Source organism: Pleurodeles waltl, chromosome 4_2 (assembly GCF_031143425.1).
Source record: "Pleurodeles waltl isolate 20211129_DDA chromosome 4_2, aPleWal1.hap1.20221129, whole genome shotgun sequence".
NCBI lineage: Eukaryota > Metazoa > Chordata > Amphibia > Caudata > Salamandridae > Pleurodeles > Pleurodeles waltl.
The window spans coordinates 370897197-370969285 of record NC_090443.1 but is presented as its reverse complement, the minus strand read 5'-3'; positions in this window follow the sequence as shown (position 1 = coordinate 370969285).

The following is a 72089-nucleotide window of genomic DNA, read 5'->3' as shown; positions in this document are numbered from 1 at the left end:
GGGGGGTTGGTGGAAGGGTTCTGGGCAGCGTGATGCATGTGTGGTTGGCCATGTCTGGCATTGCAGGGTAGGTCCAATGTTGGGCAGGGTTCTGATGTAAAATACCTCCAACCAAGCTCGTAGGCATCCACTACTGGACAGGGGTCTGTGAGTCTCAGGTATGCTGCTATTGGCATTAGGTATTCCTGTCCATGGGCTGGTGACTAGCATTGTGACAGTTAGTGCATTGCCTAGTGCGTAGGGCTGTTCCCTGTATGTCGTCTTCGCCAACGGTGTTGTTGTTGCTGCCATTGACCAAGTGTATCCTTTGTCTCTTCCCCTCCCTTTTTGTTTTGTCACCCTGTCCTTATGTACATTAGCATCATCTGGCGGAGGAGCAGAGGTAGTGGTGACGGATGGAGTTGCATCCCACAGGGGCCAGGAGGCCGAATCCACTGACGGTGAGGGCACCAGTGGGACGGAGGGCGAGGGGAGCACCACGGTGGAAACAGGTGGGGACTGTTCAGACAGTGATACCTCCTCCGATGGAAGCTCCCTGGTGGTAGCAGACACCTCTGTGCCCACCCCAACTATAGGTACAGCCGCCACCCCATACCAATACCGCCCTCCTAGAAGCCCCTCAGTGAGTTTCCCTTGCCCGCTCACCCAGGAGGGTGGGAATCTCCCTCGCCCAAGGCACCTCAGGCCCTGCCCCAGTTAGCCCTGCTGCCCTGAGTGAGGAGGCTATTGACCTCCTGCGATCCATCCTGTTTCAGGTCCTGAGCTCGCCCCCCACGACCGCAGCACCAACCTGCTGCCTTCTGCCTCTGTCCCACGAGCACGCTGCCGTTTGCGTGTTCGAGGTCCTCCTCCACCCGCAGGCATCCTCCTGCGCCTCATCCCTGGTGGCTAGTGGGCTCACTTGACCCGTGTGCTGCTTCCGCCGTCCTGTAAGTGTTTTTGGGCTTTTTCGTTTTTTCAGCGCCTCGCCGCCGGCGCTTCTGCCCCCTTTGTGCCCCCCTGATTGCTGTCTCCCCGATCGTGTATTGTGCCATTATTGTATTTCTGATTGTATTTTCTCATTGTAACCTTGTAGTTTTGCTAGTTTTCAGTGTTTTTTGCCCCTTGTGCGCTCCCCGTTCCCTGCCGCTGCTTCCCTGCGGCCCCGCCCCCCTCGCGCCCCCATTTGCCGCTCCCTCCCGCCTCCCGCCTCCCAGCTGCTCCTCCCTCCCCCCTCCCTTCTTAATGGCTGGCGCTGCGCGACCGCGCAGCGGACGCGCGCGGCGGGCGTGCCGCTGGCGCGCCGGAGGCGCGCCAGAGGCAAGCCCGTCTGCGCCCGTCCGCGCCTGGACCGCGCCCAGCGCCACACCCCCTGCCCCTCGCGCCCCCCGCATCCGCTACTCGATCAACGAACTCCGCGCCTTCAACCCCGGCCCCTCCACTGAATGCTGCCGGGCATCCCCGAAGCACACTAAAGGACCTTTTTCCTGCCGTACCTGCAACTTCTCCTGCATCAGAACGACCAATCCAACTACTGAAACATTCAACCCCAACCACCTGAACTGCATCCTCATCAACACCCGCTCCGCACGAAAACACGCCATCGAGCTCTGGGATTTGCTCGACACCACTGCTCCTGACGTGGCTTTCCTGACCGAAACCTGGTGGAACGACTCCTCGTCTCCGGACATCGCCATCGCCATACCAGACGGCTACAAAATCACCAGAAGAGATCGAACCAACGGAATCGGCGGCGGAATAGCCATCGCTCACAAAGCTACCCTCAAAATCCACACCCACTCGGACGACACCCTCAGGACAGCCGAACACCTCCACTTCCAGATACACACGGACCCCAACACGACCCTCAGAGGAACCCTCATATACCGCCCTCCAGGACCAAGAGCCCCCTTCAGCGACACCATCGCCGACCTTGCAAGCACCCACGCCCTTGCTTCCCCGGATTACATCCTCCTGGGAGATCTGAACTACATCTGGAAAATGCCAACGACGTCAACACCGCATCACTGACCTCCAACCTCCTCAACCTCAGACTCCGCCAGCTAGTCAACACGCCCACCCACATCGCCGGACACACCCTTGACCCCCTCTTCACCTCAAGCAACCACGTTTCCTTCAGCCACACCTCCGAACTCCACTGGACCGACCATCACTGCGTCCATTTCACCTATAAGAAAACCACAGAGCAACACCGCATCCAGCTACCTCCCCACCGCCGCTGGGGCAAAGTCACCCAAGACCAACTGACCAGCACCCTCATCAACAACCTTCCACCCGACGCAACCGACCCGAGCACAGCCGCCATCAACCTCCATCAATGGATCCTCGACTGCGCCAACACCCTTGCCCCTCTCAAGAAACCCACCGCCACCCAAGGAAAGAAAAGACCAGCCTGGTTCACAGACGATCTAACCACCTCCAAAAGCATCTGCCAGAAGCTCAAAAAGAAATGGATCCAAGAACGCACACCCGACAACCTCGTCGCCCTCAAAAATGCCAACCGCGAACACCACCAACGGATCCGCATCGCCAAGCGCGCCCACTTCACCGAACGCATCAACAACAACGCCCACGACTGCAAAGAACTCTTCGGCATCGTGAAGGAACTCTCCAATCCAAAAGCCAACTCCAACGACATCCCGCCCTCCCAGAAACTCTGCGACGACCTCTCCACCTTCTTCCACCAGAAAATCGCTACCATCCACGACAGCTTCAACACCGGTCCACCGCCAGACCCCACCCCCGACTTCTCCTCCCGCGACTGCCGCCTCACCGCCTGGACCCACGTGGACGAGGCAGAAACCATAACAACCATGAACACCATCCACTCAGGCTCCCCCACGGACCCCTGCCCCCATCATGTTTTCAACTCAGCCAACGCCACCATCGCCCCCGAACTCCGCAAGATCATCAACCTCTCCTTCACTTCTGCCACCTTCCCGGACAGCTGGAAACACGCAGAAATCCAACCCCTCCTCAAAAAACCCAAGGCCGACCCCAACGATCTCAAAAACTTTCGTCCGATCTCTCTCCTCCCTTTTCCAGCAAAAGTCATCGAGAAGATCGTCAACACTCAGCTCACCCACTTCCTCGAAGACAATTCCATCCTGGACCCCTCACAATCCGGATTCAGACGAAACCACAGCACTGAGACTGCTCTCCTCGCCGCCACAGATGACATCAGACATCAAATGGACAACGGCGAAACCTCAGCCCTCATCCTCCTCGACCTATCAGCCGCCTTTGACACCGTCTGCCACCGCACCCTACTGACCCGCCTCCAGGAAGCCGGCATCCAAGACAAAGCCCTCCACTGGATCTCATCCTTCCTCTCCGACAGAACGCAGAGAGTCCGTCTCTCCCCTTTCCGCTCCAAAGCCACCAACCTCATCTGCGGCGTCCCCCAAGGATCCTCCCTCAGCCCTACGTTGTTCAACGTCTACATGGCCCCCCTCGCTCAACTGGCCCGCCAACATCATCTCAGCATCATCTCCTACGCCGACGACACCCAGCTCGTCCTCTCCCTGACCAAAGACCCGCTCACCGCCAAAAGAAACCTCCACGAGGGACTAAAATCCATCGCCGATTGGATGAACAACAGTCGCCTGAAACTCAACTCCGACAAGACGGAAGTCCTCATCCTCGGGCGCACTCCCTCGGCCTGGAACGACTCATGGTGGCCCTCCGTCCTCGGACCCCCGCCCACCCCTGCCAGCCACGCAAGAAACCTCGGCTTCATCCTGGACTCCGCCCTCACCATGTCCAAACAGGTCAGCGCCGTCTCCTCCTCCTGTTTCAACACCCTTCGAATGCTCCGCAGAATCTTCAAGTGGATCCCAACAGAAACCAGAAAGACGGTGACCCAGGCCCTCGTCAGCAGCAGACTTGACTACGGCAACGCACTCTACACAGGAATCCCAACCAAAGACATCAAACGACTCCAACGCATCCAAAATGCCTCCGCCCGACTGATCCTCGACATACCCCGCCGAAGTCACATCTCCCCTCACCTAAAGGAACTCCACTGGCTCCCGGTAGACAAGAGGATCACCTTTAAACTCCTGACCCACGCTCACAAGGCACTTCACAACACCGGACCCTCCTACCTCAACACCAGACTTAACTTCCACACTCCAACACGTCAACTCCGATCCGCCAACCTCGCCCTCGCCATCGTACCCCGAATCCAGCGCAAGACATCCGGCGGCAGATCCTTCTCCTTCCTCGCCGCCAAGACCTGGAACTCTCTCCCCACATCTCTTCGCCAGACCCAGGACCTCCTCGCATTCAGAAGGCTCCTCAAGACCTGGCTCTTCGACCGCTAAATCAGCAGCGCTCCCCCCCCCCCCTCTCAGCGCCTCGAAACCCTGACGGGTACATAGCGCGCTTTATAAATACTATGATTGATTGATTGATTGATCTCTGTTGGGCAGTCAACCATAGCGAATGCCATCCAGGGGCTGGTAGGCCATTTACATCAAACAAATGCATTCCTGGAGGGCATTCACTCTGGTATGGTGGCCCAACAGAGATCAATCCAGGCTCTGGCCTCCTCCCTGAGGGCAGCCAGTGTCCCTGTCTCTAGCCTCCCCCCTCCTACTTCCTCTACCCAGTACCATTTCCCTCAACCCCAACCTATCCCAAGCACACATTCAGACCAGCATGCACCCAAGACAACACACAGGAGTGGCTCAGGCAAACACAAGCACCACACATCATCCCACAGGCACTCACACAAACACCATTGAGATGCAGACATAACAACATCCACTGCCTCCACTGTGTCCCCCTCCTCCTGGTCCTCCACCACCCTCCCAGTAGTGTCTCCACTCACACCTGCATGAACTACATCCTCATCCACTATCCCCAACACCATCACGCCTATCACTGCACACCCCTCACTGGCAGTCACTACCCCCACATCCATGAACACGTCCCCTGTGTCCTCTCCCACTGTGTCTGTGCCCCCTCCTCACAAAGTACACAAACGCAAGCACTCACACACCCAACAGCCACCTATAAGCAGCATCCAGCCCACGCACCTGCACCCAAACACAGCAGACAGACACCTCCTACAACCACTCCCTCTTCCTCCACTCCCAAACCTTCACCCTCTTCCCACCTCAGTGTCCCTAAGAAGCTTTTCCTCTCCACCATTGACCTCTTCCCTACCCCTCCCCCCGTCCTTCACGTCGGGCCAGGGCGGTCAGAACCCATGAGAGCACCTAACCCACCCAGTCCACGGCCACAGAAGTGTCGGCAGCTACTGCAGGAGGGATAGGCTCCAGGGAACCAGCCATCAGCAATGACAGTGTGCCTGCACCAGTTGCCAAAGAGAAGGGCAAGGAGGCACCTCCAGCTGCCAAGGTGAAGGGCAAGGAGGCACCACCAGCTACCAAGGGGAAGGGGAAGGAGGCACCACCAGCTGCCAAGGGGAAGGGCAAGGAGGCACCACCAGCTGCCAAGGGGAAGGGCAAGGAGGCACCACCAGCTGCGGAAGGGAAGGGCAAGGGGCATGCACCTGCAGGCAGGAAGGACAGGAGGCCTGGTGCTGGGACTGATTCTGGGCCCCAACCAACAACCATTGCGGTTCAGCCGTCCGAGGCTGCAGGGGAAGGGCTGGAGTCTCCCCCCACCACTGGCATCCCTGACACCAGCACCAGCACCACCACCAACACCGCCGCCAGCACCACTGCCAGCAGCAGCAGCCCCAGTGGGCAGCCGTCTGAGACTGCAGGGGAAGGGCTGGACCATCCCCCCACCGCCACCAGCACCGCCACTAGCACCACTGGCAGCAGCATTAGCCCCAGTGGGCAGCCGTCCAATGCTGCAGGAGAAGGGCTGGAGCATCTCCCCACCACTGCCTGCACTACCACCAGCACCACCACCAGAACCACTGCCAGCAGCAGCAGCCCCAGTGGGCAGCCGTCCGAGGCTGCAGAGGAAGGGCTGGAGCCTCCCCCCACTGCCACCAGTACCGCCACCAGCACCACTGACAGCAGCAGCAGCCCCAGTGGGCAGCCGTCCGAGGCTGCAGGGCAAGGACTGGAGCATCCACCCACCACTACATACACCGCCAGCAGCACCACTGCCAGCAGCAGCAGCCCCAGTGGGCAGCCGTCTGAGGCTGCAGGGGAAATGCTAGAGCTTTCCCCCACCACTGGCATCCCGACACCAGCACCACCACTGCCACTACTTAGCAGCCGTCACCACAAGCGGGCAGTGTGTAGTCCTGCCTCCATGGGCTGTAGTGCGTCCTGGACCCTGCAAATCCTGTAGGTGTGACACCCAGGTGAGAAACTGCGACCTTGCACTACCCAAGGGCTGCATCACAGGGCACAAGGCCTCCTCCAGAACCAGTGGAAGAAGCCATTCACTCATCCTCTCCTTGCCAGGATGAAGCACACTGGACACAAGGCCCCCTCCAGAACCAGTGGAAGAAGCCATCCACTCACCCCCTCCTTGCCAGGATGAAGCACACTGGCCACAAGCCCCCTCCAGAACCAGTGGGCAAACCACCCACTTGAAAGACTGTGGCTTTGCACTCCCCAGGACCAAGCAGTGGGCAAACCACCCACTTGAGAGACTGTGGCTTTACACTCCCCAGGACCAAGCAGTGGGCAAACCACCCACTTGAGAGACTGTGCCCTTGCACTCCACAGGACATCGCACAGGGCAAGTTGCCCCCTCCAGGACCAGTGGTGTTGTACCAATTTCCAGCTGAGGTGCCCCCGTTCCCCATCCCCCCGAGGTGCCTGTGTATTTTCGACCTGATGCCCCTGCAGTGTTCTCTCTGTGTTGTTGCTGGAGTCAAGTGGGGCCTTGGCCTATGTGATGTGGCCCTGTGGCCCACGGACATTAAGGACTGGGCAGTGTCCCTCCATTTGTATATATGTATATACTGTTTTGATTTTGAAGCACAAAGTTCTACTATTTTATCTCATTACACTCACTTTTATCTATTCCTTTTGTCCTTGCATTATTCCTGAGAGGTACGGGGTAGATATATGATGTTATTGCATCTGTTTGTGTGTATGGTGTTGGGGTGGGGGAAGGGTTGGGGGTGCTGCGTGTTGCCTGTGTGTGTCACTCTCTTTTTCCTCCCCCCTCCCTTGTGTGCTAGGCGGCAGTACTCACTGTGGTCGTCTTCGCCAGCTTTGCTGTTCATAATCCATGAAGAGGTATACAATCATGGGGAAGATGTGCAACGCGGGCTCCATGGCGTTGTGGTTGTTCCCTGAGTCTCCAGAGGTGAGTCCTTTGCCTTCTGTGTACTGTTTCCGCAGTGCTTATGATGTCGTTGGCACTGCCCCGGAAAAGGTGGCAAATAGGCCTGTTGTAATAGTGTGGGCGTACATGTTTTTCCACCTGGCTATTGGCGGTTACTGTTCCAGTGCTTGTTGCTTCCCCCGTGGCGGTCGGTGTGTTTAAGTGGCTGTCTGTGTTGGTGGTTTCCACCATGGTCATAATGATTTTTTTTTTTACCCCAGGTCTGTTGGCGGTATTACTGCCGCTTTATCATCGACCATCAGGGTTGTAATGAGGGCCTAAGTCTGAACATATAAATCTTCACTGTGGCTTTGGCCCAAGCCTCACCCCACTGAACTTTACCTTCTCAGAACAAGTCCCAAGGTAAGCGCTGACCGGACCCAATTTAATTCTAGCATCCAAACCGCACTCCATCGTAGTCGCCCATATTTTTCGACTTTGCCGCAGTCTTCTGCGACTAAGTGCACTCTGTTGGGGATTTGATCTTTTAGGCACTATTTTTTACTGAAACATTTTAAAATTCTTAACTCTAGTTCTACGGATTACATTTTTGTCATTTTGGTGTCAAATAGTTCATTAAAATGTACTATATTCTTCTACATTGGTGGGAGATTTTTGTGTTGTGTTTTCATTTTATTACTGTTTCTGTCCTGCATAAATACTTTATGCATTGCCTTCAAGTTAAGCCTGACTGCTATGTGTTCCAAGCTACCAAGGGATAAGCACAGGTTAATTTGATGACTTTTCTTCATCAGGGCTCACACTCCTATCAACTAACAACCCAATTTCTCACAATTGTCTATTGTGTAGAAGAGCAAAACTATGGTGCAGATATCAAGGACCCAGATTAGTGAGAAAGACTTCTGGAAGATGGTCTTGGAACTGGAACTAGATCCCCTAGCTTCTATCTCTGTCCAGAAAACGCTGTCGTAGTTTGGACTCTTGCTCTGAGCAAGACTGCTGGTCTCAGGATGACAGTACTTTCATTTGTAGATGACTAAGGGGGTCATTCCGACCCCGGCGGGCGGCGCACACCGGGCGGAGACCGCCAAAAGACCGTACCGCGGTCAAATGACCGCAGCGGTCATTTTGACTTTCCCGCTGGGCGGGCGGGCGACCGCCAAAAGGCCGCCCGCCCGCCCAGCGGGAAAGCCCCAGCAACGATGAAGCCGGCTCCGAATGGAGCCGGCGGAGTTGCTGGTGTGCGACGGGTGCAGTGGCACCCGTCGCGATTTTCAGTGTCTGCTTTGCAGACACTGAAAATCTTAATGGGGCCCCCAGTGGCCCCACAACACCCGTTCCCGCCAGCCTCTTCCTGGCGGTTTGGCTGGCGGGAAGGGGGTCGGAATCCCCATGGCAGCGCTGCTTGCAGCGCCGCCGTGGAGGATTCCCTGGGGCAGGGGAAAACCGGCGGGAAACCGCCGGTTTCCCTTTTCTGACCGCGGCTTTACCGCCGCGGTCAGAATTGCCCCTGAAGCACCGCCAGCCTCTTGGCGGTGCTTCCTCCGTCGCCCGGCCCTGGCGGTCCATGACCGCCAGGGTCGGAATGACCCCCTAAGTCTCTTCCTACAACTAGTTGTAACTGTTGTCCAAACCTTACCGGCTTACGAGCAGTACCTCACCAGAAACACAATAGTAAAAGGTGATTTGCAGCAGTCGCTTACGCATGGACTCAAAGTAAGATCTCTCAGGGTTGTTGTGGTTAAACGGAAATTACCCTTTTCTCACAGATTTATTATGTCTCATACAAACAAAGGCAATAACACAGATGCAGTGAAGTTATAATAGTTTTTATTCAACATAACTGCAGTTTGTGATAAGTTGCATGAACTGCAATGATTAGGATAATGAATATACCAAGCAACAGTATTGTGAAGAAGAGAGACATTGTTTTAAAGACCCCCACCATTGTACAATATATGAAAGAAATATGTGTATATGTATAAGATGGAATATGCCCTAATACCCTAAGGAGAATAGGTCTAACCTCCTACCTAAAAGGAGAGCTGGGTTCGTTAAACCTAATCTGCCAAAGCCGTGTCCATGAGAGGAGCCCCCAACCCTTGTTACCTTGGAATGAGGTCTCTATCTCAGACTCCACAGGGACACGAAGACTGGGTCAGCGTCAAGATGACTGCAGCATCGGTATCAGCGATGGTGGCGATGCCCTCTGGTCGGAATCCCTCTGATTATCTGTCTAAAGTGTGTTGTATTTATACAGATCTACAAGGTCCCCTGACATAAGTGTTATTCATAACAATAGATAACAGGCATGCTTGGGACGGCAATTAATATCAACAATCCCTCGAAAGTATAGAGAGGGAAAATCCCTAAGTGTGAAGACCTACTGTATGTTTGTCTTTCATGCTTGATCTTGACGCCTTGGCACAGTGACACTGATAATAGAACCCATAACAAGTGGCCTAACTATAAACAAGGCCACCATCTTAAAGGAAATAAATAATTAAATGGACTAAGGCAAAGCAAGCTAAGTAGGTTAAAAGTCACTGGATGACGGGGGCACGAGTTTACAAGCCTACGGCTAAGCTAACTCCTGTTATCCCGTTAAAACAAACTAGGATTCAATACACCCTCCCCATTGCCGTAACAGGTATGATGAAGGTAAAGCAACCCAAACGCTAAAAAGCTGCTACTGAACTAAAAGCCAAAAAACAAAAACAAAAACTCAAGCTAAAATATGTACGTAATGACATAAAAATTGCTGTGTGTTAAAATTTGTTTAAAAAACATACAGAGATGTTAATATCAACCATGACAAGTATAGCAAACTTTTAGTATAATCGCTTATTTTAGAACCGGGAACTGGTAAGCAAATTCATCAAATCATGTGTTATATGCAGGATCTTGAAGAATGTCATCGAAGTCACCATTCAAGGATCTTAAAAATGAGTCAACATCATCTGAAGTGAAATCGAGAGCTGGACAGACAAACTGATCCACAGAGCAGAAGTGAGCCGCATTCATTGGTGTATCGACACTTGCTGCAGCGTCCTCATCCATGTTAGATCTTAGAACAGAAGGCTCATAGGTGGCCTCGTGGAGCAACCTTAGTCTCAAGGGGCATGACCGTGTATGAACCCTCATCGGGGACATCAGCAGTTCGTGGTCCACAGGAGATGTTGGTGCAACAGCAAGACAGACCATAGGCAGATGTTCAAAGAGACACCATATGCAGCGGAACACCGGTTGTACACACCAGAGTAGAGGCCGGAATTATAATGACCAGTCAAACTCCAGTTCCACCAGCAAAGGTGTACCGAAGATCCTTACCATGCGTTCACGGCACAGCAGGGTTGACGGGAGCAGCTCCATTGCTCTGTGTCGCTGGAAAAAAACAACCACCGCGAATCAGAAAAAATAGCAGTAGCAGTCCACCAAGTAATGCCAAAATAATTGGACAGCCACCAAACACACTGGAAAAGAGAGAATGGATGGCTGATGGGATGACTCCGAAGACAGTCTGGAAGATGGACACAAAACCAGACCCGACAGCCTTAAAGAAATGAACAGTCCCAGTTGTGCTTGAAGCATTGAATATTCTGGATACCAACTCTCCAAAGTGTTTGGGGAAATCGGTATTTAAAAGGGATTGTATCTCGGCTGATGATCTCGCAATCTGGAGAGCATACGTCTCTTTTGCGGATGTCAAGGCAACCTGTTTCTGAAACAATAGTGCCTATAGGTTACTCAACTTGTCATAGTTCACATTAATAGTATCAATGTGGGGCCACATTTCAGATACTTGTATCTCTTGTGTGGGGGGAAACAAAACATGGCCACAACATGTAACAACCTTCGTGACTGAGATTGCGTAGGAAATTCCAGGTCGTAAGCCGCAACAGCTGTCATCGCTCAGTAGAACATAACTCCCATTAGAAAGCACATGAAACACTGAACGAATCAAGGGGACGGGAGTACCCTTCAGAAAACAGGCCAAATTTGCGACCCCTGCATTGCAAAGACCGTGAAGAGACACCTGTTTGCATATCATGGAATGTCGAACAGCAGTCTCACATTCACTTCCGCTAAGAAAGACCTCCTGTTCACCGTTCAAACATCGATACTCAAAGGGCAACTCCCACTCTTCCTTAATAAAGCTATCTCCTAGCCGTTCCTATTGTCCCACTGCAAGATGTTTCAGGCAGCTTGAGAAACGAAAGGTCGAAAACAGTAAATTAATAATGCCGTGTAAGAGCCAGATAGTTGAAGGACTCTCTGCTACTGTGAAGGGCAACTTATCTAACTTCTCCACTTGAAACAAGATGAAACGAGCCCCCCTTTTAGCCATTGTCTCCTGTTCCCTGGAAAAATTTAAAGCAGCGAATAGTTCACTCCCATTAATGTATTTCCATAGAATGTGGCCACTTCTTAGTGTCTGTAATGCCCAACCAGCTGCATGATGGAACGTAGCTGTGTTTGCCCATGATATAACCGGGACAAATCAGTCTGAGTGATATCAATCGCAGACGACACTATATTTGACAGTGAATAAATCCTGTTGGACAGTGTGTTCATGCCATTGTCGACAACAGCCAATGTTTTTTCCAAATTCTCCCCTGCACAATGGTGGGGGTCTTTAAAACAATGTCTCTCTTCTTCAAGTTGCCTTAAACGTGCAGCAGCCTCAATTTGAGAAGGTTTCCAAATTTCATTATACATAGCATATAAAAAACGTTTCGAGCGTTGTTTCCTAGGACCTAATAGGAAATCCTGTAAGTCTATATTATCAGAAAGAGGGGGTCATTACGACCCTGGCGGAACAAGTCCGCCAGGGCCGTGGGACGCGGTGGCACCGCCGACAGGCCGGCGGTGCCCCGCGGGGCATTCTGACCGCGGCGGCTCAGCCGCGGTCAGAGAAGGGAAACCGGCGGTCTCCCGCCGGTTTCCCGCTGCCCCAAAGGAATCCTCCAAGCCGGCGCAGCATGCTGCGCCGGCATGGGGATTCCGACTCCCCCTCCCGCCATCCAGTTCCTGGCGGTTCTCCCGCCGGGAACCGGATGGCGGGAGGGGGAGTCGCGGGGCCCCTGGGGGCCCCTGCCGTGCCCATGCCTATGGCATGGGCACGGCAGGGGCCCCCGTAAGAGGGCCCCTAAAAGTATTTCAGTGTCTGCAAAGCAGACACTGAAATACGCGACGGGTGCAACTGCACCCGTCGCACCTTCCCACTCCGCCGGCTCTATTACGAGCCGGCGTCATCGTGGGAAGGGAGTTTTCCCCTGGGCTGGCGGGCGGTCTTGTGAAGACCGCCCGCCAGCCCAGGGGAAAACTCGGAATACCCTCTGCGGTCTTACGACCGCGGAGCGGTATTTCGGAGGGGGGAAGCCTGGCGGGCGGCCTCCGCCGCCCGCCAGGCTCGGAATGAGGGCCAGAGTGTTCAGGTGTTGTTTAACCGCTGTTAAAGTGTTTGTCTGCACCCATTGCTGGCACAGCTTACCCACACTGTATGTTGTAATTATACCAGTATGTTGACCTGATAGAAAGCGAGGGTCTGACCTATGAATGGAAAAAACCCCTGAAGAGTTCAAAAAACGCCTTTGACACTCATCAGTGTCAGTGGGCCATACCAACCATCCGCCGGGACGGGAAAGTGAAGAATTATAAGCACCAGCCTTAACCATTGCATCTAGTCTGTCCTCTGAAATATTAAGAAAGTGTTGCCAATCTCTAAACTTTGTAGGAGTAGGGATACTGGGCGTGTTCAGATCTTTAATTTTTGCTAACCCAAGACATGATGTCTGCTCAACAGTGTCATTTAAAAAAATTATTTGCACAGGAATCAAGCAAGCTCGAAACAAAGCCTCCCTACCCTGTTGTGTTCCCCATACACTCTTCAGATCGATAGTGTTCTTCCAATATTCGTAACCCTCAATCGAGAGCCGGGAAACAAAAGGATCTGAATAAATCAGTTTTGTATCTGTTAGCAAAAGTTTTTTAAATTGTGCCGGAGGTATTTTAAAATAATACGACTCTGCTTTTTCTGTATCATGCCCAGAAAAGTATGTACATTTTTCACTGTAATACTTTGGACTCCCCACCTGTGGTGTCGAACAGTGTTCCCATTGTGTGTAGTTAAAGAGAGGCCTATATCTAGTTGCACGGTGCAGGTAGTGATGTCCCCAATTGTTACAGCAGAACATTTCCCCATAATTCATTGTATAATCATATACAACATCACTCCCAAAAGCGGAGTAGTCCTTCATTTCAGTCAGCATTGAACCAACTGTTTGGACATCCCAATCATCAGAGACAACATTAGGTGTAATAACATCAGACATTGAAATTTTGAACACGTATGGAATTTGAATTATCTCTGTAGGCCCATATATATCGAACGGAACTTTGTCCCATACAATCCCATCAGGAATCGGAATAGCTGTAATATTGACAGGGGACAAATCATGTCGGACCTTATGTGATGAATGATGTGGTGCTAAAATTTCATCAACAGGCTCCACAAGGGAGCGATCAGCGATATAGTGACCATTAATTAGTAAAAAGAAAACAGTCACAAAACCAATCGATAAAAATAATGCAATGAATGTCAAACAGAACCAGAGATAGTTCCATGGATATATCAAATAGTTCTCCTTAAGCCATCGATAAAAATTGCTACTTCTCGAAAGTTTGTCAGTCTCAGTTGAGGATGAATCCGAAGAAAAATCATCAATGTCTACAAAATAGCCAGAGGAAGTCTCTGCAAACACAGGACCCGTCGAATTCTCATCCACTGCTCGTGGAAGTTCTTGATAGACAACGTTATTAGCCGTGGAAGTGTTCGTGTAAAACACAGCCAAATCCTGAAGCGGGGTGGTCTCCGAAGTTGTTACTGGAACTAACAAAAGTTCATTTTCTGCCCTCCCCATGGTCGAGGAAGTGTCTGGAACAGCAGTTGACATAGTTGCATAGTCAGTAGTAGTGATATTCATCCTACTATGTAGATGGATGTCCTGTTGGGTAGTGAGAGGGGATCAGGAACTACCCAAGGGACCTCCTGGTCTACTGTGAAGAATCGGCCACATGGTGTAATTTGATGTCATCAATGGAGATGAATCTGTTTGATTTGGAACCAGACAATGGTGGAAGGATGACAGTCCTGGTGCCTTTTATCCCCAAGACCGGTACAGGTGCTCTGTATGATTGACCAAATTCTTTTTCACAGCGATCTTCTCACGAACCAGATCCCCAACGTTAGGAATCCAGCCAGTCGAAGTTTTCACCAATTCCCTTATTCCCAAGGTGGCAGCACTTGTAGATGATTTATCATCACGGAATTGTTGAAGCTCCTGTAAAACAGCGAGACGTTCTTTTATGTCAAATGGTGTTTCTGCTGCCACCATACCAAGGGCATCAAGATCGGGGACATACATAGGTGTCCCAAAGAGAACCTCATATGGAGACTTTCCCCCCAAGGACCGTCTTGGCAGATTATTCAGTGCTCTCTGGACCCATATAGGTGATGTAACCAACTGCGGCCTGAACCTAATACTCGAGCTGTTAAGGACTGCTTTAGATCACGATTCCGCCTCTCCACGACCGAATTTCCCTCGGGATGGTATGGTGAGGAGTAATGGAGTTCAACACCCATCGTTCTCATGGTGTCCCTGAAAGCTTTAGAGGCAAATGAAAGGCCCTGGTCCAAATGGAATGCTGCAACCGCATATGTACCGATAAAGATCAGCAAATCTTTTATAACAGTCCGGGCATCAGCCGACCGCTGTGGCCATACCCACAGGACTCTAGAACAGGAATCTACAGCCACTAAAATGTATTTGTATGCACCATCAGGCTGCAAGGGACCACAATGGTCCAGGTACACACAATGGAGTGGCTTGTCTGACACTAAGAGAGATGTCTGCGGAGGGCGTTTGATATTTGAGCCCTTAATCTGCTTACAAATGTCACAGCAAAGGACATACTGTTTAGTCTGTCTGCATAGACCAGGCTACCAGTGCCGTTGTTGTAGAATGGTGATAGTGGCCTGTATACCAGCATGTGCAGAAGCGACACCCTCATGTGCAGCTGTAATCAGCTCTAATCTTTGGTCTTCATTGGGGATCACTCGATCACCTACTTCAGGAATTGTTGCAAAAGCAACATTCAGTGCACTGATATGATAAGTATAGTTCGTAGGGTATCCTTTCGGAAGGGTCTTGCCTGCAGCCGAAGCTTTAACAGCAATCAGTATTTCATTATCCAACCTTGTCCGAGAACGAGTCACTGCAGCCACAGAAGCCGTAGTTACTGATGCTTTGGCTGCTTCATCAGCCAATGTATTGCCAGCAACGTGTATTCCTACACGTTGGTGCCCTAATGTATGAACTACATGGACACATGGAAGCTTATCTTTAAGATCAGCCACTCTTCCCCACAACATTTTGTGATTAATGGTGTTCCCTTTAGAATCTCTAAACCCGTTCAGTTTCCAATGATTGAGATATTCATTGTATGACTGGATGCAGTAATATGAATCACAGACGATCAAACTCTGTGTTCCTGGCTCAGAATGTTTGAGCGCTAGAAGAAGAGCTTTAAGCTCGGCCAACTGGGCTGTGCAGTCCCCTAAGGTCTGAGTGTAGGTATTGTGAGGATGGAAAACCCAGTTTTCCATTACCCCGCACACGGCTGCGCAAGCTGCCGAGTATTGATGTTTAGTACCCACAGCCGGTTGTGCTGATCCGTCAGTATAAATGATAGTATTATAACTGTCTATTGGCAATATGTGTAGAGCAGCGGGGTACTCCTGTTCATACTGGAGAAATTCTTGTGTCTGAAGTCTTGGGTCAAACACATAATCAACATCAGTGGTGGTCAGAGACGTTGCCCATTGAATCCAGCGTGGATGTAATGCCTTAGCGTTTGGAACGCTCGCTTTAGTGACAGTCTCTAAGGCCGGCACCGGGGAGACAACAATAAGGCGTTTCCCCTGGGCAAGTGGCCTCTCCTTTATGACGGCCATCTGAACTGCTGTCAGAATTTTTTCAGTAGGAGCAAAACGTTTCTCAGCATTGAAGTACAAATGTGATTTGTATGCTATCGGCACTGTGTCACCCTCATTAAAGGTGACATAGGTAAATCCAAGGGCACCAGCTATTATTCTGATGACCAAATTTGTTTTATTGTCACGTGTATATAGGTGTCTAGTTTCTAGCATATCCCGTTGTATGTCCCTAAGGATGTGTGTGTGTTCAATCGTCCATCGCCTGCTAGAAAAATTGGGCTGAATTAAGTCATAAAGAGGCTTGATGCGTTCAGCATAATCTGGAATGTATGTTCTGCCAAAATTAAAGAAACCCAGTAATGACTGCAATTTCTTAAGCGTGTTTGGAGGCTATAGCTGAGCACACTTTTCTAGGAAGTGCGGGCCAGGCTCTTCCCCTCGTTTGATAGCTCATATCCCAGGAACAATACACTAAGAAAGGCTATCTTGCTTTTCTTAAAATTAAATTTATAGCCGAAGGCTGCAAATCCCAAAATTATCTGATCGACCCTAGCAAGATGAATGTAGAGGGTGTCGTCAGTGAGATAGATATCATCCACATAGGATAATGCATTGGAATCAAGCTAATGCAAACTTGATGTTACACGGGCCGAAAACAGTCCTGGGCTATTTTTATAGCCTTGGGGTAAACGACAAAAGCGTTTCTGAGAGCCAAAGGAAAATTCACTTAGGTCCCTACTTTCATGTGCTAAATTCTGGCAGAAAAACCCATTAGATATATCCAATGTAGTTTTATATTTTTTACACACTATATTGTTTATCAGCGCTGTGCTGTGTGAATTTTGTATAGCATATGTGTGTGTATGTCTATAATCAACCACTATTCTATATGAATGATCAGGTTTTGCAACTGGAAACAACGGATTATTCAATGCCGATGTACAGGGCTCAATTACTCCCTGGTATTCAAGTTGTGACAGTATCTCTGTCACTGGGGCTTTCGCTTCATGTTTAACAGGGTATTGTGGCTGCGGGTGCGGTGTAGACCTAACGGGAATTACATGACAAGGAGAGTCCTTGTCCCACCCTACATGATTACGGTATAGTGCAGGTGCCTGCGCTAAAGCCCATTCAGCAGCATAGGCTTTCTTGTATGCCTCCGGAACAAGATCGGAGAAAGAAGGCAAAAATGACATCTTCCCCATGTGGGAGCTTGCGGACATGTTCAGGTGGCCAATCTCTCTCGGCCAACAGGTTATCACTAGTAAGTTCATCCCAAAATATTACACTAATAATGCGTTCCACGTCTCCCCCAATCTGAATTGTTAAATCATAAACCCGATCGGGTGGGAGAACGCGGCCATCCGCCGTCTCAACTGCGTGTAATCGCTAGTTGCTTGCGCATCCAGATGATCTTTCAGACTCTGGCGACATATCGTGACCTCTGCCGCGCTGTCCAACAGAGTCACTGCCCACCTCTTGTTCCTCAATAGTGTTCTCAATACTACTGGCATTTTTAACGGTCAGTGCTGCCACTTTCTTCTTTTTAAATTGTGGCTTTTGCTGAGGAGTCTTTTCTTCTTTTTTAATGGTAGACTGTGTCGAGTCTTTCTTTTCTTTCACGTATTCCGAACGTCGATCTTGACGGCCCCCTCTCTCGCTACGTTTATCCGGTGCGTCCTGAAAGGAACGAGAAGGACGTGAATCAGTATATCTGTCTGGAGTTCTAATGTTATCCCTATTCCTGAGATTATACCTCCTTTCGGAGTACTCCGGATGTGGAGAATCAGCTCTTTTATTTCTTCTGTCTTTGAAATCTTTTTGTTTGTCCCAGCGCTTGTTAGAGCCCTCTTGTGCTTGCTATGTACCTTCCTTATGGGTGGTACTCGGTATGTCCAATTTTTTAGGTTTGGCTCCCAAACCATCCCGTCCTATACTAGTATAGGTATCGGAGATTTTTTTCGGGAGCTGTCTCTCTTGTTCCATATTTGGAGTTTCCCGGAGACGCTGGCGTATTGCCAGTGCCACTGCTTCCCCTTTAATATTACTTAGTATTATCAATGAGACGGCATCAAAGTTACGCATCAATTTCATCTCCAGATCCAGGGCCGGTGCAGCCCCATGCTCATTTTGTATTTGTTTTAACACTTCCGGTAAATTGGCAAGTGTAGGGGTACCATGTGTGGTAGTATAAACGGCAGCGAAGACTGTACCCCAAGTGGCACATTCATCCACCGAGGGAACCATCCCGAACGGCAAGCACATAGTGAGCAATCTATGTTTCTCCTGTGGCCCCGTATGGGGGAACACAGCTTCCAGCTGATTTGTTTTCTGAGCAATCCAGAATGGTATTTTTTCCCGTTCCGTGGGCACTTTACCCATAATAGTATACACTGTTTGTGGATTAATCCCAGTAGCCAATTGATATCCACCAGGTACTGGTGGTGCTGGACGCGCTGGTGTAGTGTTCAATGTTCACATTACGAACTGAACCAATCGTCTATATAATGCCACTAATTCATTATATAATATTGGTAAGTCTGCGATCGGCATAGTCTGTATGCCTGGGTGAGGTGTATATGTGGCAAACATGGGCCATGTAGGCCTTTCATTACTTAAAGGACCTAGCCCCACCCGTCGTAGTACATGTGGTAGGGCGCCTTCAAACCAGTTCTGATGCTCTTGATATGTGAGCGATATTTCATGATACTGGTATGCTTCGTATCTTACGGGTACGTCTGCAATGTCATAAGTGTGAAATGTGTGCGTTCGTTGGTCAGCCTCAGGAAAGGCAACCCAACAGTAAAACGTTTCTGTTTGGTAGGCTTCAGTCGCTTCTATAATCAGAGTAACATCCCCTCCCTCTTCCGTAAGGCCATGCGCTAATAAATGTTGTGTAAGTGCATGTCTAGCATTTGCAGGAATGTCTATGGTATTAGCCATAGTTGGTTAGAGAAACGGAACACCAAAATAGGGGAATTTTTTCCTTTTGTGAGTTCGAGCTCGAACAACCTACAGCCTAATCAGGTGTTACCTGTTTGGCTGAGGAGGATTCTCCCAAAGACCACGGACGTCTCCGTATAATGTTACTGAGGGTACCTATTGTCTGTGAGACAGTGATAGTCAGGGTATCCGTAAATTAGTGCTTAAACACCATTGTTGGGGGCTCCATGTCGTAGTTTGGACTCTTGCTCTGAGCAAGACTGCTGGTCTCAGGATGAAAGTACTTTCATTTGTAGATGACTAAGGGCCATATTTATACTTTTTGATGCACAACTGCGCCAACGCAGTTGTGCGTCAAAAATTTTAACGCCATTCCAAAGCGCCATGCGGGCGCCTTATTTATGGAATGACGTTGACCGGCACAGCTGACTGGTGTGCGTCAAAAAAAATGACCCACACCAGGCAGCGCCGGCGTAGGGAAAAATGGAGCTTGGGCGTCAAAAAATGGGGCAAGTCAGGTCTGAGGCAAAATATTGGCCTCAACCCGATTTGGGCCATTTTTTTTTACTCCCAACCCCCATTGAAATGACTCCTGTCTTAGCACAGACAGGAGTCATGCCCCCTTGCCCAATGGCCATGCCCAGGGGACTTATGTCCCCTGGGCATGGTCATTGGGCATAGTGGCATGTAGGGGGGCACAAATCAGGCCCCCCAATGCCACAAATTTGTTTTAAAAAAAAATACTTACCTGAACTTACCTTAAGTTCCCTGGGATGGGTCCCTCCATTCTTGGGCGTCCTCCTGGGGTGGGCAAGGGTGGCAGTGGGTGTCCCTGGGGGCATGAGAGGGAACCTCTGGGCTCCTTCCGAGCCCACAGGTCCCTTAGCGCCAGCCCTGACCAGGCGTTAAAAAATGACGCAAAAGCGGCTGGACGTCATTTTTTTTGACCCGCCCACTCCCGTGCGTCATTTTTGCACGGGAGTTTAAATAAGGCGCACATGCCTTGGAGTCATATTTTAGACGGGAACGCCTACCTTGCATATCATTAACGCAAGATAGGTGTCCACGCTAAAAAATGATGCAAACTCCAAGATCTTTGGCGCTAGACGGGTCTAACGCCAAAGTATAAATATGGAGTTAGCTTTGCGTCGGATTTGCGTAAAAAAAAACAACGCAATTCCGGCGCAAACAGAGTATAAATATGCCCCTAAGTCTCTTCCTACAACTAGTTGTAACTGTTGTCCAAACCTTACCGGCTTACTAGCAGTACCTCCCCAGAAACACAAAAGTAAAAGGTGTTTTGCAGCAGTCGCTTACGCATGGACTCAAAGTAAGATCTCTCAGGGTTGTCGTGGTTAAACGGAAATTACCCTTTTCTCACAGATTTATTATGTCTCATACAAACAAAGGCAATAACACAGATGCAGTGAAGTTATAATAGTTTTTATTCAACATAACTGCAATTTGTGATAAGTTGCATGAACTGCAATGATTAAGATAATGAATATACCAAGCAACAGTATTGTGAAGAAGAGAGTCATTGTTATAAAGACCCCCACCATTGTGCAATATATGAAAGAAATATGTGTATATTTATAAGATGGAATATGCCCTAATACCCTAAGGAGAATAGGTCTAACCTCCTACCTAAAAGGAGAGCTGGGTTCGTTAAACCTAATCTGCCAAAGCTGTGTCCATGAGAGGAGCCCCCAACCCTCGTTACCTTGGAATGAGGTCTCTATCTCAGACTCCGCAGGGACACGAAGACTGGGTCAGCGTCAAGATGACTGCAGCATCGGTATCAGCGATGGTGGTGATGCCCTCTGGTCGGAATCCCTCTGATTATCTGTCTAAAGTGTGTTGTATTTATACAGATCTACAAGGTCCCCTGACATAAGTGTTATTCATAACAATAGATAACAGGCATGCTTGGGACGGCAATTAATATCAACAATCCCTCGAAAGTATAGAGAGGGAAAATCCCTAAGTGTGAAGACCTACTGTATGTTTGTCTTTCGTGCTTGATCTTGGCGCCTTGGCGCAGTGACACTGATAATAGAACCCATAACAAGTGGCCTAACTATAAACAAGGCCGCTATCTTAAAGGAAATAAATAATTAAATGGACTAAGGCAAAGCAAGCTAAGTAGGTTAAAAGTCACTGGGTGATGGGGGCACGAGTTTACAAGCCTACGGCTAATCTAACTCCTCTTATCCCGTTAAAACAAACTAGGATTCACTACAACGCCATGCATTGAAGATGTCCCAGAGGTTACTCCCAATTAACGTTTGAGTGTCTAATAGTGGTGTGGCACTGTCATGGTTTTGAGCAAGCTGGATGAGGAGGAGTGCTGGGGGCCACAACTGCAATTGTCGGAGAATGGGTCCTCCAGTTCAGCCTCTTCCCAAAAAGGGCTGGTCACAGCCTTTAGATGTTGAGGAAGCACTTTTGGACCCCCGACCATAGGCCCAGACAGATGGCTATACTGAGGTCCTCAGTTGTTGATCTTCAGCTGACTTTTTCAATCAGTCTCTTAACTGGGCACCAAAGAGTTAAAACCCTGTGAAAGGAAGAGGCATCAGTGAGGATTTATGGGAATTTTTATCTTTACATAACCACATACAAATATGCCAACAAGCAGCCACAAAATAAAAAAAAAGCAGGCTATGATGCAGAGACACAGTCAGCGGAAATTAGCATGCTGCTTCATTGTGGACAGTGGTGCCAAATTATTTGCTCTGCTGCATGTTGTTTGCCAAATTAGGATTAAGATAGACTGCATGCTGCATGTGACAATCAAGTTGGCACACATGGCAAAGTTGAAAGCAGACAGTGCACACTTGACTGTTTGACTGCTACGTCCATTTTTTTGTCTTCTGTGTTAGCAGGAGAGACATATTCATGAAAATCAATTTTCTCTGAGTAGAGTCCAGCCATCAAAGAAAATTATTCTCCAAACTGCACCAGAGCATAGTGATTTCTTTACAGTCCTCAGGAACACTGGTTGCTCCATCTACTTCAATTCCTGGTATAGGACTATGGCACAGTGCAATGACAGAATAAACTCTCAGGGCCTCCTGAGGCCATCCTGTGTGCAATCAAATAATGCAAATGTAAAGGGTATGCATTTGTTGAGCTGTTTCTAAATAATTTAGATTTCAACGATATGTAGGATTTCTTTCAAGTTTCAACTCTGAATTAGCAAGAAGAGAAATTATTTTAGCAACGCTTGGTTACGATGGATGAGGTAAGTGAGATCTTGGGTAAATCTGGGATTGTACTTTTCTGAAATTTCACAAAAACAAAAATAGCTAAAAGAGACTAGGAAGACAAATCTCAGTATTTTGGGAAAGTCCGCGGTGGGAAATAATTGAAAGTTAAATACAATGAGCCAATATCCCTGGAATGAAAATCCCGCAACAGCAAAGCATCTGTTTATTTCAAATTAGTAAACGGAAATCAGACAATTCCTTTACAATACACATTGCAACATTTCCCAAACTAGATAACTGAAAACCACTTGATCAAGCGTCTTAAACTTTTCACAATCAGTGGTGTAGTGAAGCCCCACTGTAGCAGCTTAAGTGAGGGCTACCCTTGGGTCCCATATGCTGGAAGACTGTGCATCCAGAACAATAACTCGTCGTTTATGGGCCTCTTGTGACTGCCGGTTTGCAGACAATAAATAATATATTTCGCTTTTAGTGAATAGCATGGCAGAGGGATAAGGTTGTGAAGGAAAGGAAGAGAAATAATGAAAATGGGGAAAACACGACAAGAAGGACAAAAGGTAAAAACGAAAATGTATGAATGAGAGGAAAAAGATGGGTAGATAGCAAGGGGAGCACAAGAACTAGAGGAGGAAGGGTAAAAGGAAAGACAAAAGGTGAAAATTATGATAAAAGGTTAAGAGAAAGGAAAGGTTGTCAGGAATGGGAAGGTGAAACAAGCAGTGGCAAAGCAATAGGTTTTGACCATGAAAAATCTATTGGCTTTCTCAATGTTTTTTACATGTTGCACAGCAGCTCGTTAAAGTAAAACAAAAAAAGCACTATGACGCGGCCAGCACTGACCACGTCATAGCACTCATTTTTCCCTTAAGCTAAGTTGCACAGCATCCCGTGCTGCAGAACATGCAAAAAACACAGCATGAGATGTTGGGGGTGGTCCAACAAAACCAGCGAGTAGGGTGGGAAACAAATCAGAGAGCGTGAGGAGGATGGGGCGGTAGGTTTGGATGAAACAATGGCCAGTGGGATGAGGGGGAGGGTGACACGGGCCACTGGAAGGACAATGGCCACAGGAAGCTGTACTTTGTACGTGCTCCATGGCAGTGATGATGGCTCAGGCCCAATAGAAAGCATTGAAATGTGAGTGACATGGAAGCCTACCAATGCTAAGTAAAGGTAAGTAATTGGTGGGCTCTTAACCCCGTTTAAGATTTATTTTTCTTTATAAGAAAGTTGGCAAGCACTCCGGAAGCGCTGTGCAGGGAAAGCCTAAAAATGGATGGGTAAAATGAAGGACGGGTGAATTCAAGAGTAGAAGAAAGGGTGAATGGAAGACTGGATATGTGAAAGGATAGATAGGTCAAAGGGTGAATTAAAGGAATGACAGGAGAATTGGCAGATGGATGAAAGGGTGGAGGGAGAAAGAGTGAAAGGGTGGATGGTGAAAAGATGTGTCAGTGCATTAATGAATATTTTTTTGAATGGATGGGGGAAAGAGTGGAAGGCTGGATAGAAGAAGTTATGGGTGGATGGAAAGGTGAAGGGATGGACAGTTGGAGAGATGGAAATGAATAGATGGAAGGGTGAAAGGATGGATGAAGAGATAAATGGATGGATGGAAGGAGGGTGGAAGGGTAAATGACACTCTTCTAAGGACAACCAACTTTGCTCTCTGTGTGATTGGAGGCAATGCTAATGTTCTGGTTACTCCCTCATTCACAATGATCTTATTGTTTCAATTTGGTTGTTGTAAATTATTGCACGAAACCATATCAATGTAACACTGATTAAAGTTTTTGTCAAAATGTATATATTAACCCTGCAGACATCAATCATTTGTTTCAGTCGAATGCCATTGAGAAAATGTAATTTAAGAGAAATGAGTTAGAAACTTTAGATTGTTTCAAAAGCGGAATTTCGGAATACCGGAGCCACCCCTGAGCCTTTGGGAGGATTGTTTCAAAACTTTGGCAACACACTCGAGAAGGCACATGTGCCAAGAATTCTGTGCTAATCTTTTTTCAGTTAAGTGATCTAAGCTTGTTGGGCCTATGTCAAAATATTGGCTACAGAAATGTTGTGCTACCATTTTATTGAGGACCACAATATCGAGCAGGCGAGTGCACATCAATAAATATTGGTTTACTTTACTTGACTCAACATTTGTCTTTCCTGAAGAAAAAAAAAAATATATATATATATACGTTACAGTTAGATTCCGAATTCACCTACACAAAACCAGAGAAACTCAGCAGTTATAGTTATCTCAAGTAACTGTAACTTGTGCCTTAAGGTAACTATAACTTGCGCCCCCACCATGCACAGTTTTCTCATCGATAATTTTATTGGAAATGTTGCATTAATAATATCAATGATGCCATAGAAGGTGTCATCACTGATGTAATATGTGGAGTAACTAGCTGTGCACGGTGAAGGCGCACATTAAAGTTACCTTAAGATGTGAGTTATAGTTACTTGTGTTAACTGTAACTATAATGAACCTGTAGCCTTTTTTTATTCAGTGAATTTCTATGTTTTTTTAGCATGCACAGATGTAAATATAACAAGTGTGGCGCATGGCGCATGGCCTTTGGCAGCATGAGGTTGGATGCAGTGGTTGGTTTTTTTTCTGTTTTTCTCTGGATCTGTGGATCCACCAGTGGATCTGTGTTCTATGGATCTGTGGATCCACCAGTGGATCTACGTTACACAGATTTGTGATCCACCTGTGGATTCACAGATCAGACAGAAAAAAATAATTGCCCAATTTTTTGCCCACAAGGGGTTTCTAAGGGACCCCTCTATGTATCCTGACCCCTTATGTGTTTTTGCATTCTTCTTTTCCCACCTATGAGCCGATGTGACAAATAAAATGGTGGCCGCCACTTTTCTGTCAGGTTGCGGTCAGCCAGTCAGGACCTTGGTTTTCCTCTGGCTCCATGCATTATCCACACTCCTATATATATATTTATTTTAAACTCTAATCGCAGAAACTACTGAACGGATTTACACCATATATATATAATATATTACTTACTGGCGGTCGCCACCAGGTAGTTATTGTTAGGACCTAGTTTTTATAGGAAGAGCTTTTTTTGTTTTGCCAATATATTTGGCGCTGCTCGGCGAATCTTGACAAAAGTTTCAAAACTTATACTACCTCTTCTCTTGGTCGATAAAGAATGCTTTTTGTGATTTGGTGTGAATCCGTTCAGTAGGTTTTGAAATATTAGAGTTTAAAAAATATAGATACCTAGGGATGAGGATCTTCCGTGGATCCAACTGTCCCCCAGCTGATATCTGATTTGCTGCCAACACTTCAACAAGGAAATGTTGGCAGCCATTTTGGGACTCAGCTGAGTCCCACAAAAAAAGATGAAATAACTTTAAAGAGGCAGGGTAGGGACACCCTGAGCCCCAGTGATGTAATTGGCCTGGGGACAGGGGCCATAGCCCCCTCCTGTATTCAATGAAAGCCAAGACCCGGGGGATGGGGTCCCTGCCCTCACCATAGGCTGCTAATTACGCCACATGTTTCATCACTCATGAAATCTTTGCTAACCTCATTGATAAAAACCAATATAACATTTGTAGTAAAATTATTCAGTATGAAACTGTGCATGGTAGGGGAACTAGTTATGGTTACCTTAGGGCACGAGTTATAGTTACATAACTATAGCTGCTGAATTTCTATGGATTGGTGCAAGTAAATTCAGATCCTAACTATTACGTCTTAGTAACCTTTGTTCTTATAAGTGAATATACATATATATAAACTACTGGCGCTCGCCAGTAGGAAGTTATAGTTAGGACCTAGTTTCAATAGAAAAAATGTTTTTTTATTTGCCTATATCTTTAGCACCGTTTGACGAATCTTCATGAATTTTTGTCAAACGGTGCACTGGTGATTCCTGTTGCTCATAGAAAGTGTCGGGTGATCTGTCATGCAGGCATTGAGAAAAAAGGGGAGTGTCAAAAAAGTTGCGTTTCCCATGTTCATTCCCATAGGACCTTCAGACACGACTACAGCCCGAACTACTGGATAGAATTACACAAAATTTGGCAGAAAGCTAGGTTTCAGTTCGCAGACTGCGCTTTCGCTTATTTGGTGAAAATCCATGCAGAACTTTAGGAGATATTAAAGGGAAAACAAATGTGTATAAACTGGGCATGCGACGATTTCGCGATGATTGTGATGTATTTGCAAATGCACATAACAACAGAAATATTGTGATTGGCTGGGGTTGAACTGTCAGGAAAGATATGGCTGCCACATTAGGGAACGTGTTACGGTCCCCGGGCTGAAATTTGACGTGGAAAGTGACATGAGGGATCAGGGTGGAGTTAGCCTGACCCCAGAGCTGTTATGTAGAAGACTATAGTGACCTAATTAAATGTTTTTTCATCGAGTGTTGTGATAATTACGAATAAATCGCGATGCTCAGCGCAGCCCCCTGTGTAACGTTGCGATGCCTTCGCGAATCATGGCAACAACATAAAAATATACAGTCATCCACTCAGACAGTGATGCAGCCACTTACAGACCTACTGAGAGTCTCATGCACCCCCTCACAGACTGACTCAAACACTGATGCATCCACTCACAGACCCTCTCAGACCTTCACACACCCACCCACAGATACACTCCAACACTCAATCACAAACCCACACAGACACTCATCCACCTAGTCACAGACCCTCTCAGACACTGATGCACCCACTCACAGACACACTCAGACACTGGCGCACCCACTCACTGGCCCACTCAGACCGTCATGCAGATCACAGATCAACCCGGACACTGATGCACTCACTCACTTACCCAGTGAGACACTGATGCACCAACACACAGACCCACTGAGACACTCATACATCCACTCATAGACCACTGAGAGCCTCATGCACCCATCCACAGACCCAGTCAGCCATGCACAGACGAACTGAGGCACTCATTAACCCACACACAGACAACTCAGAGCCTCATGCACCCATTCACAGACCTACTTGAACACTGGTGCACCCACTGACTTACCCACTCAGACCCCCACACACCCACTCACAGACCCATTCCAATCCTCACACTCCCAGTCACAGACCCACTCAGACATTCACACGCCAACTCACCGACCAACTCAGTACCTTATGCACCCACTCACAGACCCATTTAGGAATCACTAAGGGACCTTTTTTGGAAAATTTCATAAAGATTAGACATAGATGCACCCATTCACAGACACACTCACACCCTTGCGCACCCACTCACAGACACACTGAGACACTCATGCATCCACTAACAGACCAACTCACACCCTTGCGCACCCACTCACAGACCCAGTCAGACATTCATGCATCCACTAACAGACCAGCTCACACCATCATGCATCCACTCACAGACACTGATGCACCCGCTCACAGACCCACTCAGACATTGATGCACCCACTCAAAGGCCCGCTCAGACCTTCATACACCCACTCAAAAACCACTCAAACCCTCACACACCCACTTTCACACCCAGACAGACACTCTCACACCCAGAGTCACCCTGTAACACCTAATCTCACATGAAGAGAGACATATTGTTCGGCTGTGCGCAGCAGGGGGTTGGGTGGTGTTAGCGCATCAGACCTTAATAAGTAAACTCACGCGGGGACGCGAATAGGTCGATGAACCTTTTGACTCACATTTAAGATGTTCCCACCATAGATTCCAGAACATGCAGATCAATAATCAATAACATCAATATTCAATTATAATAGCATTAGTAATCAATTGGAGTCAGTAATTATCACACACCATGACCTTTCAGTCATGAATAACCACACCTTTTAGTAAAAGTTAGAATACTTATTTCCTTATATTAACAATGCTAACGTCACATAAAATAATCTCAAAATCAAAAGATAAACATGCAGAAACATCACTGGCTGTCCAAATCTGTGAAAGAAACATGATCTAATCAACGCTTGAATAATTACACATTGTAAGGTTACGGTGCAAAGTAATAACAAGAACAAGTGCGCAAACGATATCACATACATTTATTCAGCAAAGGCAAGACATTGACTATTGCTCCCTATAGGAGACTTTCATTAGTGAGGATCCTTATCTAACACCAAATGAGCATTAGCATATTGGGCTTCATGCAAAACTATTTAGTCAACACAAATTTAGACAACATCTAACTATGGCTCTATCAAAATAGTGTGGTTGGTACCTAGAAAGAAAAAGCAAATAGGCATAACAAAACACATGCGTAACAGTATCCCTCTCCTCAATTGGATTGGCAAGATAAGATAGTCTTCATCATCAGGACATCTGGATTAACTGGAGCTTCGCCTAGCTTCACAAAGGCACAGCTTCTTTTGTGGTTCAGTCATTCCTGCACAACCCTGTGTGAAAACGTCTTTCTACTAGATATAGCCATTTCACAGTTTTTAGATCTCCATTGGACAGACTCCTGCAACCCTGGTAGTCTACGGTATGGCTGACACTCTCCACAGTGAGACAAATCCCTCCTCAGTTTCTTGAACTTTGTTTCCAACAAATGCATCTCCCGAATGAGAGTTACGTCTGAATGTTTCGTGTTCAGGTAAAGCAGGTTTTCTTCCACTTTGCATGATGTGATGTATCATGGATATTTAAGGACACAATAGTCATTGAAGTAGATCTAGAGCTATGCTGGGGCATGGTCATGGAAGTATGCTCAAGCTACTATATTATTTGCTGTAAGTACCAATAGGAGTTGTGATTGCAGCATCCGTAACAACTAATCAAGTGCAGAACACAAGATAACAATTACCCATAGATGTACCAGCCAAGGACAAAGTTTAGAACGTAGAGGTATCCACTGGGAGGTGGGTAGAACGGGGGAACAGCAGTGAGAACGGTAATATGAAGAGGACGAATAGAAATACAACCTATAGACTCAGGAGTGGTTGACTAGGACAAGAAGGTAAAAGAAGAGGGGATAACCTGTGAATTGGGGAAATGATACAAATGGCAACCCAGAAGCTCCCTTCAGAAACCACTTTAGGCAAGAAAACAAATCCAGTGACGCAAGCCATCTCACACCCAACGGGGGTAATACCAGAATCAACTACATACTCTAGGAGAATGGTATCACCGCTCTGGTCTGACTCTATAGTCCAATGAGAATGGAGGACAAACAGCGAGAGACTACACCAGCACAGGAACAACCCCCTCTTCCCCAGAGTCAGTGAACTGGCATGGCATCTCTTAGGTATGTTCCTTAGAGTCAAATGTGTGAGGAAGGTACAGTGCTGCCCATGTGGATAGCCATGACATAAACCATCCCAGTACTCAGCGAGAGAAAAAATATGATTTATTCAGGACTTTGAGAGGTGACAGAGTGAGCTTGTAGTAGTGAAGTCAAGCCACCACCTGCTTGACATTGGATGAAATAAATATGCTAAGCGTCTAAACGTCTGGCCTTGATGTCCTCCACTATCAGAAGCTTCTCAAGCGAAGTTATGTTCTTGTTAAGGCTACCCTCAGACCACTGCTCTGTACATATTCCCAGACATGCCTTAATGTAAAGATTGTCCTGATCAAGCATTCCCCTCTGTGTCAATGTGTAAAGCAAGCTCAACATTAGAGGTAATAGAGAGCTACCAAATCACAGATCTTGCTTTCCTATACCTTAAGCTTGCACATTACCTGCACACCCACTCCATAATTATAGACTCCCAATGGGGCATGGTGAATTTGCTCTCAAGAGTTTGTACAGAAACATAAGAGGAATTATATTCCACACTTTTGTCTTTGAAAATTGTGATTTTGTATTTACTGATCCAAAATGGCTTCCTGTTCTCTACAGTACAACCCCATGTCAATCTAAAATGGCTGACTTCAATTTCGAGGGACAGTTCCAATAAGCTTAATCTGATGATCCGCGTTTTCTGCGGGCAGCCTACAATTAGCACCAGCACACTCTTCGGAGTATTCATGCGCTTTATAAATCTCATTCATTCTTAGTCCTTGCAACTCAGTTTCACTAATCAGTCTTCATGAATGTTCTTGTTTCTGCATTGGAGAACTCTGTTTCTCTATGCATTCTTTCGGGATTCAGTGACTACTTGACTCTACAGGATACAAATTATTTTATCCTCCCTTATTTGAATTCTCCCTGGTTTGGGATATCATGTCAACATTGTGAAAAGGACTGTACCACAGCTGAAGCTTGTTTTTCACTGTGATGGTGGATGCTGCTCAATCCCATCTATGCTAGGCATGTCGGATTCCCTCATGGTGTTTGTGTTAAGGAAGACAATGTGAAGGAAAGAAACAACCACAGATATTTTTGCCTTGCAGAAAGGAAAATCAGGTCTACAGGCAAGACCAACCTTTGTAAGGTGATCAGTCTCAGGATGAGGCATTCGTGCTACTGAAAAGTAGTAACCACATTTGTGAGTTAGCTTATAAGGTCTAACCTTTATGTGTTACATACACAGAGGCATATTTATAGTCCCCTAGCGCCACTTTGCGCCACATTAACATAATTTATTCTGACGTTAATGTGACCCAGCAAGGACAAAATTCCTGCACAGTATTTACAGGGTGGTGCAACGTATGCATTGTGCCACCCTGTAACCCTTAGCGCTAGATTAATCCTGCACTCTTTGCAGCGCCACTTTCCATAAAACGGCCCCATAGTTGTTGTTTCTTTTCTTCTTCAAAATACAAGTACTTACTTTTGATCTATCATGTTACTGACTTGCGTTTATATTATTATGGTCGAGCCTGCGATAGCATGTGCTAGCGCAAGCGTGTCGCTTGCGAGATGCGGTAGTAGTTAGAAAAGGGCTCGGAGCTCGCTTGTCTCTCACCATTTGTTGGCTTTCGTGGCACTCTTCTTTAAAGCCTTGTAATTCGTCCAGTTCAGGCTGGCATCATTTTTAATCCCGTCTGTGGCGCAGGGATCAAGCACTAACTCATTTAAGTTAATTAGTGCCCGCCCGCTGCTCCCGACATCATTGATGTACTCTTTTTAATATTTTGATATTCTGCAAGTGTGGGTTGTGTTTTCCTTTCCCATTTGCACTTTATTGCTGTAGGAAAGCAGTGGAAATCAATACATACCAAAAAAATATATATTTTTTATATTTCACGGTTGTTTTGCGGTTATGCTACCTTCCTTCACCAATATGCCTTCAGTCCTAACCCAGAAGTACTGTTACCGTTGGGTAACCTGGCACTGGTATCCTTTTTAATTTGTGGTGCCTTCTCACATGAGTTGATCTTTTCTTGATAAATCATCTGGCACCTCCACTGAGACTAATTATCACAACTGGCTTTGAGATGAAAACAGAGTCGTGTACACTTCAAGTAAGTAACCATTAAATACATTCTGGTCCCATGAAACTCTTGTAGACAGAATCAGGACATAAGAAGTTGTAACGAATGTACACCCAGGTACAGAAAAAACAATAACTGTCGAATTTGCAAAATTAAAGACTTAATCCCAGTCTCTTCTTTGTGATTTTGCTTTGCTTTTTCCTTGTATGAAGAGGTGAGATGACTACTGATAGAATTTATAGGGAGAATTACATATCTGAATATTGTATTTGGTTGGAACTTATAAATGCAGTAATATTTCATTTTTGTTTGGAAAATAAAATCAAACAATGGGTAAACAGATACTAATACCTGCACATTTAATCTCTCAAGTGTCTTTTTTGTCAAGATGTGATGAAAATCAATTTCACAACCCTGTTCAATCTAATAACTTTAGTAAATACCATACATTTATATAATGTCTGCAGTAAGGGCACATGAAATGAAAGAACCAAAGGGTGGATGGCAACAGTCAATGTACACAGTCTGTCTCATAGTTTTACAATGATAAAGGTCTAAACAAGTAACTGGTACAGGAAGAGACCCGTTAAGCTAAACATCCCTCTCATTGCCCCTTCGTGTAGCCAAATACTATAAAATGAAGTGTAAGCTCCACTCTGCTATCAGGCCGGATAAAAGTGAGATGACCAAGCCAGTTCAAGAGCAGACAGAGCACACAACTGGATTCCTGAGAAGTGGAAGCAAGAGCCAGGTCCCAGACCAGCTCTCATTTGCAGCTGCATCACTCTCTGCTGTTTTCTGCCTCATTCTCACTGCCTTCTCCTCCTCTAACCCTGTCTTTCTGAGTACTTTCTCCTGCTTTCATCCTCATTAGGTCGAGCATAGCAGCGCACAGGCACTGCTTCTCCAACGTGTTGGTATGTATCTCGGCTTTTAACCACGCCCACAGCACACCCATCACTATTACTCGTTTGTCGACTTGTCTTACAAAAACCCTTCCTTTTCGTTGGTAACTGCTTTACGTTTGTCCCTCCTTGGGGCAGTTTTGTTACTGCCTTGGGGACGGACCCTGTTTCATGGATAATTGCACGTTTGCCGATAACTTTGACTGGGAGTCAACTTCTTTTTTCTTTTGTGTGTCTCCGTCACGCTCACGGCAGCGTATTAAATCAGCTCGCTTATGTGAAACTGTTTTACTTTTTCTTTTAGTTTGTGTGGCAAGAAAAGTCCAGTTAGTAATTTACAACACAAATAGCTCTAACTGGCGCAAATGTGAGACCCATTGCATTGCAAATGCTTGTTATAACTTGACTGTGTGTAGGGCTTACTTCTGTAGATTTGTAATTTCAAAGTGCTTTACATAATACAAGGTGGTAAAACTCCATAATTTAATGGTGTATTGAAATCTTCTATCTCGGAAAGTTGAAAGGTTAAATTGTCATACATGGGACTCACAGAGGCCGACAACAAATATCTCACAAAATAATCTAGCCACACAGTATTGATCTGGCTGCGTGTCAGTAGTATGGATTTCATGCATTTTCCTCCATAATCAACCGTCAGCTAAATAGTTGCAGATTGTTAAAAAAACATTTCCACTTCAAACGCACCAATTATTATAGGATGCAATTTGGCACCCAAAAGTTGGTATTTTTTTCAGCTGTTGAGTGCTATATTAACTAATTAAACAGGTGAAGATGTTGCCCAAGATGGTTAGAATATTCGCAATTGATGGACTAGGAGAAGGGTGATTTTCGGTAGAAGAAATCCACAAATTTGTATTTCAAAGGGGTGGAACAAATAATTGTTCCCTATCACAAAACTATTTTATTATGGTAATCATGCGAATTAAAGCTCACAGACACTGTTCTCGAAGCACTGGTGAGACAGAGAGAGAATGTTTTTTAGACATGGAAGAGAGAGGAGGACCGAGACAGAAAACAGAGAGAAATAAAAGGGGCAATAAAGAGAGCGGGAATGATTTTGATCTTTTCTGTCAGTGCTGCTTTTGAATCCCAGTAGTGTTATTACAATTCTCAGATGACCAGTCAGACTGCCATGGAACGCATTTAGGACACCCCAAGGAGGTTCGTCCTGATCGAAGATTTTACCTTAGAACTTATGGGCTCATTTACAAAGAAATTATGCAGTGTGGCGCTGCAAGCCAGCTTTCTGCACCGTGCTGCATCATTTTGAAAGTGCAGGGTTGCATCGTATTTACAGAAATATGACGCATCCCTGTACTTTCCTCTGCACTGGCACGCAAACTGCTGCCTAGTGCCAATGCAGGCACCTTTGTTCCATGGTGCAAGGGTGTCTGAGTTGCAGGGATGTTTGTTTATGTGCAGTAATGGACACCTTCTTGCACATAAACAATCATTAATGGTGTTTTTCTCTGTCTATGTGTTCTGCAGAATGCAGCACATATAGAAAGAGGTAAAAAATAATGTTATTTCTCCCTGTTGCAACACTTTAACACCACTCCTGAGGTGGCGTAGGAATCTGGCGCATTCCCAGCCTTGTAAATCTGGGAATGTGTCAGGTCCATGGGTGTTGTGTGGGAACATCCACAGCAACACCCATGGAAAGCCTTTTTCCATCAGAGTTATACATGAAAGGGTGCCAAGTTTACACGCCATGAAAAGCCATGCAAGGTGACTTTGCATGGCCTTGTAAGCATGGACCGGCACACTGTGCACTAGAGCATGACAAAACGATGCTCTGGTGGCACAGTGTGCCGTTAGGGGCTTGTAAATTGGGCTCTTAGTCTCTAAAATGGAAGTCAAACCTTCAGAGTGGCAAGTCTGTAAACTGGATCCAAGGAAGTAGTTGATTTTGGAGGGAAAAGTTCAGAGGGGCAAAAGTTCAAATTTTGCACACAGAAACATCTGCTCATTAGCTCAATACTTTTCATGTCTTTGCCTGGCCAAGATTTCTTTGTTCAGACTGTCAAATTCAGAGTTGTCCGCCAGTCCTAAGGACAGCTCTAAACATTTGCAGGAACTACCATCATAGAAAGGTCACGTCGAAGTTGGATAGGGTTGCTGCAAGAGTTTGCTGAACTGCCATTTCAACCAGAAATAACTCTTTGTGGGACTAACTTGCTTTTCTTTCCCAGAAATGTCAAGCCTTGGGCAATTTAACTCGGGTGGATGTTATGGTCCCCTGGAGGTCTGGAAGTACAAACATTTTCAGATATTTCAGAATAAGTCCTCTTAGACACCATTAAGGCACCCAGGACCTCATGGACAACACCTCTGGGTCAGGACACACTCCAATAGAGGACAGTGGCAGGGTCCAGTCCTCTTCCAATTGCAACTGGTCACTTCAGGGAAAAGGCCTTTTGTAGCTTGTTGTATCCCTGTAGCCACACCGGAAAACAGCCAACTGACCTTTGGAGTCCACTTCTTTGTCCTGGGCACAAGTGGGAACAGGTCCAGCCCTTCAGGTCTCTGCACAAGTCTGACACAGCAGGTGTATTCCTTCTTTTGTTCCACAGGTCCAAAAGGTGTTCTGAAGAGCACTGAGTGAGATGCCAACTTTGGTATGTTTCACTAGCTGTGAGTGGGAGTGACTCTTGGATATTCTCTAACCAATGAGGAAAAGTCCCCAGGGCACCCTACCCACTTTTACAGCACACTGAAAGCTAACCCAATATGCGCGATTCTAAGGGAAATTCAAGAGGACACAGACATTCTGCCCTTGGAGAGCGCATGCGTGCCAGTCACAGGTGTGTTTATGGAAACGAGAAGTAACCTCCTCCTAAGCTAAATACAACTGGATGTGGGACAGTTGCCTTACACTGGTGTCCAACTGGCTACATTGGTCCTAAAGAACAAAGGGTATTTATTCCTGAGGCCTCTCCGTTAACTAAGCAGCAAATAAGCAGGCCTCATGTTTGTCCCTTTTGAGTTAATGTAGTTCCTAGAGCCTTCCCAGGTGCTCTTCTTTGGCTGATATGTATCACACTCTACCTCCAGTCATCCTGTCACCAAATGTCAGCCATTGTCCCTGCTCTGGGGCTGGTTTTTATGCCTCATTAAAGTCAAAGCAGTAGCAGGGCAGCTGCTGTCTGGCTAATGCAACTTGGCCTCCAGAAGCATCAGGGAAGAAAAAGGTAACGTCCTACAATGTTCTAAAAGTTACTTTTCTTAAACATTTATTACAAATCTAACTTCAACATCTAATTGTATTTAATGAATATTAAAAAAAAAGTGATTGAACTATTACTCTAGCTTGTTCGACACATGAGATAGCATAATTAATATTCTAAAGTGTAGTCTAATTTTCCTCATAGGACAACCAGAGCCTTCCATAGTGAATATAGCTATTGGGGGCTTGCCATTGAAGGCGCCTGGCAGCATTATATTTCACCTCAGGAGTGGTGTTAAAGTGTTGCAACAGGGAGAAATAACATTATTTTTTACCTCTTTCTATATGTGCTGCATTCTGCAGAACACATAGACAGAGAAAAACACCATTAATGATTGTTTATGTGCAAGAAGGTGTCCATTACTGCACATAAACAAACATCCCTGCAACTCAGACACCCTTGCACTACTTTTAAATACTATCATTAATACTTAAAAGGGTTATCCACTGTCAAAAGGGTAATTTTGATTAGTCAGGCTGCAGATATAAACTGCAGCAATCAGGCCACATTAGGTCTGAAGCTATGCTTTCCTTCCCACACTAGTGGATGGCACAATAAGTGTTGCAGTACACAGATAATTACCTTTCCGTGCAATGGGTGTACATTCTGCACCATATACTATGCCTTAAAAGAGTAAAATATGCCAGTCCAGAGATTAGCAAATTTTTCCACGTTTTAGGGGCCAGAGCACATATACTGGACAGCAGCGCAAAGGTGTGCGTAGCCTAAAACTAGCAATATTAAAAATGTGGGTGACCACAAAAAAGGGGCATTTCCTCACAGTACAGCCTGGTATCATGTAGGTGAAGATGAGTTCTCTTAATTTACAAATTCAGTACTATATCTACCGTTGCAATGTTTCAATCCAGAAAGACACTGCATCTTTGCGATTCAGAAGAATGAGATGAGGGGCCAGATGTATCATGCATTTTTCTAGTCGCAAAAATTCTGATTTGCATAATCAGACTGTTTGCGAATGGAAGAATGCATTTTGGTATGTATTAATTCCAAATTGTGATTCAGCCGCATGTTAACAAATCGCAGTTTGGACTTGAGAATACATACCGATTCGGTATTAGGAAGGGCCGTGTTTAGGGCGTTTCTTCCTAATACCGAATTGCAGTAGTATGTAAGAATGTTTTGTTACCGAAATGTAGTCTTCTGAGCCCAGCAGGCCACCATCCCTGTGATGGCTGCGATTCCTAATTGGTCCCAAATTGAGACCTACCTCATTAATACTAATGAGGAAAGTCGATTTGCAGGTCAATAGGAATCGCTAACTGAAACTCTAGGAGTTTCAAACATTAGGAATAGCAATTTCCTAATTGCAATTCACAGAAAATCTCAATTAAGTATTTGGTATTCCTAATATTGATACATCTGGCCAATAGTGCCAACTTCTCTTTTACAATCATGTTACACATTGAAGACAAACATGCTTTCTGCATCTGTGGTTTTTGTGCTTCTTTCCTGTACTTTACGTGAGCCATGTCAAAACATAAAGAAGCATTGGTAAAGCCAGTAGGTCTCGCCTTTCACACCGGGCACCTGCTCACTGGCTTTGCAAATGTTGATTTTGGTCCCCACTGATGAGCGCTAAGCACTGAGAGTGCATGCACAGTGGCAAATGTGTAATGGTTTTTCGTATGATTTATGAAAAACCATTACAAACAGCTACCAACAATTTGTGTGTGCCCTGGGCAGCCATCATATACTTACTTTTTCAAGGTTAATGAAAATCCGTTACATGTTTTTAAGAAAACCCCACTCAACCAACGGCAGTGTTTAAAATTATGCCAAAAGTAAATGGATGAGTGCAAGTGCCCAGCAGCCCATTTAATTTGCATTATATGTCTATACTGTATGTGTTTAGTAATGGATATGTAACAGAGGGTTTGAAAAAGACGTCTACAGCTGTCTTTATGCAACAACTAAAAAAGGCCAGGTCATTTCTCAAATTCTGCTCTCTGCTTGATGAATAAAATAACGGTACATATTTGCATGTCAGATACCGGAGCTGCAAGCAGTGTCACTAAACGCCTCTTTATGAGAGGAGGAACATGTACTATCTTACATTTACCGCTGATCGCCCAGGACATAAGACTATATTTCATTAAAATTGAATAACTAAATTATTGCCAGTTATTTCAAAATATAATCTGTTACGTGTTTTATTTCTTATAAACTAGGATAATGTTGCTATGCAAATTATTGAGTAATTTCTTATTGTCTCCTGATTTCAGTGTGCTTTGCTCAGTACTCTCTTTTAAGATTCTTTTTGTCGAAAAGAGCATTTTATTGCACATGCAATAGGCCGGAACCTTCGTTAAAATAGGCCACGCCTAGAAGTTTGTTAGATAGGTTTCTTTGGTCACTCCGATTTAAGAGTCTTCTAGCGCTCCTTATCCTACCTAAAGTACTATGAGTGATATTTGTTTCGTTTTCATAAATAAAATAGAATGTTGCCATGCAAACATCATCAGATCGATCGATTACCAAAATTTGTTTGAACTTGGTATCGATATTTTCCCTAATATTTTAGTGAAATTGTTATGTCATGAGACTATCGGTTCTTTGTTACCAATTACAAATACTTTTATATATTATTATATTTAAAATACGGTTTTGGTTTGCTGGGGCCTATTGGGGAGAATATTCACTCTGCTCCATGAGAACTGCTGTGATTTCCGTCAATTGGCACACGAGTGTAAACTGGATGCAGTTGTTGTTAATGTTCAACACTGCTGATTTTTCCTTGTCGTAGGAGATAAGGATGTCCTCGTAAGTCTTTGCTCAGGTGACCTTGTCCCTGTGTTAGCATTGAAGACCCGTCTGATAAATATTTGTCCTCAATTCTTCGTATTTTGTTAATGTTGTCATCGTTCCTACACAAAGCACATATGCTACAGTACTTAATTTGTAAATAAAAACGTGCCGTGCCTAAAGCCCTCCTCTTAAACCGGCGGAATATTGAGGCAGAGTAATCCTGAAGCCATCTCGGGCCTCTTCCATCCATTTACAGCCACTCTCTGCCCATCTGCTCACTCTTGCAGCTTTCTGCTTTCTCCATTTGTGACGCTTTTTCTTTTTCTCTTCCTCCATCTTCCCCGTACGTGTCTTTTGCTCGCAGTAAATGCTTGAGGCAGAAAAATAAGAGCCGGCCCTCAAAAATAAGTGCCGGTGCTCTGCACCGGAAACAACAAGCACAAATTAAGCACTGAATATGCACTGTCAAAAAATGCACTGCAGTTCCCCTCACAGTGTTGAAATTGGAAACCAAAAAAAGCGCTTAGCATATTTGTCTAATCTTTTCTGTAGAAAAGACACTTGCATCACAAGCATTTCTAGTAAAGATAAGACATTCTCTCTGTGCATGATCCTTTAAAATCAGTGTCATAACTCAGTGTTCTGAAGAGGGAGGGCCTCCGATTAGGAAATGAACATGCTGAAATCTAAGTGGCATAATGCGAAAGGAATGTACACTGGAAAGAGCCTTAAGGCACTGTTTGCCATAAGTAAGTTTTCCAGTAGGACTTTAAATACATTGCTATCACCTTATGAGTGCAGAGGTTACATTGATATATACTAACCATAAAAACCCGTCCTCACTGTACATCTAAATAAGTATCATTCTCCTCTCTCCTCCCCTAAGTAACCCTTTCCAAACCACAGGTCCGTTCATACTCTCCGCATTCAGACTCCCTGCATCCAGTCAACATGAACAGACCACTGCTACCATTTTATTCCATTCTTACCTTCCACAACGCAATTTCGCTTGGGTCTCAACATGACCAATGTTTCTGACAATAAACTTCAACTTGTGTAAAACCCCTGCCACCTGAAAAACCATTAAAGTTTTCCTCCCCCCACCCCCAGCAGTTGTTCGGAAAGTTTACACCCCACCGGCAAATGGAGCATAACAAATTCCACCATTTCATATTTGTTGTCACTATGCTCCAAAACTATTCCTTCTGTTTTACTAAACTTAAAAGGTTCTCTGTTCCTCTTCCTTTGTGCCCTATCAATTGCCCCAGATGTCTACGCCCTCTGCCAGGCCCGTCGCGGCATTAACTCAGTCCATACAATAGTAGTACCAGACGAACATCTTTTAATCTCTAGCGAGTCTGATTTTGTGGATCTTACAAAAGCCAAACCATTCATACTAAATCGTTTTCTCCTAAATGCAGGAGTAAAAAGTCTGGACATGGACCCCCCTGCGACAAAACATTCAGCTTGGACAATAACTCATGCCACCTCATGCCCCCTTTCCCAAACCATTTTAATTGTACCATAGTGTCCATAAAGTCAATCTGTTTTCCTCCACAAGGGTTTTTGGCATGTCAAGCTGCCCACTTCACCAACAAATACCCGCATATCCAAACTTCAATGTGCACTCTCTCTGGGCTTGCGATGCAACCTAGGAGGAAACAACAGCAATAATGCAAACTGTGGAAAACTCAACCAAAGTGCAAATAGCGCTGATAACAATCTGACCAACATCTCCCCACACGCCTTAATTGTGCTCCTGGCCAGCCTCTGTTCTCTGCTTCCGTGGCCATGCCAATCCTGAAAGAATGCGTGCAAAATTCCTGAGGTCTATAACCCAAAGAAGCCAGATCTTTCCACAAAATACCCAAAACCTTAGATGCTATAAACCCAGACCCATTATCATGTCTAAAGACTTCCCCTACCCCCTACTGGGAACTCTTCACTGTTTCCCACCACACACATGGACAAACCTGCATGTTTGGATAAACCCTGAACTTGACGCAAGTGACCCTACTCGATTAGATTCATGCAGCCACACCTAGACCTCTCTTAAGAAACTCCAGGCTCCGGACTTCCAGCCAGCGGATACCTGGATTTGGACCACACCACTTCTGTGATTCCACCACTACTCGACACAGCACCTACCTTGACAAAAAATGTGAAAACTGTGGCCGCTGGCTGCATCAGAAAACAACTCAACTGACCACTCCACCTGCTCGCCCATTGCACTCATTCAAGAAAACTCTTCACACTCTCAAATCCTCCTTCACCTCAGCTTTGAGCAGCACTCAATGGTGTGGAAGTGCTGCCTCTGCCAATGCCCAGCCCAAACATTGACAAAATACTCTGCCAGCTCTCACTGCTCTGCACGCAAAGTTTAAGTGACCCAGCAGCACCTCAATATCCTTTACCAGGACCTTGTTTTTTGTCAACACCTTGTCCAACAATGCCAAACAATTCTTTTTTTGTCTTCTGGTAGTCTAATCTCCATGCGTGTAGAGTCAAACTCAATGGCTAAAAAGGAAATCACCTGCATGGCCCAAAATGTTTTTCTGGCGCCAACGGGACGCCTACATCCTGCATCAAATCCTGAAACAACAGTAAGTCTTCCTGACAGTCCCTTGTCCCTGGTGCGCCAACCAAGAAAAAGTCATCCATATAATGAGCTTTGACTTCCCTCCCCACAACATGTGTGAACAACTTCTGGAAAAATGAACTGAAGGCTTCGAACAAGGAACAAGAAATCGAACACCCCATTGTCAATGCCTTGTCAACAAAGAACTTGCCCTCGCAGTGGATACCCAACAACTCAGAATCTTCCGGGTGAATAGGAAGCAAGCAATGTAAAGCTCTTACCAGTATTCTCTTCGCAGGAGTGAAATGGGCACAACAAAAATTCCCAACTTCCCTGCAGGTCAAGCATAACACAGTTAAATCCCTGTCTGACCCACCAGGACTAAGGGACGGAGGCAGATGATTCCAGACTTTTGCTTCAGGACTTCTGAACTTGCTTTACTCTGATTGTGTCTACAAAATAAATATCAATATATCAACACCAAATAATTATAATTGGAAATAGACTAAACTGAGGAAGTACTGATTCTTGGATTACCTAATGTCCATTCCGCCTTCTGTCTTACACTGATATCCTGGCGTGAATTTATAACATCTAAAAAAATCTTAAGGACTACAATTGTAATTTCCTACGAACCAGACTTGTAGTTTTCTATATGTATGTACACTGGCCTAATCTCATAGCACAAACCTCTGTGCATTCTGTGTTGGGAGATTCTTCTGTTTTCATCTAAACAGAATTACTTAAATGAACAGTTCATTCCATACTCATGCACATATGAGAATGCATATATAATGAGAGCGAAAACTACGACAAACATAAAACCTTATTGGAATCTTACAAACTCAGAATCTCACTAATGTCCAAGCATTCTTAATAGTAAACAAAATAATATTTTTGTTTTAAACCAAATAATACTGAGAATCAATGATAGCAACCTCTTGTGTCTACGTATTTTATCTTTCAGGCTTTCAAGAGCAGAGTTCTCATGGAAGACCATCAGATGAATATTACAATTGTTAGTTCACAAGCACCCAAAGCGTGTTACCCAATTGAAGAGTATCCGCCTTCTAATCTTTTCTTTTCTATTTTCGGGTGGCAGCAACTTTCCGGTGGAAAAAACACGAAGGAAATGAAGCCTGATGGACCCGACACAGGCAAGGACAAACGCAACGCTAATCCAACAGGGAGAAGAAGATGCAAAGGACACTGAAGCAGCACAACACGAAGGACGCCGGAGCAGCAGGTAAGAAATGATCCGAGGCGGATTTTTGAAACGACAAGTAGTTGTTCATTGTGCAGCATGCAGCTTAAAGGCTAAGTGCTCCACCAATGAAAGGGACCACTCGGCTGCACGCCTCGTCTGCAGCATGCCCAACAAGTGAAATGTCTATTTAACATCACATTTTGCCATCAACGTGCCTGGGCCTAACTTATCCACCAGCCGTATGGCAGTATTGAAAGAGGCATAATGCACTCTACTGCAAGCCTCCGGTATGAAATCATAGACCAACATGCACTCCTGCCACCACAAATGATGGATCGACCTGAACTCACCCACTTCCTTCTTAAGGACCACTACAATCAATGAAATCCTCAAATTTGGCAACAGTCAATTGCGTATGGCCCCTCCATCCTCCCTTCTCTCACATCCTTCAACAATTTGCTCCACACCATGTCCTAATGGCCTGTCACTGATCATAAATTGTCGAACAAGCAACGCATCCGGGGGCCCTCATAACACAAACAAAATTCAAACAAAAAAACAGCCAATGTTAACTCCTTCTCCTCTCTCCCCAGCAACTCAAGCCAGTATTGCATCCCACCTTAACTGATGTGTGTACCCTTGCCCATGGTTTTCTGTCTTTCTTTCCCTCTACCCCACTCCCCAATTCCCTGCCATTGTCCTCCTGCCACATCTGACTAGTTGAAGCCACTTCCCCTGGGACACACACTGCATGAGTATGTGTTTCCCACCCCACTTTAAGCGTTCATGCTTATACTTGCAGTACTCCCGGACGCACTGGTGACAGTTATAAGACCAGCACACCCTCTGCTCTCCTCTGTCCTCTGCCTGCTACACCCACCCTTGTCTGGGTGGGACGCCCTCCAAAGGACTTATAGATCACTGGCCAACCACTTACCTTATATGTAGTGAGGGCCAGCCACTCTAGGCTCATTGTCTGCAGAAATAGCCTGTTGTCCAACTGGCCCCAAACACCATTCACATAATCTGCTAACCAGGCATGAAACTCCTCATCATATATCACCCATGCCTCCCCACCAAAGATAACCTGAGCTTTCCAGACCACATGCAAATATTTGAACATTGCAATCCACCGCTAGGGGTACTTCTTGCAAAAAAACACTTTCATAAATAAGGAAAGCCGCTGGACAGTTTTCAATATTTACTGGGACCTAAGGCCGCTTTGACAGCTCCTATTCTTCCTCTTTTGAACCTTCTTTCACCCTTATCTCCCTGTGCAAGAGCTTAAAGAGTTCAACATACTCCCCTTTCCAAATCCTCTCCTTTGTACCCTGAACCAGATGCATTCCTAGTAGTTTAGTAATCCCCATGTAGGGGAGCCCACTGCATTTCAAGTCCTTGAATTCCTTCTTGTCCCCTGAACTACCTACTACCTCCACCCCTCTAGAACCAGATGCCTTCTACCCAACCCCTACCCCTGACCCCTCTTTGCCCTATACACTCTCCCCTCCTGCTTCCATACCCACACCTTGCTCTTGAACATACCTTACCCTTCAAGAGCTGCAGGCCACAGTCCCCAGTACCAGTTTCTGATCCTACAGTCTGCACCCCTACCCTGACCCCCCCCACACTGCCTCCTGTGCAAGGCTTCTTATCTGGCTTTAAGATCGGGGCCAGCATGAAAGCTATCTATCCTGATGCTGGTCATGCCTCCGTTTGGAGGGACATCGTCTGAGCCATCTCTGAAACCATGTCAGTTAGCTGAAAAACACCAATGCTCCCCTTCTGAGTAGCAACATCGCACACCTGACATAGATCATGAGTCGTCGCCTACCACTCAGGCTCACACTCTGTCATCCATGAGCTCACCATCCTCTAACTCGTCCTCCTCAAAATCCAGTTCACCGCCACACTCACCAGACGCACCTTCCAAAACCTCAGTTGTTACAGGCACTGCACCATCCTCTACACCACCATCTCAAAATTACGTTTCATAAAGCTCTGTGTACAAGTCGGTCTGTTGCAAGGTGGGCACAGATCCCATTCCTTGTTGGTCTGTCCAATAGTTCCCCAACATCCTCAAGCCAGTCGCATGGACACATGTTCTACCTTTGGAATGGGGTTGAAAGGCCATGCCAGTCCCTCCAGGCTGACTAGAACCTGTCCTTCTTGACCCACCTGACTGGCACTAAACTGACCCTGATCCAACTGGCAATACTCACTGGGGGACTAGCAGGGCACCACACCTATCTACTCGCATCAACTCAATGTAAAACCTGCTCCTCCCAACCCCCAGGATGGACACCATCATCCATTCCCTTCCTTTGCCCCAAGAGTACTGGTGCGGGTGCAACCCTGTTCAGTCACATATTCTCCTGGTCTAGGCCCACCCCCCGGTTAAAAGAAAGTACAGCCGCACCACCAACACTTAGCATCATCCCACCAGGTATCACCATTCCCCTAGGGGAAGGCACCTGTACACCCTGCTGCTTAAGGCATCCACCTTGCTTGGGGCCCCCCACCTCCAGGACCACTCCCTCGCTGTGAGCTGCCGATGAAGGAAGCACACTCTCCACAGACTCAGCCTGTCTACAGGCGTTTAGAGGTGTCATTGTGCTCTCTGGCCTACACGTGGAAGCCATCACACCTACTAACAGCTTCCCCTGCCTCGCCTGCACCTTTTATTTCTTCGCCTCTGCCCAGCTGGGCGCAAAGTGCATCACTCAACTCTTCTGCCCTGACCCTACCTACCAAGCGACCCAGCACAGGCGCCATTGGCTCCCGGTAAAGCCACCGAGCGCAACAGCCTCATGGCCCCGCTCCACCACTTTGAACTGCCTGCTTGTCCTACAGGGCATCCAGGGACTTATTCCTCTCCAGGTCCCACCCATATTGCAGTGATGTGCCGCCACCCACAATGGCAGACCCACCCAATACTCGCGTCCTCCTGCCCTCACACCTACCGCAGGCAACATTGTTGAATTTTTGTGTCTCAAGGGAGCAAGCCATGACAGCCACTGCCACCCCCCCCCCAACCGACCTTCTCTTGGGCCGCACTTCAATCAGCGCATTCTCTGCACCCAGTGCCCCAACCACCAACAAGTTGGACCTGCCAGCTTCCTTCAAGGTAAGCAGAACCTGCCTTACATTAATGGGTAATGACTCCATTTTAACGCTTCAGAGAAATGTGTAACTGCCTACACTAGTAACCTGACGAAAAACCTAAGCTCACTGTCCCTCATCAGCTGATATGTCAAACCTAAACCACTAGACAGGGGGACTTAAGAAACTTTATGACCTGCCCTTGAGTACCTGGCCAATCGCGTCGCCCCCTGATGTAGGGCCACACCACCTGCCCAAAGATCTCAGGGTGGCAGGGCTTTCTGTTACCCTCCCCTATAAAAACCATAAATGCATTTAATTCTACAGAACATCACAGGATAATGCAGCAAGAAAAGGCTAATTGTGCAGCATAATGAAGTGAATTTCGTGATAATTTTACTTCATTATTTTGACATCTTTATGCATGCCAACATTGTCTGGGCAAAGGTTCCACCTCATAAGTACCAGTTTAACACCCAAATACAGCAGTTATCAAACAGAAAAGTGACCAGTGAACCTTTGCAGAGGGTCTTCTGTTTCACACCATCATGTGTAGCTGCGTTTTTAGTAACTTTTAATCCTTTGAGCTAGAAGCAATTTGTATGTTAAAATTAAGGGTGGGTGGTGAGCTCCGCTCCACTGGCAGAGCTAATTGAGTTTTTGGCGCTCCATGCTGAGTTTGGTCAAAATCTCTGCTAGCTCCGGAGCGGAGCTCACCGCACTAGTTGTAATGGGCTACAAAGCACAAACGCAGCGTGATTGCGCTTGCACTGTGTGGCCATAACTAGTCTTCAGCCCAGTTATCGGCCACACAGTTCAAGCGCAGACAACCTGCACTTGTTGTGCGGCCCATAACTGAGCTGAAATGGCTTATTCTGTGATCTGCGTGGAGCTGCTGCTCATGGCCTTCACCAGTGCCAGCTCTGGATCCAAGCCTCCCTCCTTTCACAGTCCTCAGCAGCCCAGGAGCAGGTGGAGTATTCTGCCGGTTGGCATGAAGCTTCTGCTGAGGGGGCTGCACTGGCGCCAGCTCCTGATTCAGGACTCCCTCCTTTCACTGTCCTCAGCTGCCTGGAGGCAGGGGAGGCAGAGAGACAGGTGGTTGGCAAAGGGGACCTTGCCTGGACCCAGCAGGTAAGACTCTTGTTTCGCTTCCTCTTGTATGTGCACACTGTGTTCGTCACTGGGCATGGCAGGATTTGTATATAGGTGGGTCAGTGCTTTTAAAAAAGGAAACTTGCAGTCAGAGTTCCACTTGAAGAGAACCTCTCTCCCCAGCATCCCTGGGAAAGGAAGTGGTGTTCTGGGGTACGGTGCTGAGGTTAGCAGGGGGAGCATCAGCTTCTGAGTGGTAGTCCGGCAGCCCCCGCCAGATAGAGATGTGAGTGGCCTGAGAGAGTGCCTTAGATCCCAGTGGCAGGCATGGCTAGGCACTTTGTGAAAATACCAGGCTGCTGGTGATGAGCTTGTTTGCTGCTGACTAGTGCTGGGCCCTCAACAAAGGGCAGTCTGAGGCTGTGTGTAAGTGCAGAAGAAGCAATTGCAAGGCTAGTGCAAACAGAGGGTGTGCTTGGCCCTCCATAGCAGGTTTGTGAAGGAGGGCAGTTGGTGAAAGGAAATGTGCAGGGGAGACTTGCCCTCAATCTCAGAAGCACTAAGCAGGGCCAGGCAGCCCAACCCTGCTTAGCGCTTCCGCGTTTGGGCGCATAAGCCAGGGGGGGTAGCTAGCCACTACCAGGCGGCATGCCACTGCACGCGGAACTCCATGGAATTACACTGAGTTTTTAACACACTCTGTGAGCTCCACCAGGGCCTAGTTAAAATCTAGAGATTAAGCATTAGCAGATGATGGATTATGTGGCAAATGCCGTGAATCCATAAGTATGTGAAAAATGCAGTGGAGGCAAAACCGCTTAATTTCAGTGGCCAGGGATATGATTCAGTTACAGAATGCACAGCTTGTATGAATGTTAATCTAACTTCACTCATTACAATGTATTATCTATCTTTTATCTGATAGTTCTTTCAACATTTAGCCGCAGTAGTGTATTTTTTTGGTAAAACTGAGAGAACCATTATTGCAGCATCGTCGCACTTGCATGCATTTTACTTTTAAAGCACAAACAAATGCTGTTAAATTCTATCTTCAAAGTATTGATAAAAAATAATGCATACATTAAATGAGCGATTTGTATCCCGTGGCCTGTATCCCAGGTGACCTCTATCTATCATTTATTGTAAATAATCATAAGCATTTTGAGCTAAATAACTGTCCTACAGGGATAACGGTTTCAACAAGAAACAATAATACTTAATTCATATGGACTCTGTTTCCTCCCCAGTGCATTCGATATATGTATTAGTAAAATCAATAAAGATAATTAAGTCAGAAACTGATTGGTTGTTGAGGACAGAGAAAATGTGAATATGCACTGTCACTGCTAGTATTCAAACGAGCAATCTGCTTCATACTCCTTTTAGTTTTTTATGCTTTTCTAGGAACTCAAATGCATCTCCACACAGCCAGTGTTCAAACTGCTCAAGAATCTAGTGTGCATGCGCACACAGGTAGCCTCCCCAAAAGGCCCTACCAGACTGCACGTTCTCCTATCCACTCCTTTACATGCACAGGCACTTACCAACTCCAAGCACCTACACTTGTTGCATTGGAAAAGTGGTATGCTTAGACTTTTCAGCAGAGCTGAAATACTCCACAGTACCTCTTCCCAGCAGCCAGCATAATGAGCACCTGGTCTTTTAGCTTTTATGAAATCACTGCCTTTGTCACCTTTTGACACAAATACCCTCTCTTTGTCTTCAGCTTTGTCCATAGAAAGATTGTTGCTGTCTTGTGTCTGTCCAAGGCCATTGTCATTCCAGTTTATACTTTTACCATTACCATGGCAAAATGCGTAATTACCAAATATCGAGTTACCCGAAATCTTTTGAAATTTTGCATTACACACTTGGGCATATTTTTTGCATGCAAGACACTCATTCGTGCAGAAAGGAACTAAGATAAGACAATTTTTGTTCAAACTAGTCTCTTGTCAGTATCTTGCAAGATTTACCTGAACTGTGCGCAAGTGTGAAAATGTAATGAGTAAAATGCCAAAACACCACATTTCGCCTTTAAAGCGTGGATCTGGGAAATTATTATGGATTTTTTCAAATGCTTAAAGGAAAAAAATGACTAAATATTGCACACCCTTAGTCATAAAGGGTGTGTGGACACTCTCTTACTAAAACATGCAGTTGCCGAGGAGAGAAGATGTGCTGCGATCATATAATGTGTACTTGTTTGGGTATTTTCTGTGTTCTGGCTTGGGTTTCCCTGGCTTCCCGTTGTAATTCAGTGGGGTCCACAGAAGTCAGAGGATTAAGAAGCATTAAACTAAACTACTGGAGGCGTAACAACAGTATAAACAAACATTTGCAATGCAATGGGTTTCGCATTTGCTCGAGTTAGAGCTATTAGCGTCTTGCCACGTAAATTGAAAATGAAAAGTAAAACAGTTTCACATAAGCGAGCCGATTCAAAGCACCATGGCTGCCATGATCATCAGCTTGAAGAGACACACAGAAGGAAAAAGAAGCTCGCTCACAGTCAAACATATCGGCAAAAGTGCAATTAGTCATGTAACAGGGGCGATGGCCAAGACGGTAACAAAACCTCCCCAAGAGGGTCAAAGGTAAAGTATTTACCAATGTCATGAAAGGATTTTTGATGGGCAAGCCCCTGAACGAGTGGTAGTGAGGGGTGGATTAAAAGCCCAGATACATACCAACACGTCAGAAAAGCAGCAATTTGGTGCTGCTATGCTCAACATAAAAATAAATATGCAAAGGCCACCAACTGATTATCATTTGTGTTTGGTCACCACTAGAACAATGGCAACATGTCATATTTTTCCTGCATGCAGCAGTGGTCCCTCATGCAGCCAAGAGGCTGGCATCTTCCAATGATACCAAAAGGTACCACTGACTCTGTGTGGGTAGCTTTTTGCAGATTGTTCAGTGTCATATAGACGGTATTTATATGCTGTTGATATTGCATTTCACGTTTCAGTCTTGCATCTTAATGTGTAATGTGTTTCTACAGAGATTGACAAATAGCACCCATGTGGACCTTGAACTATTTTTCAGAACATTTAGGAAACAAAAGAGTGATTGGTAGACTGCTTGAATTAACCTTAACCGTTGATAGTTACTCAAGGCTCACATATTTTCTCTGGCTCTGCAGAGAGACCAGCCCCATCCAAAACAGATTTTCTCCTTTTCTATTAGGAACATTGCAGACAGAACTGCAAAGGCAGGGCCCTCTACATAAGGACACAAGCAACCCAGATCTAGTCCACCCGACTACAGTTTAGATGAGTTGCAGCTTTAGCCCTGTGGCTTAGAGAACACGGATTCACATTTGAGTGTAGATGTTGCACTTAGGGTGACACACGTAGATAAACAAACGCGTGGTGAGTGGAATACTTGAATTAATCTCAGCCATTGACAATTACTCTGTGCTGTATTCAGGACTATTGTTTGTTCCACTGTGCCACTCCAGATAGAGACCAGTCACTTGAAAATCCGACTTGGTCCTGTTTCTTCAGAAAAGTACAGCTTTAACTGTCAAGCAAGGTTCCCTCGAGATGGGAATACTAGCAATCCTAAACAGTTTTGAGTATACATCGGACTCAGCAGCGAGTTGCAGCTTGAGCACTATGGCTCATTTATCATCCGCTCTGAGCAGGTGGTAAATGTATGCTGCAAGCTCTGTGTAGAGTGGAGGAGGGAGGGAGGAAGTGGGGACCGTAAAAGAGGGCAGGTGAAGCATTTTTCAAGCAGAGGGTAGCATTTATGCTTCCTTCTGTTAGAACAAAATTGAACTGAGACTTGGCTGCTCCTGCAGTGAAAGTCTCATTCAATTAAAATCGAGTCAGATTCTTCCAGACCTGGAAAAACTGGGTGTGGCAAAACAAAACAACAAATTGTAGGAAGGTGCCCTTTTTGACATGGTCATCCCATCTTTTTACTACTGGTATGGAGTTTTTTTGACTGAAGGTGCACCTGGTTTCTATTAACCAGGTTCCCAGTGCCAGTGGTTTGATTATGTACAACTGACACACACTTTAGTACCTGTCCAAGTCCCTAGTAAATGGCACCCTTGGTATATAGGGCCTGGGTACTAAAGAGGGTCCCTAAGGCTTCAGCATGTATTGTGCCACCCTAAAGGGACCCCCCTAAAACTTGCACACACTCATTGTGTACCATACCCCAAATCACTGCATCTAAGTATATGTCAGCCAGTCCTACAGCAGGCCTTAGAGACCTAAGGCAGGGTGCATCATACCTGATGTGAGGACATATCTGTATGAGCAAATATGTCCCTGTGATGTCTAGTTCAATTACTACATGTTACAAGTGAGCAGGGAAGCCATTTTAAGGTATGTACTGGACACTTGTCACGAGATACCCAGCTACATAAAGGCTTTACTGAAACCCATGGCGTTTGTATCAAACACCTCATCTTAATAAATCCATACTGATGCCAGTATTGGATTTACTATGACATGCACACAGAGGGCACCTTAGAGGTGCTCCTTGAAACCTACTAGTCTGCTAGTTTGCTGACTCACCGACCAGCCTACCACCACAGACATGTTTCTGACCCCATAGAGGTGGGAGCCTATGCCCTCAGAAGCTAGAAACAATGCCTGCTCCGGAGGAAGGTGTTATTACCTCCTCCATTAGGATGGCTGGTGCATCTGCATGCCAAGGCAGAGACGTCAAAGTTTCTGGCACCTTTGATATGCAACCCTGGCTTCCTCTAGACCTGGGAGTTGCCACCCCCTGCCGTGAGACCCATTTGGAACCACGACAGGTGGGAAATTAGCTATGCATGTACACGCATTTCACTACCAGGCTAGTCATACCTATAAGCTAGGCAGCCTACTGTCTTCCATGAAAGAAGGGTTCCACCAACTTGGTTTTGGTGGAACCAGGAATTCTGGGACAGGGTAATGCCCATTCCTCACAGGAAGTTGTAATATAGGGGGTATAGTCACCTCAGTGGTAAGTAAACCATTGGCTACTACCCTACACTCCCCTAAATGCCCCTAAATTGAGTATTGAGTTGGCTCCCTGACACCAGAAGAATATCATTGACTGACTGAAGAAAGAAGAGGACAAAGAAGAGCCAAAGTGAAAACTGCAGACTGCTAGTGGACTTTTGATGCCAAATCTTGCCTGCCTTCCTGCTCCTGTCCCGACAGTCACAGCAACCTGACTCGTCGAACAGCCGTACATCCTCCAAATGCCTCAAAGGACCTCCAGCACTTCGCCAAGCTATCAGTATCTCCTTGAGGTGGAGGAGCCACTTCTCTGCAGCCTGCAGGCACAATCCACAACATTCAGCTCACCATTCTGCTGACCACCAGGTCCACCTCTACAGCAGCCACCCAGGAGGAGGTCACCATGCTCTAGGAGGTCATACCCTTCTGGCCACCAACTGAGAAGACACCAGAACCCATCACAGCCGTCCTGCACCAATGCCTCGGGTACCAGATGCCCTTGCAGCAACCAAAGCTTGTTTGAGTTCAAACCCGGACTCCAACACCACAAAGACCGACCAGTCAACGTGGGACATCAGCATCACAGAGGCCAGCACAGAAAGTGGCCCAGTGGTCCTGTTTTGCCCCACTCTTACTGGTCTAACAGAGAACTGTGGACACCTTTGATGCAGGGGCAACCGCAGACCAAACCCCCTGTACTCAAGCTCCCCGGCCTGGGTCCCTGCTCCCAGGATCCCCAGAGACTGAGTCCGTCATTGGGAGCTCCCGGACTTGTACCCAAGTCCCTCTCTGTAGCCTGTTTCTAGCCCCCGACATTTGCCAACCATGCAGTGTGCAAGGCACCCGATCCATCCAGCACCTTTGCACATGGATGACCCAGGGCAGGTAAAACTGAATGACTTGTGTTCCTTGTGACCCTGCCCCCCTAGCACCCTAAGACCAAAAGGGGACCACCGAGATCATTTTGCAAAGGCTCCTATGCAATGAATGTACTGTACCCATCGAATGTCATTACCCTGTAAAAGTGCATTGGTGTATTTACTTACCCCCTGTGAAGATTTAATCTGCAACAGTACTTATCTTGAAGATTTTCTGGTGTCGAAACATATATAAAAGTGTTGTATTTTTCTCAAATTGGACTCAAGTTACTTCTTGAGTGTGTGTCTTATTTATTGACTAAGTTCAACAAATGCTTAGAACTACCCTCTGTTAAGCCTAAACTGCTTGCCCACACTACCAAAAAAGAGAGATTTGTGTTTATTATTTGAACCCCTGTAAACCAAAAAGGGTCACCTGGACTGTCTGCGTAGTGTCTCCTCACATTCGATACACTACAAAGATAGCCACCTTCCCACACTAATAATGACACAGCACAAAATAAAGCAGGAAAGCATGCACTAACTTGGTTCTGCCTGACCCGTAGCAGGGCTCCACATGACAAATATAAATTTTTTCTTCTTTGCAAGTGAGAGTGCTGGTACTATGTTTGCGACAATGTCATTTTGTTGCCTTTTCAATTAAATGAGTAGCAAACATATTTTTTGTCATATTTATATCGATGAAGCACAGATGTGTTTCCCATGGCAGGAAATTATAACTTTCATTGAGATCAATTTAATAAGTAAATGGATATTACCTATGTGTGAATAGGAACTAGTTGGCTTTCTCCAAAAGCAGCAAAACAGAGTTCACTGTGTTTAGTTCTACTAACCAGATTTCCAAGCTGGGTTCATACTTCTTTGTTTTACCAGCTGAGGGGAATAGCGATGATGTCCAACTGAAGTTAGAAGTGTAATCCAATAATGCCACAAATTTGCATATATTGCGTGCTTGCTAAGAAATATGTTACCATACTTGAATGCACGTTAGATCTATTACAACCCAATCGTTTATTAGACAATGGATAAACTACTACAACACTGTGCCAGTTACCGAAGATACAAAATAATGCAGTTTGAGCGGTTGCAGGTATTTCTAAGTTTGGCCATGCTTCTTTGACTTTCCGCTTCTTACATGGGTTGTTCGTCAGTGCCAGAGACAATTCCAGTGTATGGCCTTTGGCACTAAAGTTCTGCATTGGTTTGGACCAGTGCATTAGGCCAGAGCCATAACCTGGGTGCACTAACCACAAATTAGAGATCAGTAGATGCTAATTTGACAACTAGAGGAAAGTTTCACCAATCTAAGACAATAATTTGGCAGTACTAGAGTGAATGGACAAGAATTTCATGGTAAGTGGGTGTGTATCCACGCCACTAAAGTGTGTGTAAACATTTATTTTAACCCTGCTGTCACACTAATATAGCATGTGCGCAGAGGTCTAAGACTGTCACTGGTAGTAAGAGGTCCAGAACCAATTCTTTTTACCTGGAGTGGCACACCAAGCATGCCCAAATAGTGGACACTGGACTACTGTCCATGCCCTGAAAGAACCTCAAAAAGTAGAAGTGGCAGTGTACTATATTTTGTGATCCTAAAGAGTGACCAGATTGTTTCTCTATGTCAGAGAGAGGTGAGCTGATTCCTCTTACGAAATGTTCCTCTGTTAGGTGAAACTCAGAACCTGAGTGCATTTCAAGTGTGTCTATGTGGCGTAATAATGTAATACCTGTATGGTAGCGGGACTCTGTATTGCATGTCTGAGTCTGAGTCCTGGGACCAGGGATTATCATTTTGGATGCCACTCATTAAAGATGAAGCCCAACAACAGTTTTCCTAGCAGTAGAAGTGAACTGCCTGATTTCTTTTGGCTAGAGGGTGGAGATTCAGACACTGAAGTTAGGAGGATGAAGACAGAGTTACCTTTAGAAACTGAATGAGAACCTTGTTAGCAAAGGGCTGCAGATTATTCCTTACTGAATATTGACGTTTGGTAGATGGTAGGAGTGAGGAGCAGGATTAGAGCTTCTGTTATTTGAAGTTTCTAGACAGGGCCTTCCCCTACGTCTGTGTCTGATTATTACTTCAAGAAGGCTGTTGACAGGCAGGTGCAGAGATATCATACTTCATTATACATTCTTTAAAATACTCTTTTTGGAGCCAGCCCTACTGCTACCTGCTGTAACAGCCTCATCTAGACTGTCTCAATAGTGGATTGACAATTCTAATTCAAAAAGAAGCCCCCCAAACCAGTTCTCAATCTTTACTCAGTGGATCCACTTCCACTGTCTGGAAAATGTGCATAAAAGTGGGATTCAAAACGCCCAACTTTGTTCTTTTTCCAGGTTCCTCTTGGCCAAGGAAGGGAAGGATCTTCAAACGTTATCCCAATGTCAGAAGTACCTCTAAAAATATATCATGAAGGGCAAAACCAGGAGTGACCTGTGCTGTGGGGGGTCCCCCAGTCTCTCAGAGCAGTTGCCAAAAGAGCTTCATTAAGACGTTTCAAGACCAAGTACCTCCTTGTCACCTAGCAATTCATCTTAAGCTCCAGAGATTGATGCTGCCGTTTCTGATGTTGTGAAGTGAAGCCACATCACTTCTGAAGGCAAAAGCCCTAGTATGTCAGAATCTGAGCACCTAAGGTTGACTGTTGTAGACATTTGCAAGCAGTAAAAGAGGCTGAACTAAGTTGCACAATTGAACAGAGAGTATTTGACGCCATGTACACCTGTGCCTAATCGGTCCCTATATTTGTAGTGTGTCGTGATCTGTAGTCCTGTGATGCTGACTGTATTTGGGGGAAGAATAACAGACAGAATGCTGTGGTCCTTTCCTGATGCCAAGGGGCATATTTATACTCCGTTTGCGCCGGAATTGCGTCGTTTTTTTTTACGCAATTTCGACGCAAAACTAACTCCATATTTATACTTTGGCGTTAGACGCGTCTAGCGCCAAAGTCCATGGAGTTTGCGTAATTTTTTAGCGTGGACACCTACTTTGCGTTAATGAGATGCAAGGTAGGCGTTCACGTCTAAAAAATCGACTCCGAGGCATGTGCGTCGGATTTATACTCCCGGGGAAAATTCACGCCCGGGAGTGGGCGGGTAAAAAAAAATGACGTACGGACGCTTTTGCGCTGTTTTTTAGCGCCTGCAAAAGGCAGGCGTTAAGGGACCTGTGGGCTCTGAAGGAGCCCAGAGGTGCCTTCCCATGCCCCCAGGGACACCCCCTGTCACCCTTGCCCACCCCAGGAGGACACCCAAGGCTGGAGGGGCCCATCCCAGGGACATTAAGGTAAGTTCAGGTAAGTGTTTTTTTTTTGTTGTGGCATAGGGGGGCCTGATTTGTGCCCCCCTACATGCCACTATGCCCAATGATCATGCCCAGGGGACAGAAGTCCCCTGGGCATGGCCATTGGGCAAGGGGGCATGACTCCTGTCTTTGCTAAGACAGGAGTCATTTCTATGGGGGTTGGGAGTGAAAAAAAATGGCGCAAATCGGGTTGAGGCGAAGAAATTGCCTCAACCTGACTTGCCCCATTTCTTGACGCCCAAGCTCCATTTTCACCTACGCCGGCGCTGCCTGGTGTACGTCGTTTTTTTTAACGCACACCAGACGGCGCCGGCGGCTAACGCCGGCTAACGTCATTGAATAAATACGGCGCCCGCATGGCACTTCAGAATGGCGTTAGCCGGCGCTAATTTTTTTGACGCAAAACTGCGTTAGCGCAGTTTTGCGTCAAAAAGTATAAATATGGGCCCAAATCTTCAATTACAACACTGAATTGCAGTGCTATTTTACTGTGTAGTATTTAATTTTGATGTGAAATTAAAGTACTTTCTTTTACATAAAAGATAAGAATTAGGCTAGACAATAAGTTATTCTGTCTGATGATTGACTGTTGAGTTCTGTACTCTGTGTCATGACCAGAATAGACGACTGCACCGCGTATTCATTAGCACTCCATTTCTAATGCCCTTGTCGCTATTTGTCAAGTAGAGTTTTGAGGATGTAGTGTAAAGGAATACAAGGGAACTCATTTTTGAGTAGGCAGAGAAAACAATGTTAACCCAGCACTTCAGGTAATTAAATCAGGAGCACACCATTTCCGATAAAGTATTGCATTCATTAAAACCACAATACACTTAAAAAGGCACTTCCCACCATTAGTCCTAAGTGAAGCTTGGACCAAGTGGAAGCTGGGAGCTGTCTCCTATTGGTAAAGCTGCACGAGTAACTGGAGACAGTTCAGTGACAACCAGTTAAACAAAAACCTAAAGGGGAACCTGAGAACACAAAAATGGCATGCACAATGGCTGGGGCACTGGGTGTGCAAACCAAGGGGCTGTTTAAGAACCCACCAGCAATGGATGCTGCCAGGCATAGACTAGACAACAGTGTGAGCTTTCACACTGAGAGGACATCATTTAACCTGGAAGCAAGGGACCATCAAACCAGAAGTTAATAGCGGTCACCTTAGACTGGGAAATCAGTTGTTAAAGAAACAGAGGTTATAAAGGTGATGATCCTTTTGAATGAGGCAGAACTCTAACCATGCACGATGCAAAGAGCACGAGGGACAGAAACTCTCCATTGCTGTCCTGGTGACCATCACTGCCATCCGACAAAACTAGGCAAAAGCAGCCCCTAACACTGTGTTGTGAAAGTGGAGAAGATGGCTACAACTTTCTGCTAGCTCTAGAGTCCTCATGTTCTCCCGGGTAAGTCATGATACTGTTGTCTCCCACACTACTTCCATTAGAAACCTATGACAGCCTGCCTTCCCTTACCTGAGAGTTAATTGCGGAAAGGGTTGTACTTGGCCCACTTTGCAGAGATATAGGAGAATGGGCGCAGGACCCTAATGCTACATGACCTCCGCCACCACAGTTGGGGCCCAAAGGCCTGTGCTCCCCCCACCCAAACGGGATCTGACACATTGTCAAAACTTTAGAACACGCTTTGCTTTGAACTATAGCTGACGCTTTTATCCCTATCTAGTTAAGAAACGCTTTTAAACTAACATTTTTCACACTGTTTTAACAGACCCGCTCAGCACATTGATACCTGCTTTATAACCCAATTGATAATCAATATATGTGGGCTCACCATTTGTCGCCTTCATATTCAAACTGGTGCAAAGATCATTCCATTATATGGACAGAAGCAAAATCTGTTTGTCCTATTCTGCGTTACACAAGCATCAAAAATGATGTAAATTGATTGGTCATGTATTTTTTAGCACCACTGCCATGTTTGTATGATATGTCAAATTAATATTTGGTGTGTGTCCTTTGAATTTTCTTTTTACATTAAAAGTGCATTAAATGTACAACAGCAAACGAAAAATGAATGTAAACTGTTATAAGGATCAAAAATCCAGTATCAAAATTAACTTTCTGGACAACCAAGCGCCTGATTTAACATATCTGGATATTGCAGTTTAATTATACTCTTGATACAGTTAAATAACTATTGGTGTAATAGACATGGATGGTTTCCAGTGGCAATATCGTAGGTAAAAAGTAGCCTAAACCAACTGTGTCAAAAATGTTGCCTGATGGAAAAATAGAATGAAAAAAGGTGTGGTCACAAAAAATACAAAAAACCCTCATGCCGTGGGAATAAAGGTAAGTGTACTGGGAGCTGGGGCAAGGAGGTATCCTCCTAATAAAGTAGAGAGAGAATTTACGCTGAGTTAGGAAAGGGGTGGGGGCTAGTATGGTGTTTAAGAATTCAGGGAACTTCAAATTAAAGGGTAGTAAGGGGTTGGTATGGTTCAGGGGCTGTAGCCACACAGACATATAGGACATTCCCATAATCAAGCTGGTTTATGATAACTGCTTAAGTAATGGTCTAATGATATCGGATATGTACCCAATGGGCGTGGTAGCTGCCACACACTCATTAACTCTGCCCTTCGTTGAGAGAAAATCATCTATTAGGAAGCCTAGGTTCCTGCCAGTTGTTTTGAGGCTCGGAGCAGGGCCAAGGACACTTTGCCACCAGAAGCAGTTCCAGATTGAATTAGCCTTCCCAAACAGGATAATTTCTATTTTTCCCCTTTTAAAATCGGGCAGTAGCCCTGCATCCAGTCTGCCACTGCTGTTAGGCAACCCAAAAATTGCCTCTGTTAACCACTATTTGCAGCTAAGGATTCCATTAACTGAATGTCATCAGTGTAGGATGTAATCATTTTGAAGCCCCAAAATGTAACACTTTTAGCCAGTGGTGTCATATAAACATTGAAAAGCGTAGGGCCTAAAGAAGAGCCTTGGGGCACACCCCAGGTGACAGAGTCTGGACTGGACCTACTTGGAAGGATGTCGATACCCTGAGATAGCCCTGACAAAAAAGACCAGAACCACTTAAAGGTGGAAGGCAAACCAATCTCATGCAGTCATATGGCATTTGTATGTGGCCCTTACAACATTTTAATGAAGTAATGGATATTAAAAATCAAAAATATGAACAACACATTGATAGCTGTGGGTAATAATGCTCCCCCCAAGTGGCTGCCTGTAGGTTCAGTGCACTACAGTATTACCCATAATACCAAGCCAAATTAATATTAAGCTTTTAACTGCAGCTCTGCTTTTAGTGTTTGCTAAACTTTATTTGCAGGTAGCTTGTGCCTGTTACCTGTCACCATCTATGGTCTTGGTGTAGTCTTGGCTATTTAATGAAGGGTTATTCAAATAAAACTTAGTGGTCTGTCATGAGAGGTCCAAGGCCATCTGATGCCACTTCCTATCATGTAATCGGGATGAAATGGTATCTGATCTCACATCTCCTACGTTTATGTCTGTGGTGACATTATAACAACGATCAATGGGCATGACCAATTCAATGTAAAAGAAACTAGCAAAATAGTAACTTCAAGCTAAGCAGGTTACAGCCTCTGTAGTACTTGTGTAAATTAAACAAGAAGCAGTGATAATCTTCCCAGAAAGCACTGAGCATAAGATCCTATAGAAAATATCAAAATATCAGACCAGTAAACATGTAAGAGAACTTATCAAATTGACAGTAGAAAGCTGAGCAGGTATACACTAACCACATATGGCAGCATCTGTTTTGGACTGCCACTCCATAGTGTCCAAGTGCAGCACTGGGAAGGATGTTTACTCTATGCACGATCTGAATCGGACAACTGGAAGACAGTGGAAGAGTAATGGTTAATGGCGATAATTTCTACAATGCACCACATACCAAGACTTCCTGGTAAAAAAAAAAACACTTTCAGACACTAAAAGATGAATAAGTAGGAGAGAGAGAAAAGCTCAATGCCAGGCTTGGATCTCAATCGCTTAACAAAGTTGCCAATAATATGTTTTTATTAACGAGAGCCCAGGGCCTCGGGACAGAGGGCAGCTGTGTATCTGCAACACTTCCCAGGCAACTATGAATTTGACACATCTTCACAACAGTTTGCAGATTTCAGCAATAAAAAATGTTTAAAGTTCAAACAGATCAAAAGTTATTAATATTGCTGCACAAAGGAGGACGCAATTGGGCACAATACATCACCGCAAGATAACAGGCCACCTCAGCTGCTGACTGTTATAAGTAACAAATAAAAAAGTGACACTGTTGCCCCTATAGTTTAAACATCATCAGTTGGTGGACTGTCGAAGGACTTTTGTTGGAAGCACTAATCGAAAACGCTAAATAGTTAACTGTCATTCAATGAAAAAAAATTAATTTCACAATTAACACAAATTCATCTTAAGAGACACTTTTCAATAACTAGAGCTATTTCAACACTGTACTCAGACTTTAGAATTGCAGGTGTGTTACATCCTTTTTTCAGGTCCCACTCTTGAATATTACATTTCTACTGACAAAGTTGTATCATAAATATGAAAGGCACTATACTGTTCTGCAAGCTTTTTAAATAGAAAGAAGTGCGTCATTATTGCCTTTCCTTGCTGCAAAATTTAGTTAACCTTGCCACACATTTACGTCCTTCACCGCCACATAATTCCAGTGGCTGTGGCTACAACAACAATTACAAAAATAACAAAATGATTGGTGGTGGCATCCTTGAAGCAACTTCAACGCGTTGTAGTTACGTGGATTGTATTCCAGTCCAGCATTCATTGGCCACTATAACATAGCAGTTCGGGCAGGAATGTTCTTGTGAGAACTGATATCCATTTGATTTCTCCAATTGTGGAGTAGCACAGCGGGCAAAGGTGCAATGAACTAGCATGACAACCACCGTAATTACCAGTAACAGGTCAGCTTCAGTTTAATTCACGTGTATTTGTATAGCGCACAGCTACCCTACCAGGCATCGCGGCGCTGATAGTAATAACACCTCCCTAATAGCTACATGCACTTGATCTGATGCCAGGCTTCAGAAGAGTTAAGTTTTAAAGACTTTTCTGAAGCATATTTCCAGTTCTGAGTGCAATCGGAGGGTGTTCCAGAGTTTAGGGACGAGACATGCGCTATTACGTTTGGGAACTGTCAGGAGCCCTTGATTCCTGGATCGAAGTGGCCTCCGTGGAACATAGGGCTTAAGAGTTTTCTGGATATTGGGCGGGTCTTTTCTATGTAGGACTCGATAAGCGATGCAAAGCACTTTAAAATAAATTATGTTTTTGGAATCAGCAGCCAACGCAGGCTGCTGGGGCTGGACTTATTGGTTGAAGCTTAGGGATTTAAATTGATTTTGGGCTGCAGCATTCTGGACTAATTGAAGTCTTTCTTTTACATACTTTGGACTCCCTAGATAGAGGGAGTTTTCATAGTGAAAACGAGAGCTGATTAGTCCCTGTACTACCACCCTCCTAGTGGGAGGTAGCAGCAAATGTAGAAACTTTTGAAGGGATCTCACAATGCCGAAAAAAGCCCATTCAGTTTTTGGGCCTGATTTTCCATAGTGAATTTTTCATCAGTCCAGAACCCCAGGCTTGTTACTGCCTGGGCAGGCTTAGGCATTCCTCCTAAATGTTCTGGCTAGAACAATTCCAGCTCTCTAGTGATGTTATTACCAACCACCAGTACTATCACCATGTAGTTTCAAGCTGCTTGCAGACATCAATTCTGTAACCTCTTTAGGCATAAATTGAGCTGTGACGACATGCGGCTAACATCGGGGATGAGGGCCAGGATTTTTCTGAGTGTCATCTGCATATGACATTAAGGCCAGACCATATGCACGCACAATGGATCCCTGTGGCACCCCACACCATAAGGGATAGACGTCTGAGAAGAATGCATCTTCACACACCTGAAAGCTCAAATTTTCAAGGAAAGCTTCTAACCATTTAATGGCATCTCCAGTGACTCCCACTCCCTTTATCCTCTGGATGAGGATGGGATGTGACACAGTGTTGAAGGCTGCACTGAGATCTAACATTATCATAGCTACTGAGCCACATAGGTCCAAAATGGATCAAAACTCCCTCTGTGGCTACAAGCAGCTTGATCTCCATACTACTAAGCATTCGATCCATCACTTTGTTTTTCTCAGTGAGACACAGCACTCAAACACTGATGAAACAGCCTGACCACTGAAAATATCCTACTTTCTGTATTAGTGTATGTAGTTTCCAAGGAGGACATGTCAGGTGACCAGGTACAAACGTTTTCTTCTAAATCCAATAAATTCCATGTGGGCTTTTGGATTACTACTGAACTGAGTTGGAACATTTTGAAGTTGATTCTATGTGTGTCTTGGAACTGTTTTTCTGGTGTATTATGGTGTCTATTGCCATTAGTTGGCATTTTATTAAACTAAGGGCCGGATGTACAAACATTAGGAATCCCAATTTTATAATTGCGATTCTCTCAGAATCGCAAGTAGGAATTTGGCATTCCTAAAGTATGAAACTCATAAATCGACCTATCGAGGTAGGTTGCACTTTGTGAGCCATTAGGAATCACAGCCATCACAGGCAGGGTAGGCTGCTGAGGTCAGCAGACCACCATGCTTGTGATTGCTTTTTAATGAAGCAATCACTTTATTTTAAATGTAGACCGTTTTCCTTATAGGAAGGCAGGATACGTTTAAAAAGAGCCAAAAATGAAACTTGGAAGCTTCATTTTTTTAAGAGTAGGCAGTGATCCGTGGGACCAGTGCATGCTCTTAAAAAATAATATTATTTCCATTCTCAGCGGGGAAGGGGGTCCCCTAGAGACCACTTACCTTTTGCGAATTGGTTACCACCAGCTTTAAACTGGTGGTAAAGTATTGCTCTTTTGCGACCAGAATTCTGTCTCAAAACAATATCTACCATACCAATTGGGTATTTCGATGGGACGCCCTATACACGCCCCTTAAAATAACAAAGCACAAACACAATAGGGTAACCAGTTACTGATTTGCATTCTGTACATTTGAAAAAGCATTTTTCAGTCGTAAACGGCCAGATTCAGTGAATCAGGCCATTTGCGACTGGAAAAATGCTTTGTACAACTGGCCCTTTTCGATGCATAAGGCCCAGTAGCCAAACATCTATAGGCAGAATCTGGAGTCAGTAGAAACTATTTATAATTGGAAAGTTTATATCAAGGCTATTCCTCCAATCAAATAAGATCAGTTGTTTAAAATAATCAAACGAAGATGCTTGGGGGCATATTTATACTCTGTTTGCGCCGGAATTGCGTCGTTTTTTTTTACGCAATTCTGACGCAAAACTAACTCCATATTTATACTTTGGCGTTAGACACGTCTAGCGCCAAAGTCCATGGAGTTTGCGTCATTTTTTAGCGTGGACACCTACTTTGCGTTAATGATATGCAAGGTAGGCGTTCCCGTCTAAAAAATTGACTCCGAGGCATGTGCGCCGTATTTACACTCCCGGGCAAAATTCACGCCCGGGAGTGGGCGGGTCAAAAAAAATGACGTCCGGCTGCTTTTGCGCCATTTTGTAGCACCTGGTCAGGGCAGGCGTTAAGGGACCTGTGGGCTCGGAAGGAGCCCAGAGGTGCCCTCCCATGCCCCCAGGGACACCCCCTGCCACCCTTGCCCACCCCAGGAGGACACCCAAGGCTGGAGGGACCCATCCCAGGGACATTAAGGTAAGTTCAGGTAAGTTTTTATTTTTTATTTTTTTGTGGCATAGGGGGGCCTGATTTGTGCCCCCCTACATGCCACTATGCCCAATGACCATGCCCAGGGGACAGAAGTCCCCTGGCCATGGCCATTGGGCAAGGGGGCATGACTCCTGTCTTTGCTAAGACAGGGGTCATTTCAATGGGGGTTGGGAGTCGAAAAAAATGGCGCAAATCGGGTTGAGGCGAAAAATTTGCCTAAGCCTGACTTGCCCCATTTTTTGGCGCCCAAGCTCCATATCCCCCTACGCCGGCGCTGCCTGGTGTACGTCGGTTTTTTTCACGCACACCAGGCAGCGCCGGCGGCTAACGCCGGCTAACGTCATTGAATAAATACGGCGCCCGCATGGCGCTTCAGAATGGCGTTAGCCGGCCCTAATTTTTTGGACGCAAAACTGCGTTAGCGCAGTTTTGCGTCAAAAAGTATAAATATGGCCCTTAGTTTTTGTAATTTTTGGAAATCCAAGGTTTATAGGCAGACATGTACATTCTTTCAGCACACTCACTCCTAGTGTGGGAGCTAAAACATCACTTGTAACTGTGTAATACTAGCCCCATATTAGAGGGCAGCAAGTGACACCAACAATTATGACTGTACTCTGGAAGATCAAGTAAAAAAATATTGTTACACATCAATATCATGGAAAAAATATTGAGGGGTAAAATTTGGAAAGGTAAGTACATATAGGGAAGTATAGATTTAGGCCCTCATTACAACCCTGGCGGTAAATTCTGCTTTCCGCCGTGCGGAAGACCGCCAACATACCGTTGCGGCAGCGGAATTCCGCTACAGGTATTACGACCCACAGCTCGGAATCCGCCACAATACAGACACCCACACAAGTCCGCCACACCAAAGGTCAGTGATAAACTGGCGTTACCAAAACCTACACCGTCACGCCAACAGGAATACGCCCACAGTATCACGACCCACGAATTAATGCAGCGGTCTTTCAACCACGGTAAACCATCGGCGGTACACAGTGCTGTGCTCAAAATACACACACACTAACAAAACCCTTCCAATATGGCATTAGCATAGGATGCGACAGACACGTATCCATCCGAAAGGATTTTCGAGATCAATCAAGACATGAGTATACAGTTTGTTATTACGGACTTAAGTTGTTTATGACAATTAATATTATGCCTTGAGAAAGCCCAAGGTGGACACACCCTAGAGGGTGAAACACGGGTTGGCTGAGTTCCTTCCATGCTTATTGCGCAGCTACATGTAACGATTTGGAATAAAGCACGACCTGGCTGAATTTTCCTTATGCATATTGTTATCTTTAATTAACAATTTGGAATCATAACATTACTCTACTATAAAAGCTTGACCAAACGTATCCGGAAGTCTGACTTAAAGTATTACTAGCCTTATGAACACGTGTCATGGAGCACAAAATCATCTCAATATAAGCGATTACACGCTTAACGGTTCAAATGAAAGTGGGATCTCACCTCTTACATGTACAGGACTAAACCTACTGATGGGGGATTAGGGCCCATTCCCCTGGTCTGAGGTCCCACCATCCAAATAACAAACTTACTGAATAGGCAATATATCAGGAAGTAAATCTGGACCCCCACCCGTATACACTAACAAAACACAACCACATTGGAAAATTCAAAATACATACACCTGATACACATACACATACACACTCCACACCCACACACCCAATCCAATATAAAGCACACACCCACATCACCCACAAACCCTTACAACCAAAACTTTGAAAGAACACCAGAGAGAGAGACTACCTAACACACCACCAGCATCCACAGACACACAACACCATCACTCATACAACATCCACAAACCTCAAACAACACACACCAACACATCCCCTCACACATCACAACAGACACCACCTCACACATCACCCACACCACATCCTGGCACCTCAAAGACACCCCAGGTTCTCTGAGGAGGAGCTCAGGGTCATGGTGGAGGAAATCGTCTGGGTAGAGCCACAGCTACTCGGATGACAGGTGCAGCAGACATCCATTGCATGGGAGATGGAGCTATGACAGAATTGTCGACAGGGTTAACGCAGTGGGACAGCATCCAAGAACACGGGATGACATCAGGAAGAGGTGGAACGACCTACGGGGGAAGGTACGTTCCGTGGTATCCAGACACCAGATTGCTGTACAGAGGACTGGCGGTGGACCCCCACCTCCTCCCCCACAACTAACAACATGGGAGGAGCAAGTCTTGGTGATCATGCATCCTGAGGGCCTCGCAGGAGTAGCAGGAGGATTGGACTCTGGTAAGACAAATCTTTACTACTTTATCCCCCCCACCCCACCATCACATACTCCCACCCTCACCCTCACACCCATTACCCCAACAACCCACAGATACCCCACTAACACAACCCACACATCCCAAAACCAAGCCCTGCATGTAACACCAATGCATGGACACCCATCACCAAAGCATGTCCAGTAGAGAGACTCACTCATGCCCCAAAATCACCAATCACAAAAGGGCCAAGCCAATAATGCAAGCACAGGAGTAGAGGGTAACTCACCCATTGCACAAGATGGCACACACAGATACAATAACTATACATTTACACCCCAACAGGACCCCTACCCAATGTCACCGGACAGGAGGTGCCAGACGTATCCAGCCCCCCACAGAAGAAGCCCACAGTGACGACAGCAGCTCTGCACGCCTGGATCAAGATGACCAGCCCGGCCCATCAGGGACCTCGGGACAGTCGGTTCCCCTGACACAGTCACAAACCACCACTGAACCTGCCCCCTCAGGAAACACCACCACAGCACCCACCCAGCGGGCCCATCCCTCTGTCCCAGGACACGTCAATCAGCAGTGTGTCCAACACTACAGTGAACCCAGGCAACCCCACTAACACAGGACGATCAGGGACCTGAAGGCAGTGGGCACACGGTTCAGGGGACAGAGGCACAGGATAACAGGAAAGCTGGGAGGACTGCTGTGCGACAGGGGGAGGACAGGCCCAGGGAACCGACGCTCCACAAGGCACTCTCCAACATCATGGGAGCTTACCACCATTCCCAGGAGACCATGGGCACGGTACTGGCCAAGTTTCAGGAGACCCAGCAGCTGCAGGAGGAACACTACCTGGGGATCAGGGAGGACTTGAAGTCCATCAACACCACCCTGGGCACCATTGCAGGGGTGCTAACAGACCTTCTCAACACCAGGAGGGACACAGTGGCACACTGACGGGCCCCTGACATTAGCCTGGACAATGAAAAGCCCTCCACCTCTGCCGGCGCTAGTGGACAGGAGGCACCGCCACAGGAACAACAGGCCACCAGCACCCCACCCCCTGCAGATGGAGAACCACCCCGCAAACCATCCCTGAGATCCAGGAACAAGACAGAGAATATTGCCAAGACCCCTGCCAGGAAATAAGACCCCCCTGAATGTCACCCTTCTGTCCCACTTTGACGCCCTGTCCACCTTCAACTGCCATTGCTCCACTTCCTATGCCCCATTGGACACTGCACCTGTGAAACAAATAGACTGGACTCTGCCATGGACATTCCTCCACCATCACCCCAGCCCATTTTACAACCCCTTCCACTTATTTGCACAGAAATAACACACTTGAATCACAAAACAATCTGGAGTCTGTGCTTTCACAAATTTGTAATTGCAATATCTCTGAAATATAGTAATGTCAATTTACTTGTTCACATACCAATGTAACACAGCTGTAGGCCAGCAGTAAACATAGCAGAGGGCACAAAGTGGGACCCAGATCTGTGAAATGGAAAGGCAAAGTAACAAGTCAGGGTCCATACACTGAGTGAAAATGACAGACTTATGCTAGCTCCAACAATAGTATGAGATGTGGGAAGTAGTTACATCTTCTTACCTGTGTCTCACTGGAAGTATTGCATGATGATGTTGTTTCGGTTGTCGACATCTTCTTCTTCTGCTTCCTCTTCTTCACTGTCCACAGGCTCCACAGCTGCCACAAGATCAACATCTGCCCTATCCTCCTGCAGAAAAGGCACTTGGCGTCACAAAGCCAGGTTGTGCAGCATACAGCAGGCCACGATGATCTGGCACACCTTCTTCGGTAAGTAGTATAAGGAGCCACCTGTCGAATGGAGGCACCGGAATCTGGCCTTCAGGAGGCTGAGGGTGCGTTCTATAATCCTCCTAGTTCGCCCATGTGCCTCATTGTAGCGTTCCTCTGCCCTTGTCCTGGGATTCCTCACTAGGGTCAGTAGCCATGACAGGTTGGGGTAACCAGAGTCACCTGCAAATGTCGAGGGACAACTGTTAGACTCACACTAACCCTTAGGGACAACCCCATACCCAGACACCTGTGTCAACTGTGTTGGGACCTTGGCCTCACCTATTAGCCACACACGGTGCCTCAGGAGTTGCCCCATCACATAAGGGATGCTGCTATTCCTCAAAATGTAAGTGTCATGCACTGAGCCAGGATACTTGGCATTCACATAGGAGATGTACTGGTCTGCCAAACACACCATCTGCACATTCATCGAATGGTAGCTTTTCCGGTTTCTGTACACCTGTTCATTCCTGCGGGGGGGTACAAATGCCACATGTGTACCATCAATGGCACCAATGATGTTGGGCATATGTCCCAGGGAATAGAAGTCACCTTTCACTATGTGCAAATCCTCCACCTGAGGGAAAACGATGTAGCTGCGCATGTGTTTCAGCAGGCCAGATAACACTCTGGACAACACGTTAGAGAACATTGGCTGGGACATTCCTGATGCCATGGCCACTGTTGTTTGAAAAGACCCACTGGCCAGGAAATGCAGTACAGACAGAACCTGCACTAGAGGGGGAGTTCCGGTGGGATGGCGGATAGCTGAAATCAGGTCTGGCTCCAACTAGGCACCCAGTTCCAGGATTGTTGCACGATCAAGTCTGTATGTGATTATGATGTGTCTCTCTTCCATTGTCGACAGGTCCACCAGGGGTCTGTACACCGGAGGATGCCGCCATCTCATCACCTGCCCCAGCAGATGTGCCCTATGGAGGAGAACAGCGAGCAGAGAGTCATCCAACACTGAGGTATCACAATGTGTTATTTGCAGAAACGTTGCTAATTCACAAGGTGCCGGTATCTGTCTGTATTCCCGGTCTAGATAGGTGTGACGCAGTTTTTATCCATCCCATGTGGTCCCCTGAAATGGCGGCTGCCTGACCTGTAAGGTAGGAGAAGGGGAAATGAGGTAACTGCGCTGGCGTTGTACACCGTCGCGGTGGGCAGTCGAAGACCACGGCAAAATTCTGCATTGGTTAACATTGGGCCCTATGGGTCCCAGGAGCCAATGACGATGTACGCCAGCGGTGACGGTACACACCGCCGCGGATGTGACCGCCATTTTCTATCTGTTCACTCACTTGATACCTGACCTTCAACAGGAGAGGACCTACACTGCAAGTGCTGCTGTGACCTGTGTCTGGAAGCGACGGTGGCTACAGTCTCTGGGGAAAGGGCCCCTGCCTTCACTTCGGAGGACTTGGAAAAACTAGTGGATGTGGTCCTCCCCCAGTACATGCAACTGTACGGTCCTCTAGACAAACAGGTGAGTACACTGTGAGCATGCTGCTTGGGCAATGCCTGTTTTGAGTGGTGTGGATGGAAGATACATGGGGGGGCTGAGGCCTGCATGTGCGGATGGTGATTGTATGTACATCACGGCATGGGTGGGAACTGGTGGGCAATGAGTATGACGGTCCGGACGGGTGAGTAATTTCCTTTCCTCCTGTACCTTTCCTCTAGGTCAGCGCCCACCAGAAGAAGGGTATTTGGCGTGCCATCGCCAAGGACGTCTGGACCCTGGGGGTCTACAACAGACGGAGCACCCACTGCCGTAAAAGATGGGAGTACCTGCGCCGCTGGAGCAAGAAGACGGGCGAGGCCCAGCTGGGAATGGCCTCCCAACGTGGAAGGGGTGCCCGTTGCACGATGACCCTCCTGATGTACCGGATTCTGGCAGTGGCCTATCCGGAGTTGGATGGGTGCTTGAGGCCATCACAGCAGCCACAAGGGGTGAGTACACTCTCATTCAGCTGACTCTGCGCGCATTACGAGGTGTCTGGGTGGGGGAGGTGGGCAGTGGGTTCCTCTAAGGCCAGGGCGAACTTAGTAGGCAAGGTCCCTTGTTAGGCAGGCTCTGTGGCACCCCAACCCCACAAGTGGTAATAGCCATCTACACCTAGTCAGGCTCCTGTGACTTCCAGGTGTGCAGCAATTGGGCTTAGGCCTGGAACCCCATGGGCATGTGAAGTTGCTAGGAACTGTTAGTGCATGGCGTAGTGCAGAGGGCTGCTCCCTGTGTGTTGTGTTCACCAACGGTAGTGGTATTGCATGCACTGAACATGTTTTTCTTCTGTCTTTCCGACCCTTTTTGTTTTGTCTCCCTGTTCTTGTGTGCAATAGCATCATCTGGCGGAGGAGCAGTGGCACCGGAGCAGGAGGGAGCTGCAACCCACTTGACCCTGGAGGGCGATGCAACGGAGTCTGAAGCCACCAGTGGGACGGAGGGCGAGGGGAGCTCCACGACGGGGACAGGAGCATAAACCAGTGACAGCAACTCCTCCTCTGATGGGAGCTCCCTTGCGGTGGCGGGCACCTCTGTGCCCACCGCATCAACAGGTACGGTCGCCACCCCCCCTACCAGCACTGCCCTCCCAGCAGCCCCTCAGCGTGTGTCCCGTGCCTCCTCGCCCAGGAGGGTGGGCATCTCCTTCGCCCCAGGCACCTCAGGCCCTACCCCAGTCAGCCCTGCTGGCCTCAGTGAGGAGGCTATTGACCTCCTGAGATCCCTCACTGTTGGGCAATCTACCATTTTGAATGCCATCCAGGGTGTTGAGAGGCATTTGCAACAAACAAATGCATACCTGGAGGGCATTCATTCTGGGCAGACAGCCCAACAGAGAGCATTTCAGGCTCTGGCCTCAGCACTGATAGCAGCCATTGTCCCTGTGTCCAGCCTCTCCCCTACAACTTCCTCCACCCCGACCCAATCCCCTGTACCTCAGCCTATCCCAAGCACACCATCAGACCAGCATGCACACTCATCAACACACAAGAGTGGACATGGCAAACATAAGCATCACACATCCCACAAGCACTCACACAAGCACCATCCCCTTGCAGACACAGCAACATCCACTGCCTCCACTGTGTCCCCCTCCTCCACGTCCTCCTCCTCCCTCCCTGTCTCGTCTCCACTCACACTTGCATGCACTACATCCTCAGCCACTACCTCCATCATCAGCACGCCCATCACCACACACCGCTCACGTGCAATCACCACCACCACTACCATGCACACATCCCCAGTGTCCTCTCCCAGTGTGTCTGTGAGCCCTCCTCCCAAAGTAAACAAATGCAGGCACACACCCACCCAACAGCCATCCACCTCACAACAGCCTCTGGCCCATGCACCTTCACCCAAATTCAGCAAATGTACACCTCCTACAACCACTAACTCTTCCTCCACTCCCAAACCCCCTCCATCTTCCCGTCCCAGCGTGTCTAAAAAACTTTTCCTGGCAAACCTTGACCTCTTCCCTTCACCTCCCCACCGTCCTTCCCCTAGGGCAAGGCTTTCCAGGTCCCAGCCCAGCACCTCAGCCACCAAATCCCCAGGCACAGTGGTGCCAGCAACTGCGGGGTCATCGCGTGCACCACCCATCAGGGTTGCCAGTGTGCCACGTAGCGAGGGCAAGGACATTCCACCACCTGCCAAGGTGAAGAAGGTGCCCACATCCCGGAGGGAGAAGCTGCACCTACCAGCCACCAAGGGCTCTGCCAAAACAAAAGGGGACAGTGGCAAGACACCTGCGGCACCATCAAAGGTGGGGAAGGGACAAAAGCAGAAGAGCAGGTCAGGACAGGGCACGGTGGCACCGACTGAGGGACTAGTGTCACCCCTTCTGTCCACGACTGCACCAACCTGTACGGCGGCGAACACCGCAAGCTGCCTCGCCACCAGCACCGCCACCTGCACCGCCACCTGCACTGCCACCTGCACAGCCACCTGCACTGCCACCGGCACGTCTGAGCCTCAGCAACAGTCCCCAGCATCTTCCCCAGTGGGTAGCTGTCCGAGGCTGTGTCCCTCAACAGGTGCTGACCCATGCACCACCGCCAGCACCGCCGCCACAGACACCGCTGCAAGCACCACCACCAGCCCTGCGCTGTGCTCGGACAGTGGCACCACCGCTGACATGGCTACCATCCTCAGTGGTCAGTCGTCCGAGGCTGGAGGAGACTTCCTGGACCCTGCCCAGCTTCCATGAGGCATGACTTCCATCACTGTTTGCACCTGCAGGTGGAAGGCGAAGCCGCAGCAGTGTGGGGTATGTCTCTGCCTCCATGGCGTATCATGCTACCTGTTCCTAGGCAATCTCGTGGCACACACACCCAGGTGAGGGAATGGGACCTGCCACACTGCATGTGGAGCACTCTGGGCACCATGCCCCCTCCAGAACCAGTGGAGAATGACATCCACTACCTCAATCCTTGGCAGGATGAAGC